Source organism: Anolis sagrei, chromosome 2, assembly GCF_037176765.1.
Source record: "Anolis sagrei isolate rAnoSag1 chromosome 2, rAnoSag1.mat, whole genome shotgun sequence".
NCBI lineage: Eukaryota > Metazoa > Chordata > Lepidosauria > Squamata > Dactyloidae > Anolis > Anolis sagrei.
The window spans coordinates 77951568-78023450 of record NC_090022.1 but is presented as its reverse complement, the minus strand read 5'-3'; the positions used below and the strand labels follow the sequence as shown (position 1 = coordinate 78023450).

Below are 71883 nucleotides of genomic sequence, written 5' to 3'. Positions count from 1 at the left end.
ATTCTGGCAGCCCAAGAACAAGCCATTAGAACCAAAGCCATCAAAGCCAGAATTGAAAAGTCGACAATGGATCCCAAATATAGACTCTGCAACGAAGCAGATGAAACAATAGATCACATCCTCAGCTGCTGCAAGAACATTGCGCAGACAGACTACAAGCAGAGGTATAACACCATTGCTCAGATGATTCATTGGAACTTGTGCCACAAATACCATCTGCCTGCGACAAATAACTGGTGGGATCACAAGCTGGAAAAGATTACAAAGAATGAACACGTCAAGCTACTCTGGGTCTTCTGAATTCAGACAGACAGAGTTTTGGAGCACAATACTCCTGACCTCACGATCGTGTTAAAAAACAAAGTATGGATTGTCGATGTTGCAATCCCAGGTGACAGCAGGATTGAAGAGAAACAACTGGAAAAGCTGACAAAATATGAGGATTTAAAGATTGAACTGCTAAGACTCTAGCACAAGCCAGTCAAGGTGGTACCAGTGGTGATCGGCACACTGAGTGCAGTGCCTAAAGACATTGGCCTGCACTTAAATACAATTGGCGCTGACAAAATTACCATCTGCCAGCTGCAGAAGGCCACCTTACTGGGATCTGCACACATTATTTGCCAATACATCACACACTCCTAGACATTTGGGAAGTGTCTGACGCGTGATTCAATACAACAGCCAGCAGAGTGACTGCTGTGGACTCATCTTGTTGTGTTTCAAATAATAATAATAATAATAATAACAACAACAACTTCCTAATTGGTTGGGAAGTGTTCGACTTGTGATTTTGTGATATGAAATCCATCATATACATCTCGTTTGCTGTATCATACTGTGTTTTGTGTCAGTAAAATAATAATAATAACAAATAATAATAATAATAATAATAATAATAGAGGAATCTTATATATTTGTATGATTACCACATATTGAGTTCAGTTGCAAAGTGAGCCTTATTGCATTCAATGGGACTTAAAACCAAGTATTTGTAGGATTATAGCCTTCAGTGGAATTCCATGCAGGTCTACTCAGATGTATTTTTCACTGATTTCAATTAAATTTAATCTTGACAAAAATGAGTATTGAAGTATCCATGTTACTTTAATGATTTTATCTTTATGACTAATGAAAAACCTTGACATTGAATATATTAAAAATAATCTTTGTTTTAAAGAATTCACATCATCTTTATCTTCCACCTTTTAGCTTCATTCTTATTGCTGTAAATTGTAATACTGCAATTATATGTTCTGTAGAATCCTTTAATTTTCTAATCTCTAAAATTAGACATCAATTGACACACAATTCAGCCCTACAAATACTGTGAGATAAAACCAGTTGAGCGTGACTTCCAAATAAGTGTACATTGGATTGAACCCTGAACTGTCATTAATAGTAACAGTGAAAGTGACTGTATCCCAGGGATTCAATCCAAATGCTGGTATGCATGTTTGTTGCAAGATATTAATATTTAAATTTTGAAAAACCTCTCCAGCAAGTGATTCATTTCTTTGAGTTTAATGTGTTGCTATAAAATATGCATTATATCGTCTACAATGTTTAATTTGTCAAGTGAATGCTTTCTTAAACTACTTTAAAGAACTGGTAAGATTTTGTTTTACAAAAACAAAAATAAAACAAAGCAAGCGTAGCTGTATTAAACTGTAGAGTGATCAACTTAACATTACGGGGAGGTATGTAGCTGACAATTCTGAAAAATGATAGCTTGCACATTATCGGATTATGTTATCGTGGCAAAGCAGGGCAAACTTCTGCAGGCCATTGTGTCTCTTTTCAAGGGAATTTATTGATTCTAACTGAGAATATACCATATTCTGTCACAGATTTGACTGTGAAGGAAGCAGTCCTTTATGAACAGTGCATAGCCACTAGCTCTAAAAGAAATATCTCCTAGCATAATCAGATGAGTAGCAAGTATCCATCATTAAAACAAAATATGCACAGAAAACATCCAAAAGCCCTGTGTGGCAATTAAGAAAGCTTTAGCAAAGACTAGAGATATAGCCAATTAACAACACTGTCCGTTACAATACCATTAATCAAGACAGCTTGGAAAAGTGGAATCTCTTGGAGCTGTAATTTTTAAAAAGTATTTTCCTTACACCCCCCCCCCTAAGAAACTTTTCAGTATGAATGGAAGTGTGTAGGCATGTGTTTTTCACCCTTCACTTGGTACCCTTGTTACACTACACAATTATAATGCAATGTTCCCACTTTACCTGCTATGGCAAGATTCTGGGGTGAATCTACACCATGGTATGAATGAAGTTAGACATCATTTTAACTGCCATGGCTCTATGATATGGAAATCCTGGGAGTTGTAGTTTATAAGGTCTTTAGCCTTCTTTGCCAAATAGTGCTGGTGCCTCACCAAACTGCAACTCCCAGGATTACACAGCATGGAGCCATGGCAGTTAAAATGCTGTCATTTGGCATAAACTGTACAGTGTACATGCACCCCTGGGCTTTGTAATTTGGTGAGGCACTATAGTCAGCCCATGTAAATTAAAAAGTGGAATACATCAGGCAATTGCTAAGACCTGAAATCTCTTCAGGTCTCCACCTCAGCCTTCTCTATTTTTCAGATTATGTCTCTTGACCCTCTTCATAATCACATGATATATGGAACTAAATAGGCTTTGCATACCAAAGTCTTCATGTATTCCATTTTCAAGCTGCAGTCTTCAAGCTCTGCAGCATAAATCAATTTGATGCACTGAGGTGAGCAACTGTGTCCCTCCAGTTTTTTTTTGGACTGCAATTCCCCAAACTCATCTCCATTTTCTACTTTTGCAATGACTGATGGAAGTTATAGTTCACATGATATGAAAGCCTGTAGTTTTCCACCTCTAACTAATAAAAATGGCGGGAAGCATCTGGGCCTCCAGATGCCTTTGGGCTGCAGTTTCCAGGAATCTAAGTTTGAGGAGTGTTGGGATTTGCAGCCCTACTCTATCTGGAATGGAACATGGTTTCCAGCATGAATTTAAAGGAGTGGTCCCCAAATCTGGCTCTCCAGGGTGTTTTTGACTTCAGGACCCAGAAGCCCCAGCCAGTTTGGCCAACTATTTGGGAAATGAAATCCCAAAAATCTGGAAGACCAAAATTTGGAAAGTACTAGTTTAAAGTATATTCCTGGACACACATTATGTAGAATTAATGTGGTTTGACACTGATTTAAGATAGGTTCTGGCCCAGCTTACCTGTTCGAACGTATCTCCCTCTACGAACCATCACGGAGGTTAGGATTGTCCAGGAAGGCCCTGCTCCCGGTTCCACCTCCTTTGCAAGAACGACTGGTGAGGACAAGATACAGGGCCTTCCCAGTAGTGGCCCCCTTGCCTGTAGAATTCCCTCCCTACTGAAATTAGATCAGCACCCTTCCTTTTGGCCTTCGGAAAGGAAGTAAAGACATGGATGTGGGGCAAAGCCTTTGGGCAGTACAGGATTATGTGCAATTGACTCTTGGAAAGAATATGTTTTAATTCCATGTTTAGATGTCTATATGTTGTTCCTCTATTTAATATGGTTTAATTTAATTTATGGTTATGTTACAGTTGCTTTTATACTAGGTTTTTTATATGTTGTTAGACATTGAATTTTTGCCGTGAATTTGTTTTGAGTCCCACTGGGGGAGAAAAGTGGTATATTTCCTTCTATGAACCTGCACGATCTCTTCGATCCTCTGGGGAGGCCCTCCTTTCGCTCCCACCTCCATCACAAGTAAGGCTTGTAGGGATGAGGGAGAGAGCCTTCTCCATTGTGGCCCCTTGGTTTTCGAACTCGCTACCTAGTGAGATTAGGCAAGCCCCCACCCTGGCAGCCTTTAAGAAAGGCCTAAAAACCTGGCTCTTCCGGCATGCCTTCGACGAATGAACACATAACCCATCATCATTGTTTTCTGTAAGCTTTCCTGTCTTCTCACTGTGTGGCCAAAATACTTCATCTTTGCCTCTATTATCCTTCCCTCCAATAAGCAGTGGGGCTTTATTTCCTGAAGTATGGACTGGTTGGATCTTCCTGTGGTCCAAGGCACTCTCAGAACTTTCCTCCAGCACCACAGTTCAAAAGCATCTATCTTCCTTTGCTCAGCCTTCCCTGTGGTCCAGCTCTCACATCCGTAGGTGACTACAGGGAATACCATGGCTTTGACTATGCGGATCTTCGTTGCAAGTGTGATGTCTCTACTCTTCACTATTTCATAAGAGATTGATCATTGCTCTCCTCCCAAGAAATAAGCGTCTCCTGATTTCCTGGTTGCAGTCTCCGTCTGCAGTAATCTTTGCACCTAAAAATACAAAGTCTGTCACATTTTCTCCACATCTTCTCCCTCTATTTGCCAGTTATCAATCAGTCTGGTTGCCATAATCTTGTTTTTTTTTTAATGTTTAGCTGCAACCCAGCTTTTGCACTTTCTTCTTTCACCTTGTTTAGAAGGCTCCTCAGCTCCTCCTCGCTTTCAGCCATCAAAGTGGTATCATTCTTCCAGCAATTTTTACACCAGCCTTGCATTCATCAAACCCCGCACATTGCATGATGTGTTTTGTATACAAGTTGAATAGGTTGGGTGAGAGTATACAGCCCTGCCATATGCCTTTCCCAATCTTGAACCAGTCTGTTGTTCCATGGTCAGTTCTTACTGTTGCTACTTGGGCCTTTCCCGACCTGTTTTCTTTCCCATTGGACAACATTCTATCCAATGGCAGCCCTCTGTGTTCTAACCAATCACAAGCCTCGGAGCCCTTGTGCCTTATTTCCCATTCCCGCAGCTTCTCTTACTGTCTTTTTTCCTGAAGCGCAAGTAGGGTGTGTCTCCGTATGGCCGGAGCGGCGTGGCTCTTCCTCCGCTTTTAGTCATGAGGTGGGCGCTGAGGAGGGCCCGAGGTCCGCGCTGGGAAGCGGGGCCCGCTTGGGATTGTCCGCGCCAGCCCCGGCCGGCCCTCCAGCTCCCTGCCGGGCTTCGGGCGGCGCACCAGGCCGCGTTCCCATGGCAACGGCGGCACGCGGGCCCCCCTCTGGCGGGCGCGGGAAACGGCGGGAAGGGCGCGCTCGTGCCGCGGCGATGGAGGCACGCGGGTGAAGGCGACCGGGAGCCCAGCTTCCTGAACATGGTGGAGATCTTCTGCGGCCGGGCGACGCGCGTGGTCGAGGACGAGCTGGTCAAGCGGCTGCGGACCCCGAAGGACGAGGAGGACCGGAAGCAGCGCGTGCGGGGCATCCTGGACACCATCCGCAGCTGTGGCCACGTCCTGGAAGTGGCCTTCCCCATCCGCAGGGACAGCGGCAGCTGGGAGGTCATCAAGGGCTACCGGGCCCAGCACAGCCAGCACCGCTTGCCCTGCAAAGGGGGTGAGCGCGCCCGCACGGCAGAATCCACCCAGTTTGGCACCGCTCCCTGCCAGGGCTCGCCGCTGTGGAATCCCGGGAGGTGTAGTTTGGTGAGCCACCAGCACCCTTTGGCAGAGAAGGCTACAGACCCAACTACAGCTCCCAAGTTTCCATAACAATGAGCTCTGGCAGTTAAAGTAGGGTGAAACCGCGTTCCTTCTCTACCCTGTGGGTGAACCCGCTGTTTTCTTTTTGAAACAAACGCGCAGGAACAGATCTCATGACATCTTTAAAGGCTTCACAGGTGCAGTGTGCAGCCCTCAACACATTCCTTATAAGGCAGTGAGGGTGTGCAAGCGCATGGGGTAGAAACCTCCATGGAATAAAATCCACTTTATGAGACCTATGAAGTGGCTGTGGCCCCTTCCACACAACTGAATAAAATCCCACATTATCTGCTTTGAACTGGAATAAATGGCGGTATAGACTCAGATAACCCAGAATCAGGGGGAGGGGGGGCTGAGTTTTATTCGGGGAGGGGGGGCTGAGTCTGAGCGAAAGAGGGTCTACCCTAGCAAACCTTTTGTATCATTACCCCAGTACCCCCATGCATATGGGATATATTGAGTATGGTGATCAGATCATGATATGAATAAACATAACAGTTTAAATAATGCACCAGTAAGGCCTTCTCGCGGACCACCATGACAATTTCGGGGGAGGGGGGCTGAAGCTCCCGGCTACATGCCTGGATATGAATAAACATAACAGTTTAAATAATGTACCAGTAGGGCTTTCTCGGGACCACCCTGAGAATTTCGGGGGGGGGGGTGATGAAGCCCCCCAAGCCCCCCCCCCCCCCCCGGCTACATGCCTGCTCAGAATATAACCCTTCCACACAACCATATAACCCAGAGTATCAAGCAGATATTGTGGGATTTTCTGCCTTGATATTCTGGGTTATATGGCTGTGTGGAAGGACCCCAGGTTGAGGAATGCAGGTTTTTGTCTTTTTAGGTTCCCCCAAATAACACATTAATTGGAAATGCTTCTTTTTGCTGCAACAGACGATTGCTGTTTTACCTCTTAAATAAATAAATAACTTTATTTCTAGACCGCCTTCTCTCCCCAGAGGAACTCAGGGTGGTTTACATATTAAAAGGCAAGCACTCAATGCCTCAAAATAGATGGAAACACATCAAATAATACAAAATAATGAAGAGTAACAACAGAACATTTACCACAAGGAAATAAGCATCAAAATAAAGTAAAAACAAAAACAATCCATTAAGACATAAAAACTGAAACAAATAAACATTACAATGTACACCCTAAAAACAAATTATGAGACATTACATTAAAAATGGCTGACAACAGTGCTACATTTAAGACATATCGTTACAGCCATCTAATCCTCCTCCTCTCCGTATGCTAAAGTACACAGATAGGTTTTTATTTCTTTAGGGAGGGAGTTCCAGAGGTGGGGAGCAATCACAGAGAAGGCCCCTCTCTCGTTCCCACCAAACTGTGCTTATGACAGGGGTGGGACTGAGGAGAGATGTGATTTGACAAATAGCCTGGATCTGAAACGTTTAGGGTTTCATAGGTAACGGCCAGCACTTTGTATTTAGCTCGGAAGTGGACTGGCAACCAGTGGAGCTATCGCAGCATGGGAGTCGTCAGAGGGAAGCAAAAGCAACCATCCCCCCCACCCCCAAACATTTTGTCAAGTAAACCCAGTCACTATAAATTGGAAGTGATTTGATAGCACTCAAATCCTTTCTGAAGGAAAGCCAAGTTTTTCTTGAACAGTGACTAGTGTTTCCTTATATAGTATTCTTTCACGTGTTCTTCACTTCTCTTGTTTATTCAGCTTTGCATAGTCAAAACAGTTGCCAATTTTTTAAATGCCATGTTTGCCATCAAGCTGTTCACTTGCTGGTTGAAGTCTTTTGATTTATTTTTTTGTATGTTTCTCTGGAAACCTGTTTAGTAGTGCCCCCCCCCCCCCCCGCCCCAAATATATAGATTCTAAAGTGTCCCAAAGGTATAGCAGATTAGGATATCTACAACTAGGAGGAGCCTTCTCTCGCATTGAACTTTTTTTCCTAGAAAGCTGAGCTCATTACTGAGCATTCAAGTAGTCTGTCAAACTTGACGGTAGTTTGGTTTTTTTTTTGTTTGTTTTTTTGGTTGCAGCTGCTGAATACATTTTTTTGCTACTTATTGTGTATTCAAAATATTTTAAAAGTATTTTGCGGGACCTTATTTGGTTGCTTTCCAATACAGACAGCTGTCTTTCTGATTCACTGCCTGTAAAATAAGGGGAGAGAGATAATAGAAAATGTAGAATTCATTTCAAATATAGAGTTCAGCCTGCTTCTTTTCCCTTACTTGGTTAATGCTACCATCTAGCTCAGTGTAAAGGCACTACAGTTAGCCTTTCTCTACCAATTATATAGGCCAACACACATTTTGGTACCTCAAATGTTAACCCTGTTTATGGGTATATTGGACCTGCTGGTTCCAAAAATGGCTCCAGTTTTCCCCTTTCAGCTCTATTTTAAGATACAGAGCATATGCCATCTACTAGTCTTCATCTGTTTGCCCTTAGAAATCATGATAACCATATCTAAGAAACTAGAGCCAATGCAATCTATCCAATGCAATTTTTAAAAATCAGTGCCCCAATAACCCTAGGAACAGGCCTAAAAACCAAGACAATGTTTTCTGTTGGACTGTGTTATGCATCCACAGATTCTGCCATCCACTGCTTGAAAATTCCCCCTCCCCAAAAATCAAAAAAGGAAACCCTCATTTTGCCATTTTATATATGGGACACCATTTTACAATGCTATTGTATATAATTTTACTTGAATATGCAATGGATTTTGGTATCTATAACAGATCCTGAAACCAAACCAAAGGGCCACTGTCTTGCCTATTTCCCAGTATTCTGATCCTTAGCAGTGTCTGCAGTTCCCATGTGATCTGAAAGAACCTGGCAAAAGCAGATTGAATTGTTTTTTGTTTTTAAAAAATCCACCCAGAAGCCGTAGAAACTCCCAAAATATTAGGGAACAGATTGGACCATATGCATTACTGTCTGTCTTAATGAATCAGTATTCACATAATAGTAAATATGCCTGCAAATAGAGGCTGAATTGTTACACCATAAATCATATGAGCATCCCCCCACTTTTTTCTAGCAGGCAAATAAAGGAATAATAAAACAAATAACAGGGAATAAAAAGAACAGCTAGACCTCACAATGTATCTTTACTCATTTTGCTGGATTGTCTATACGTGTATGAGCTCTTCAACAACACCCAGTGTTCTATAAAAAGAAGAGTGGGCATAAACAATGTGTTAAAAAGAAAGTCTTTCAGCACATGGCTGCTTCTATTCATTTCATTTTGCAGTGATCTATGGCTGGGAAAATTAAAGTACCTCTCTTCAGATAGCTACACCAAATTACTTTTATAATGGCATGAGCTTCCATATTAATGGGAAAGCATCTTCACAAATTGATTATACTAGCCAGCAATATCTTGTCTAGATTTAAAGCCTGCCAAAACTAAGCTGTGTTTTTATATGTGCTTCATTGAATCCATAGAACTGGAGTGGGTGTGAAGGGCTATAAATAAATAGATGTGTTTGTATTACACATATAATGACTACGTGCCCACTTGTTTCTTTCTTTACCTTCTCCCAGGGATTCGTTACAGCCAATCAGTTAGTGTTAATGAAGTAAAAGCCTTAGCTGCTTTGATGACATATAAATGTGCAGTGGTGGGTAAGTAGCATTTAGCCTCATATAGGTGAACTGCTAGGAGATGTTCTGAATGTTAGTTGGTAGCTCTATTAAAACAGTCCATCATAATACTTGCAGAAGGGTTTGTACATATTTTAGAAACAAAATGTCAACACTTTAAAAATAAAACTGTTATAAATAATTATTTAACAATAGGAAGGAAGTAAAACAAAGGATAATACTTTCGAAATGAGTTGAAATTGGATCCACTTATAATTTCACTCATTATTTTAGAACACAACGGAAAATCCCTTCCATCTTCTGGACCCTGTTTTTTCTCTTCTACAATAGAAGGGGCAAGAATATCACATTGGCAGTTACTTTTGATCAGACTTATACTTTGTTTGTAATATAGAACTCTCTCTTCTCTCCTTTTCTATAAATAGTTATTAGTATATAGACATTATTGCTAAATGTTTGGATAGGATTTAAACATGATATGGAAGGAGTGAGGGAGGAAAACCATCTTCTCAAAAGTGCACACAATGTGCTTAGCCCAATGAGAGAAGATAAACTTCTCAGAATGAAAGACTCTTACTGTCTTGTGTCCCTTAAGCATGTTATATGCCTGACAAACATTCATCTCCAGTTTTAAAAATAATAAAAAAATGATTAGTAGATTTAGCACTGCTGGGCTACTTTGAATTGTTAGAGTAATGAACTGTAAATATACAATTAGCAAATAGCTGGTATGTGAGGGAAAGGTACTACTCTGCTATTTTGGAGTTCTCCAGGCTGCCCAAGAACTTCATTAAAACTTGGGAATTTAGTGTTGCAGAATTTTCATACCTTGTAATGACTTCTTTTTTATACAATCATGCCCTAAATATATTACGTTTTTGATCCCTGTATTTTTCTAAATATAGTGTAGTTTGGTACTACCCTGATCTACTTGTTTCTTTTTAAATATACTTTTTCAACTCATTTGAAGTATAGTTAGGCAATTATGTATGTTTTCCTTCCATCCTCCTGCCATCCCTCCTCTATGAAATCATCCCCATTATCCTCTTCCATTATCTCTGTACCTTGCCACGTAAGAAACAATGACCAATGCTGTCATATTTTGGCAAGCTTTTTGCTGTGAAGCAAGAGAAGTTGTCCCTTATTTAACATTCAGGGTAATTTTTAATATATTTTAACCATTCTCTACACAGACCCTTTGCCATTTGGGGCAGGGGAGGTATAACACCAAAATCAATTGATTCTCAACTATTCTTAGAGCAGTTATTCTCAATGCACTTCTGTGTCTATATTATGCACATGAACGTGAAATATCCAGTTGCTAACTTGTCTATCTGTTGTCTTCGAGATGTTCCTTTCGGTGGGGCTAAGGCTGGTGTTGCTATTGATCCAAGGAATTACTCAGTAAGTGTATGGTCTAACCGTTTCACTTTCTGGAAGATATTTAATATTTATTTATTTATTCACTTCATTTTTACCCTGCCTTTCTCTCCCAAGGGTACTCAAGGTGGCTTCAACCCTGGAGTATCTTCTAAAGCAAAATAAAAGATTTCTACCTCATGATGTATTTTCAAATCCACTCTGGATGCTTTAAAACTCTCTCTCTCTCTCTCTCTTTCTCTCCCCCCCCCCCCCCCCTATGTATATGTGGTGTTTGGTATCTCTGCAAGAGTCTGTAGTAACAGCTGGATGTTTATGTTTTTCTACAGGAGAATGAACTGGAGAAAATAACGAGAAATTTTACAATAGAAATGGCTAAGAAGGGATTTATTGGTGAGGGCACTTTCTTTGCACTTTTTATGAAATTTCTAACTAACCCATAGGTTAATTTTGGAAAGAGGTTAATTTTGTTATTAAAATATTTTTTTCCCATTCTTCATCATGTGATCTCAGAATAGACTAATGGCTCTCACTGTAAAGGACAACTGAAGGAAGATGCTAAGACTTGATAATCTGCATAATCTTTTCACCAGGACTTTATTTTATCTAATCATTTGGGCAAGAAAACTGAAAGAAAACACCCAGACATTTGCATCTGGTTCAGAATTCGGATGACTGTGATTATGTACTTTCCTTTCGAAGAGTTAAAAGTGGCTATAATTAATCTTGCTTAAAGGCATCCACAATGAGATATGTTGTTTTTATGCTCAAAGTTCTTATTTTTTTCATGAAACTAGTATTTATTTATTTGTCTCTAACATTTGTATTCTGCCCTTCTCATCCCACAGGGGACTCAGGGCGGAGCACAACATATACACAGCAAAACATTCAATGCTGGGACATAAAACTATAAATATACACAAACATTAAAATTGCTTATATCCACTTTAAAATCGGCTATTTAAAATCATATCAGGACACCATGCTGGCTTCGATCAGCAGAGTAGGTTTCCTGTTATTGCCTGTTGTCATACATTCTTTGTTGTTTAGTGTTTTAAGTCTTGTGTTATAGTACTTGATTCCAAAAATCTGTTATTTTAAGAAATGTGAGCCATAAATGTAATAAAGTAGCGATTCCTTTTTTATTACATACTTGTCAACCCAAGGAGTGGTGGTGTTATATTAATTTTACTAGCATTACATGTAATCTATATATCTATTATAGAGACTGGTATTGCCTTAAATTTGCCTCTGGACCATATACTATTTAAATATTTTACAGTTATTTCCTTATTTAAAACAGTTTCCTATGCCAGATGTGTTGATATATTTAGCTTTAAGGGTGAGCTTAAAGTGTATTGAACTTTGAAGTTTAGAGTGTTCAGAGTATACAACAAAGTTTGACCAAAATAAATATATATACATGATTTAGGCATGTAATGGTGTCAACAGATAGGAATGTGCTCTCTCTGCCAATATTTCTGCATATCAGATAAAACTGGCAGAAGACGACTCTTCTAAGTTATTAGTATGAAATGGGGAGAAGATTTGATGGATGTGTTGTCCCTGGCAGGTCCTGGAATTGATGTAGCTGCCCCTGATGTGAGTACAGGAGAAAGGGAGATGTCCTGGATCGCTGATACTTATTCAAACACTCTTGGATACAGGGTAATAATAATTCTTTACACTAAAAGATTCTGTATGTGGCTTTCTGAAAAGCAGAATCTTTGAATCTTTATTTGCATTTTGTCTTGAAGCCAGGATAAGAACTGTGTTACCCTCCATATGGTGCTGAACCTCATCTTCCATCATTGCTCACTAGTACCCAGTTCCCACCCCTGCTTGAATTGATGCTTCCGACTTGGCTCTGAGTCAGGGCTGTAGCCAAGGGGGGTGGGTTTAGGGGTTCAACCCCTCCTGAAATTTTTCATGTTAAAAAAACCCCTGATTTACTCATGAATTGGTTAACCAAATCCCCATGTTAAGTCTATGAGAAGCAAAAATTAACTGCAAGCACTATCTCAACCAAATTTTGACATTTTATTCATACTGTCATTACTTGCAGCAATAGCAAGTATGGTTGAAGCAATCAGTTGGCCCACCCATAACTGGCAGGCAAACCATAAGACATGGGGGGGGGGGGGGTTGACAGGGGCAGAGCTGCAGGCTATTTAAGGCTGCTCCACCTTCTTGCTGTGATCCATCTTGGGGTAGGAGGTAGGTTCCTAATGGAGAATTAGGCCTTTTCCTACTTGCTGCTTCCCCTATCCTTTTCCACAGGATAATAGGGTTCCCATTGCTATGGGCCTTTGCTCCAGGGAAACACTCTACAGTTTGGGTAGTTTGGCAAGGATATCCCAGCAGATCATAAGTACTGGTCAGGTTCATGGCCCAACAAACTAGAATGCATGCATCACATCTGGTCCATTTTGGAAGCTGTGCAGTCATACTCTCTTGGCCTCAGAGCAAGGCACAGACACACTACTGGAAGTATAAATCTTGCGTTGCCAACTGCCTGGTTTGGGGTGGGAATCCTGGTTTCCCACTCCAAACTTCAGGTCTGTATTTTCACCTCATGCTTGGCCAAATGTTGGGCCCTTCCTGGAAAAGGCTGTTTGCTGCCACAGGGTTTGCCATTTTCTACAGTGTTTGAGAGGAGGTGCCAGGTCGTGCTTGCTCAGACTCATAGTCTAGCCCCCTGAAAGGCACAGAAGTAAAGCAGTCACACTCTCTCAGCCATAGGGTAAGATAAACACAGTTTAAACATAAATCTTCATGATATTACTTCTATTCGTTATGGTGAATATTCTGGCAGGCAGTATCTTTTAGGTCTTTGCTTTTGTCTTATGCCAAACTTCATCAATTTGGGGGATTGTAGTTCCAAAAACTCCGTAAGAAAAACTTAAGTTTAAATACACTTTATGATGTTTCCAGATATACAACAACTGTGATCATTTGTGCTTGCTTTAAAAGTTTATATTTTATTTTTTCCTAGACAAGTATTTTTTGAATAATTAGGTACAAGATTAAAGGTATTTTATGTAGTTTCTAAAAATGTATGGATTATTTATCTTGATTTTTAGATATGCCAATTTAAAGTGTGTGCGTTTTAGGTCGTTTTCAACTCTTAAACGTTTGAAAACATACATAAGAAACACAATGGGGCAAGAAAGACTGACTGGACTTGCAGTTTTGAGTGTCCACCGAAGTTTATCAATGGAGCCTCATTTCTGTCAAAATGTATTGACACATTTTTGAATTGTTACCAACAGACGTTATGGTATTCTTTTGTAACTATAAATTACCAATTAACAGTCATTTTCAGTTATTTTAAGGTTTGAAACTTTGTAATTAAAATAGAAAATTCATTTAATTAAGTCTATATAAAAATATAGAATAAACCATAATATTTACATTATTTTGTGTTATGGAACTACTATTCACGATTTGCTAAAAAGAAAGTTTCAAACCACCCCCCCCCCCCCCCGAATTTTTTTCTGGCTACGGTATTGTTTTCAGTAGTGTTTTAGAATTTTAGCTCCTTTTAAATAGTCTGGCTACATGTGCTTTTGCAAAGTACATACTTATAAATTGTCTGGACATCTGTGTAGTAAATGTGAAGATGTGACCATTCTATCATCTATTTCATATGTGGAATTGTAGGATATCAACTCCCATGCTTGTGTGACAGGGAAGCCTATCAGTCAGGGAGGAATCCATGGACGAATATCAGCCACAGGTCGTGGACTTTTACATGGGATAGAAAACTACATCAACAATGCAACATACATGGATCTCATTGGCCTCAAAACAGGCTTCTCTGGGAAAACATTTGCGTTGCAGGTAAACATGAAACTGAATTGTTGATACAGTATCTTTTGTTACAGGTTTGGGAAAAACTAGGCTCTTTTGCGCTTCATACGATTACAGTTACACCTTTTGAATATGTGGGCCAAATTTATCTGCTCACCGATGGAATCATTCACTGGAGGTAGTAGCATTTGTATCATCTTGAACCGGGACTTTATTTTCTTTGGTTAAAGGTAAAGCCAAATTTAAAGCTATCCAGAATTGCTTCTGTTTACTTGCTTTACTGTATTGAATTCCTAAAATAATATAATGTATTATTGGGACTACCATTGGAAGTCACTACTCTCTTCTGACAATGCAGCCTTTCCACTGGATAGAGACAGGTTTGAGATGTCAAGTTTTTCTTTTTCTGTTGGTCAAATCTATACATAAAATAAAAGTGAAAATATATGTGTGTGTACATGGCTGGGATGTCCACTTACACAGACAAGCTCCCACCTCCACAAACAGCTATGGCTCCCACCACTCAGGAGACACCAATGGCCCTCCCTCCAATGACACTGCAGGTTATCCTGAGCACCATAAACTTGTAAAGAGCCCTGCCAATGTCCTCCGCAAACACAAGCCTGCCCACCACCCAAGTGAAGACTTTCATACAGGAACAATTTCATCCTAGATTTTATGGGTTTCCTCCACCACAGACATCCCAGTGTTTCTTACTCTCCATTGGTGTGGAATTTGCTTGACCATACCTACTGCTTCTCCTTAACCTTTTTGTTTCCTTTTCTATGGCACACAGCAAACAGAGGAATTGATCAGCAACTGAACATACTAGAGAGGTTTGGGGAGAATTCATGATTTATAGGAGTTGTGGTTACTGTGATTTACCTGCAATCCAAGAGTCCTTTGAACTCCCAACAATGATGAACCTGGAAATAGCTATGGCACCCAGAACCCCCGTGACCAGCAAAAAATACTGGAGCTCTTTGCAGGGATTTATAGGAGTTGTAATTCACCTACATCCAGAGTACGCGAAGAACCCAAACAATGATGGATCTGGATCAAACTTGGCATGCATACCCGATATGCCCAAATTTGAATACTGGTGGGTTTTGAGGAGAAATGGCCTAGACATTTTGGAGTTGTAGGTATGGGGATTTATAGTTCACCTGCAATCAATGAGCACTCTGAACTCTACCGAAGATGGAATTGGACCTAACTTGCCACCATGACCAGCAAAAAATACTGGAGGTCTTTGGGGAAAATTCACCTTGATTTGGGGGAGTTGTAGTTCACCTACATCCAGAGAGCACTGTGAACCCAAACACTGATGGATCTGGAGCAAACCTGGCACACATACCTGATATGCCGAAATTTGATTACTGGATGGGTTTGGGAAAACTGACCTTTCTTTCTGGGAATTGTAGTTCACCAACAACCAGAGAAACCGACCCCTTCCGATAATGGATCTGGACCAAACTTGGTACATAGAACCTCCATGACTAACCCAACCAACTGGAGGGGTTTGAGGGGACTGACTCACTATAGTGGGAGTTGTCGTTTCCCCTGCAGCCAGAGGGCACACTGAACCCCACTGATGATGCATCTAGAGCAAACTTGCCCAACATAACAAACTTTAAGTACAGATGGAGTTTTTCAGGGTTAACCTGGCATGATGTAGTTGTAGTTCACCTTATGCATTTTGTACAATTTAAAAATTGACTTTTTCAAATAACCTGGGCAACACTGGTTACCCAAGCTAGTAGAAAATAAAATTTTACTGTTTTGCTTTTGTTGCCTTCCTTGTTTTCAGTGGACTAAAGGATAATGTGAACAGTGAATAGTCTGATAAGACTAATTTGATTTCTTCACTCCCTTAGTATATTCCAAACTATTTGAATACAACATGCAAATTATCCTCTTTCCCCGATTTGTTTCTTTAAAAACATCTTTGTTTGATAATGAAACTTTGGTTTTGAAAGCTTGCACAATGGTTGTGTGTGTGTGTGTGCGCGCGTGCATGCGCCTTTCAGGTAGGCTTAATAAAATCGTTACGATAGTTTGGACTTTGGAGCACATCTGCATCTGACCCCTTTTTTCCTATTCATTTTTTACCTTCTTGATCTTCCAATACCTACTGATCACTGGTGGCTGCTTCTAGTAAGCAAACCATACTATCAATAATTGGATCTTGTATTCTTTTTGCTAGATAGTACACCCATTGATGTAATTTGTGTTGCTTGAATATTAGAAATATTATTCTTTTACTATTCAGATGACCATACAATTAAGGATGTACATTATATCTCTGACATTGTGGCTTTTCTGTCCCGTGGAAACGTATGATACTATAAATGTGCTATATTTGTATCTTGGTTTACCTCCAAGGAAGTTGGATAGAGGTGCATGATTTTGAACCTCCCCTCCTCACAGCAACTCTTTGTACTCATAGCAACCCTCTGAAGTAGGTGAGGTAGACAGAGATACTGGTCTAAAATAACAGGGAAATGTTTTTGAATTTGGGTCTTAATTCTAGACTAAACCTGGTGCAGTTTGGTTTTAGACTGGGTCATGGAACTGAAACAGCCTTGGTTGCCTTAATGGATGATCTACGCAGAGCTGGGCAGGGTTAGTGTGTCCCTGGTGGTTCTCTTGGACCTCTCAGTGGCCTTTGGTACTGTTGACCATGATATCCTTCTGGGATGCTTTGTGGGAATGGGGCTTGGAGATACTGTTTTACAGTGGCTCCTGTCCTTCCTAAAGGATCATTCCCAGAAGGTGGTGTTGGGAGATACCTGCTAAGCCTCACAGCTGTTTCTCTGTTGGGTCCCTCAGGACTCAGTATTGTCTCCTGTGCTATTTAACATCTACATGAAGCTGCTGGGAGAGATCGTCCGGAGTTTTGGAGTTTGATGTCATCTGTATGCAAGTGGTGTTCAACTTTTATCACTCCTTTCCATCTGCTACTAAGGAGGCTGCTCAGGATGAGGGCAAACAAATTGAAATTGAATCCAGACAAGACAGAGTTACCCTTGGTCAGTTGTAAGGCCAAACAGGGTATAGGGTGGATGGGGTTACATTCCCCTTGAAGATACAGGTTCATGCTTGGGAGTGATCCTGGACTCATCGCCGAACCTGGAACCCCAGGTTTTGGCAGTGGCCAGGGGAGCGTTTACACAATTAAAACTTGTGCACCAGTTGCCCCAATACCCTGGGAGATCAGACTTGGCCACGGTGGTCCACGCTCTTGTTACATTAAGAATGGATTACTGCAATGTGCTCTATGTGGGGTTGCCTTTGAAGACTGTTTGGAAGTTTCAAATCCTCCAACAGGTGGCAGCCAGATTGCTCACTAGAGCGCCGTACAGGGAGCACACAACTCCCCTATTAATGTCAGCTCCACTGGCTGCCAGTCTGCTTCTGAGCACAACTCAAAGTGCTGGCTTTAGCCTAAAACACCCTAAGCCAGTGGTTCAGAATCTGTGGGTCCCCAGGTGTTTTGGCCTTCAACTCCCAGAAATCCTAACAGCTGGTAAACTGGCTGAGATTTCTGGGAGTTTTAGGCCAAAACACCTGAGGACCCATAGGTTGAAAACCACTGCCCTAACGGTTCCAATCAGCTTATCTGTTTGAACATATCTCCCTCTATGACCCACCTTGGAGGTTAAGATCATCGGGGGAGACCCTCATTTATGGAACTACCTCCCTAGTGAAATTAGATCTACCCCATCTCTCCTGACCTTCAGGAAAAAAAAATGAAAACATGGCTCTGGGAGTAGTGCAGTGTGAAACTACAAATCAACATAATGATGACTTAGACTGGCCCTGGAATATGATTTGAATCACATGATTTTAATTGAAGTTTTAATGCTATGTTTTTAATGGGTTTGGTTTTAACATTTTTGTTTTTTGATGTATTCATATATGGTACTGCATTGCTGCCTTTGTAAGGCCGTCCTGAGCCCCATTTGGGGTTGAGAAGGGTGAGATATAAATGTGACAATTAAATAAAATAAATAGTATAATATGGTTCTTCAGATAACCTGGATCCCAATCATACAGGGCTTAGGAGTCCATGACCAGCTTTTAGGCTTTTGTGTAGAAAGGGAAGAGCAGCAAGAGGAGCTGTTGCAGATGAGGCACTTAGAGCACAGGGCTTGTCTTGAAATAAATTGCACTCCAGTGCCTGTGCTTTCATTCCAAGTCAGGCTGTGCAATGACTTCAGTGGCATTTCAGCAAATGAGGATTAGGGCCCCTGTCAGATTCAGGGGAGGGCAGTGTAGCATTTCACCCGTGTTCGTTGCCCACCCCTGCATCTTAAAGTGTTGCTGTAACACTGGGGAGGACCAGATTACTGCTCTAACCAGCATCTCATGTCTTTAAAATGTACCACAGCATTCTTGTTTGTTTTTTTTTCCTGGACCATTGCTGTCTCTAGACTTCGCAGAATTGTTTCTGCTGCTGCCTACTGTATGATTAAGCAGTCAACAGCTAGTATTTGCTGGAGAGACACACTTTTGGATATCAGCTTTTCATCAGAAATACATTTCTTTGTCTGCAGGATTCTAAGCTGGCAGCTTTCCAATTTTGTTTCAATTTTAGAGAAATATTTTTCCCCAGAGAAGTTTTCTCCTTTAGTTTAAGAACATGGCTAGCGGAGTTGAGCTTGTTCAAAGAACTCTCTCTAAGTCACCTCTATTGAATTAGGCTTGCTGAGCAATACCTCAAGGAATATTTCACTTACTCTAATTAACTTACTGAGAAAATTAAACTGAGAGGAGAGGCCCTCTAGTCCTGATCTTTGTGCATTGTTTTTCCTTGTCCAATAAATCAAGATTTAGTTTTTCTTAAAGAAACCAAGGAGGGCTATAGACGGGTTAGAAACCAAACAGTATGTGAAGAGTTGCTCTATGGGGTAAGAATTCAGCTACCCTGAGTTCTTTTTCATCTGAAATCATGTTATCTATTGGCTGCTATTCCAAACTAGAATAGATCATGTAGTATTTTATGGCTGTTGCAGTCATCCTTGGGAAATGCTTTCTCACAGTTGCCATAATATTAGATGCTGCTAAGCACCTTTCCTTCCAAAATCTCATTCAGATTTTTGACACTGATACTTTTATGACAGTAGAGCATGGAATGTAAGCATTCATCAACGTTACTGTCACATTAACAGACAAATAAACATTGCCTACTTGGGGCAAAAGGAAGCCTATCCTCAGAAAATCAAAGCATCTTCTATGTAAATTACCAATTTAATGAAAGTGAACTCTTAGGTATTTCCTGATTACGGAAAATGTACCCATGTTTCCCCATTCTGTCTCCAGGGCTATGGCAACGTGGGTGTGCATTCCATGCGATACCTGCACCGCTATGGAGCCCGTTGCATATGTGTTGGGGACCTAGATGGTGCCATCTATAATGCTGAGGGGATTGACCCCAAGGAACTACAAAACTACAAGCAGGTATGTTGGATTTAGTTGGAATATGTACATGCTGAGTGATTATCTTTTTTTCCAGTAGTAGTGAAAAGCTCAGCCCTGTTTCTCCCTTGAAGCATCACTGGTTAACAGCAACGTGGTATGACTCTATCCACTGGTGTTACCAGTCAGCCTGTTTCAGCCACAGAAATGATCATTTGAAATTGTGAGGAAATATTTGTGCTCTTTAAATGCTAGGTTAAACAAACTGAAGTGTCTGTCTTATTCTAGGAAAGTGGAACCATTGTTGGCTTTCCAAAAGCCAAGAAACTTGAAGGCAGTGCCCTTGAAGTGCCTTGCGATATCCTCATCCCTGCTGCCATTGAGAAACAGTTGACAAAGGCAAATGCTCATCGCATCCAAGCAAAGGTATTGCTTTGAGTGTTCTGGCTTTTTTCTCGCTTCCACTCCAAGACAAAATGAAACCAGAGGTTTTTGATGTATTTGTCTAGAAAGGGAATTTGATGTTCAGCACAAGTGGGCTTTTTCAGTACAAACTACATCTACCCATTATGAAGCAGCTGTGGAGCTGAGGTGCTTATATGCCTCCACTCAACAGACTTTAAATATATTGCAGGCAAATGGAAATGAAGGTGTGGCTAATTGTATTTGTTTTCTGTACATGGAAAAAATTTTCCTTGTAAGCCTCAGGAGGAAAAAAAAGTACCACATATAAAATCAATCAAGTCTTGGGCGACACATTTATTATGCCATGGGCTTTTATGGACAGTTTTGGAGCTTATAATGGGCTGTTTTTCCTATATGAAAGTACCTTTAGGCAGCAAAGGACAAGTTCCTAGTATTAGTAGTTCCTCAAGTGATCTATGAGAAATTGGCAGGGCTAGAACTGGAAATCCATGACTCTTTCTAAAGTCTGATTTTGAGTAGTTTTACCAAACACCTCCATTGAGGGGGTCATGAGGGAAAAGAGCTTTATCACACTTGCAAAATTATGAATATAATAGATAGTAAATGTTAAATTAGGCACTTTCCAATCATATACGGAGAGAAGTTATAGTACAAAATCTGAATATTCCATGAGTAGTGTGCAGGCTCTACACCTATCCTGTAGAACATATGATAACATCTCATAGTTGGTGATCATATAGACCAAGCATGGGCAAACTTTGGCCCTCCAAGTATTTTGGACTTCAGCTCCCACAATTCCTGACAGCCAGCAAGTTGTCTGGGATTTCTGGGAGTTCATAACACCTGGAGTACCAAAGTTTGCCCATGTCTGATGTAACCCCATAATTAGGAGAGATATATAGGTTCTACACAAGTTCCCTAAATTGATAGAATATTGAAATTGTGAAGCTGACCCTGTTCTCCAAGAAAGTCTCCTGTGTTTTAAAGATGTGACTAAAAGCAATGTTACAAATCTACAAGCCTCTCTTGCCTTAGAGGCTATTTGTTGTGTTTTCATATCTTGAGTCAGGGTTGGACAGCTTTCTCGTAGCTGAGTATAAATGGGTGAGTGCTAAATGGTAATAGCTTTTTGAAATAACATGTTACAGCATCATTTCTGTACCCTGCTTCAAAGTAATTTATCAGGACGGCTTCTCAAGATTTTATTTCGAGTACTGTTGTTCTGATGTTCTCTATAGTTTTGTATTGTTTCTGGTACCTTGCAGATAATTGCAGAAGGTGCCAATGGCCCTACAACCCCAGAAGCTCATGACATCTTCCTTCAAAGAAAGATACTTGTACTTCCGGTATGCCTGCACATTGCTTTCCTCCGTTGGTATCCTATTTCATGCCTTAATGCTTGGCCTGCTGGTAAAGTTACCATTATTGAGCATTGTCTTATATAGCATAATATTGAACCTTACTCTAAAATAAGATAAAATTTGGTGTTGCTACACAAATAAGCATTATTGAGCTCCACAGCATTGTGAAATTGACATTGTTTGGGGAAGTCTGGTGGTAACTAAATATAAACAGGCTACTTTCACCATTTCTGTTTTAGCTCATGTTTGTGCTTGAATTAGGTACTACAGTTAGTCTCCCATGCTGATATAGTATTAAGCAGTGGGAGAGGCTTATTTTGTTACTTTTCTTTTACTTACCTAAAGCAGTTCAAATGACTAAAAGCAGACTCCTGTTGATAAAATCACATCCTTGGTTTTGTGTGATGTAACTATCCACTGTCTTTTGTTGAAAAGAGACTTGCACTGTGGAGACTTGCACTGTGGAAGTCTCTTTCCTGCTGTGGTTCTGGAAGCATCACTCCCCAAAGAAACGAACTGTCATCTGAATTAGTCTTTCAGAGGTGATCTGTTCACTTCCTTCCTATTTGGATCAATGGTAATAGCATTTGTTAGGGATGCTTTCAGTCAACAAGTACATAGCGTGTGGGTGATCAGCTAAATATTATATACTTGGACTTGCAAAAGGCTTTTTTGCACATTCACCAGTTACTTAGCAAATCTTAATTGCTAAGTCAAGTCAGAAGAAGTGTGAGAATGCATTAAAAGCATTTTGCAAGTTCAAGTATATTATGTCTCTGATCACCCCATCTTACATCCCAGAAGTTTTCTGCCATTAGAGATTAGTTTCTGCTTACAAATAAGAAGTACATCCAGGAATGGGTGCATTAGGGAAAGGTGAGCAACTAGGACACTAGGAAATTGATTTCTCCCCCAAGAGACCTTGAAGAACTGCACTCCCCACTGCACCCTCCCTGCAAACAAACCAGAATATGTTTTGCCCCAGATTACCCTAGAACTATTTAGAAGTTATGCCCATTTTGCTGTCTTTTTCTACCAGGAGTCATTAGAGATCCAGGACAAGCCATTTTTAATAACAGGGAGTGATAGATGTTTACTATTTATTTTGTGTTTTAGAAAAAGGCGTGGTGTATGTGTGTGTGTGCGTGAGCATACACACCTTCAAGATATCCGTTAATTTATGCCAACTCCATGAATTTCATAGCTGGTACAAAATTAATTTGATAATAATTTACCCTACTCTTTCAAATGAGCCCATGGTGGCGCAGTGGGTTAAACCACTGAGCTGCTGAATTTGCTGACCAAAAGGTTGCCGGTTCAGATCTGGAGAGGTGAGGTGAGCTCCTGCTGTTAGCCCCAGCTTTTGCCAACCTAGCAGTTCGAAAGCATGCAAATATGAGAAGATCAATAGGTACTGTTCTGGTGGGAAGGTAACGGCACTCCATGCAGTCATGGCAGCTCCATGACTTAGGAGGTGTCTATTAGGCATGGATAGAGCCGCAACAGATAACTCATTGCTTGTAATCATTTCGTTAAAATTACCTTTCTGAAGCGATTTCAAAGCATTTTTAAAAACCGGAAGTTCTTTTGCCCTTCCTAAGCTTTTACCACCATTTTTGTTACGACTCAGGAAGTGAGTCGGAAATGATTCCGCGTATTTTCAGCCTTTTACTAGGTTGCCGGAAGGCAAGCAGCTTGCATGCTGGGAGGCTTCTTGCCTTCCAGCCAATCAGGGGATAAGTTTTGGGGGAGCACATGGCTCAGAGGCTCATTCGGAGCCAGGAAGGGAAGGGAGAAGGGAAAGACAAATACAAAGGGAAAGGAGGTTGTGTTGAAGGGAGGTTGGAAGAAGAACACGGCAGGCAAGCAGGCAAGCAAAGAAGAAGGGCTGGGAGAAGGGCTGTTGCCTGGCTGCCTGTCTGGCTGGGCAGCCTGCCTTGCCGCTTGTGTGTTGTTGCTGCTGTTGGGATTTGGGACGAGTGGGCACTTCTAGGGTAGTGTGTGGGTGAGTGGTGTGAGTGGAAAGAGCAACATGGAGGAACCATAGCACTCACTCCAACATTTTTAAAAGCCAATGTTGTAGCAGGTCTATCTGGCCTTAGCGTTTTTTAGTTTGTGTTGCACATTGTCTCAAAAGAACTAGATCTCCCATCAATTCAAGCCACTCTTTGAACACAAAATCTCCTTCCTAAAGTTGTGAAATCAGCTTCCAAGGCAAAAAGGGCAGGGCCGTTTGTTATTTTCTTTGTTTGCCTAAAAAGATACTACAAATCCCATACTTTCAAGTCTTTCCATACCTAACTTGTGAAATCAGCTTACAAGGCCCCAAAAGATCTCAGGGCTGGCTGTTTGTTATTTCCTTTGTTTACTGTGTGTTGCCTAAAAAGACACTACAAATCCCATACTTTCAAGTCTTGCTTATTGCGTATTGTACAATAGCGTTCGCCATTAACGAACTGATTCAGAAATTTCGGAAATCTTGTAAAGTTTTAATTTTTTAAAAGAAAAATTCAGAATTCAATTCCGAATTGAACCACCAGAGCCCCCTACATCCGAAACGAATTTTGAACCATTTGACATAATGTCAGGGGAAAACCTTTATCTTTACCTACCCTTTCAAAGGGCATTTGGGGGCAAAAAAATCCAATTTTTCTGGCCCCAGGTTACACTTTTCTCAATCCTGCTGAAAGGAGAGGTAAACAATGCAACTCTCTTTATATTGATAAATGACTGATAGTGAGAAGTGAACAGCTTGCTGCCTGAGTTCCTAGGTGATACCATGTTACTTGATGAAATGCCAAGCTGTATGTGAAAAGCTCTGAGAGGACCTCCCCAGACTGGGTGATTTGAGGATAAGCTATCGAAAGAGGTTCATAATGAGTAAGAGATTTACACTACAGTATAGATTGATGACATCTGAACTGGCAGTGACCAACCAGAATACAGATCCTGGGGTTATGATGGAAAGATCAACTCAGTGTGCTATGGTAGTGGTGGAGGGAAAGTAAAAAAAGTAAATTCTAAACTAGGAATGAATAAAAATGGGAATCGAAATCAGATTTCCAGTATAATGGTACTTCAATATAATTCTATGACCCAATTGTATTTGGAATCCTATGATTGGATTGGATCATTTCAGTGTTGTATTGTAGAGCTGGGAAGGATTTAAGTTACAGCACCCTAAATCATCAAGGAGATAGAGTATTGCTTTCTATGAGAAAAGATTAAAGTGATTTTAAATTTTCTGCCTGTTTTTGAAAAGGGAACATGCTCAATGTTTATAAAGTTATGCATAACAAGGAGAAAACAAATAGCAAGATTTATTTCCCACCTCTCACAATGTTGGAACCTAGATAAATAGAGTCAGAACAAAGAAAATGCTTCTTAATCCAAGGCATAATTGCTTTATGAAATCTACTACAGCTAGAACTTGTAGTGATACTAACATTCTGTGATCCTTTGGCTTTATAGGAGTATCAGTCAAAATTGAGACATCTCAGTGAAGAGAGGTCTGTCAATGGCCATTAGGCAAAATAACTAAACAGAACCTCTGTGTACAGAGGGAATATAGCCCCAAATGCCAGTTGCCAGGAAAACAATTAGAACAAAAAAGCTATTTCCTTCCTTTTCTTTTGTAGGTGTCCTGAGGCACTGATGAGCCAATGCAAAAGAAGAGAATGCTGGCCCAATACTCCCATACTCATTGAGACAGTGGTTCTCAAGCTGTGTGTCCCCAGATGTTTTGGCCTTCAACTCCCAGAAATACTAACAGCTGGTAAACTGGCTAGGATTTGTAGAAGACAAAACACCTGGGAACCCATAGGTTGAGAATCACTGCCTTAGGAGCTGACCATTGTTCCCAAGACCTATAGAATGAAAATCACCAAATGATCCAAGTTTTCTTATGAGCAAGAGTCAAAAACAGCCTCTTCCTTTTGTCTGACCCTCACCCCTAGTCAAACATTTCTAGCACCCTCTTTCCCTAGCAGTAGTTTCTTGAAACTAATGATACTACTTATTCCCTGTCCTTCCTAGCCCTCTGTTTTTCTGTTTTTTACAATTAAAGAATCTTGAGTTCCTATGGATTGTATTGCCTCAAATGCTGCGTGGTGAGGATAAAGGAAGAAGGGACAACTGAACATGTATGTTGTCTAACATAGGAAGCAGATTCCTGTGTTTCATCAGGTTGGGTACTTCTATTCCATTAAGAAACAAATCCATGCAAGTCCTGTGGTCCCATTAGCAAATAATGCTTATCACAATTTATTTATTTATTTATTTATTTATTTACTTTGCTTATATACCGCTGTTCTCAGCCCAGGGGCGACTCACAGCGGTGTACAACATAGGAACAACAAATTTGGGATGCTCTTTCAACATAGATGTACAGATAATATCTCAGATTGTTGCTTCAGCAGTCAAATGCTTTTCTGTGAGGCAGTGGTTCTCAACCTGTGGGTCTCCAGGTGTTTTGGCCTACAACTCCCAGAAATCCCAGCCAGTTTACCAGCTGTTAGGATTCCTGAGAGTTGAAAGCCAAAACATCTGGGGACCCACAGGTTGAGAACCACTGCTCTGAGGGTTCTTTCACACCATGCGAGAGTTGTACTACACTGCCATAGCTGTAGTTTCTGGAATCATAGGGTTTCAGTTTGGTCAGAGGCAACAGAAGACTCCGGCTGGGAATTTTGAAATCCCCTTCCTATACGCACACTGCAAATCCCAAGATTCCATGGGATTTTGATATGGTAGTTAAAGTGGGCTACAATAAAGGAAAAATTAGTATCAATTTGTTCAAAGGTGGGGTATAAAGATAATGATGATGCATGATGACAGCAATAGTGATAGAAAATGTTGGCAGAGGAATACATGAGACTCTCTTGATATATGTTATTATGTTCCTACAGCTTCCTATTAGGAGTTAACTAGAACTACTTCACTATTTTTGGTCAGGATTTGTACATAAATGCAGGTGGAGTGACAGTCTCCTTCTTTGAATGGCTGAAGAATCTGAACCATGTCAGCTATGGACGTCTCACTTTCAAGTATGAACGTGACTCCAACTACCACCTCTTGATGTCAGTGCAGCAAAGTCTGGAGAAAAAGTTTGGGAAGACCAGTGGAGAAATCCCAATTGTACCCACACCAGAATTCCAAGCCAGAGTGGCAGTAAGTCATATTATTCCGAAATACCCTTTCCTTTCCTTTCTTCCTTTTGGGGAGTGGGGGGCAACATCTTGTTGAAAGTCTTTCTATTTACTCCTTTTTCCTGCCTGTTTCCATGTGAAGACAGTACACATGTGATCGTCTTGTTTTATCCTCATAGCAATATTGAGGGTGTGGGGTTGGCTGACAGTAGTGTTCGCTTTGAATTTCATGGTTCTCAGTTGATGATCAATATATAAATATCTTGTTTTCCTTGTACTTCTTTATTTTGTATAGGGTGCTTCAGAGAAAGATATTGTGCACTCAGGCTTGGCTTTCACCATGGAACGTTCAGCCAGGGTAGGTGCCTTTGATATGTATTTCTGTGCTCTCGCTCTCTCTCTCTCTCACTTACTCACTCTCACACACACACTCCATTTTTAAAAAATGTTTCTTGCCAAGTCCTTAATATCACATAGTGGAAACTCCTGACTTCTTGCCAATCTTTTTTTGTTTGCTGTTGTAATAACTTTTATAGCACGATCAAAATGGCCCAGTCACTTATAGTGGTGTCACAGCCCAATTCTTTCGAATCCTTATGTTTTTGTCTTGTTTTTGTAGCAAATCATGAGCACAGCCACAAAGTACAACCTAGGTTTGGACCAAAGAACTGCAGCATACGTGTGTGCCTTAGAAAAGGTATTTAAAGTTTACAGTGAATCAAGTTTCACTTACTGAGCCTACCTGCCTACGTCCATCTATTGACTACAGAGAAAAGAAGAAAAATTGCCATAAGAAAGTGAGCTCTAGGTGTCGCTGTGGAACCTTGCAGCTTTTCTCTTTTGTTTATAACTCCTTCACCCTTTTCCTGTGCCTGATATCCTTGTTGCACGGTGGTAAGCTATATTTAAGCAGTTATTTCTTTATGTCTGCAGATGGTGCCATCAGTCCAAAGATGCTGCTACTTTGCTAAATTGCCATGTAATTGTTAAAATTAAGTATCCAATGAAATGCTGTCTCTTATTCTTCGTTTTGTTCAGTATGGATCTGCCTTTTTTTGTGTTTGAGATAACCTGCTGTCCCTTGTTTCAAATGTTTTGCATAAGTAACAGCTTTTGGCCCAAATTCTTTGATTCTTGAACTGTGCTGGTAGTGCCCTTACATCTCCTTGGTGACATCTTTCACAGAAGAGAACCCCAATTACAAGTAAATCTATTTTACTTCTACATGCCATAAAGATGGGGGTCTGAGGCTTAGCATGGATTTCATTCCTTGCATTATATTTATATTGCAGTACATTCTTCCAAACATCCCATTACACCCCCTTCCTCTGCCTTCCCTGAATTTAAGCCTTTTCTTATACAGCAGTAAAGGTGATTGTTGCCTGAGATACTGTGCTTTTCAGAGTACATTTGCATTGAGCAGTGTGTTGACTAGGCAGGCTACATAACCTGAAAGTACCAGATCCCATCTGAATGTAGAAGGTAAGCAGAATCAGACCTGTTACTGCTTAGATTGGAAAATCACCAAGGAATACCAGAAAACCCTATGGAATTAATGGGCTCACTTTAAGTCAATGAATGACTTGAAAGCATATGCACTCGCTTAATGTTTGACAACAGTATGCCCTGCTTTTTACTGTGAGATATATGACGTTAAGCCTGCCTTGTTGCTACTTGTTACCTGGCTCAAAGTAGTAATAGTGGAGGGGGATGGGAATAAAGTTTTCTCTACCCCATCCACCAGAGCTCACATTCTGGCTCATGTTAACACACCCTTGGCTGCAGCATTTGTTCACTGTCATGTGCCATCCAAGGATTTCTTCATTGTACCTTTTATCTTAAGACTGTTTTTTCATGTCCAGAACTACTACCGTGCAATAGCCTTTCAAAATAATCCTTTCCTAGGCCAAAAATTACTGTGCTATATTAACAGGATTCTTGAAATGAAGGGGTCAGTCTTGGATAGACAAGGATCCTCCTATCTGCAATTTCGTTGTGTTCTCCTAGCATTACAAATCTATTCCAAATGAAGAAGCATTTGTGCAGGATTTAACTTCTTGCATATGTGCATGTTGGAATGGTATGACAGGTGTTGGTGGAACATGCCTGTAGATTCAATGCCATGTAACGTTGTGTAGGTTCAGTCTAATCAAGCTGCCCATTTTTCTGTTGTTTGTGTGGTGTCACCTCGTTTTGATGAGCACCTCTGCCTATTGATTGGGGGCTATTCTTGTGGACTCATGAGTCAGAGGTGCCTGAATCACCTTGTAGTTTTAACTCCTCTAAAAAAGGTGACAAGGAAGAGGAAGCTCAATTTCAGCACAGACCTAAATATGGGACTTGGGTTAAATGTAAAGGATGCTAGCAAAGCAGCAATGAAGATGTTTGGAAAAGAGTCATGGCTTGACTGTGGGATCTGTTTTCTTTTTCTTTTTTGATTTGGCAGTGTTTTAAAGATTATTAGCCCTATGGATTTGCTGGTCTGCCTGAAGGCATTGTTAACCTAATGTGCTATCCCAGACAAATCTAAAAGTAGGAGGTGTAATTTATAATAGGCAATTATCATATATAATAAATGCCTGGTTCTTTTGGCATTCCTCAAGGTTGTAGATCCATGATGACTCCCTTTGTCTTACACCAGATGAACATTTCTGGTTTGGGGGGTGTAAATAGTGATGAATGGGAATGTCACAGGCCAGGTACAATTTGGAGCATATTCCTTCTAGCTGCACTGTGATGGAGAGCCAATGCTCCATGCTAGCACATAATTTGCACAGATTTGCTTGCAGGTTGGCAATATCATCCTTCATTCAGTAGGTTAAAAGCTGTTCACGAGCAGAAATATCTACCAAGTTGTTACTGAGAGCAGGTGGGATATTGCTTGGAATAGATTTGCAGTGTCATAATTTCACTGGAAAATGAGGGGTTGGTTTTGTTTTGTTTTTTACCGTTTTCCAATGGGGATGGGCTGTTTCAGCATGCATGGTTTCGTGCATTTTTAACCTACCTCCTAGGTTGGCAGGATGGGCAGGATTGTGATTGAACCATGCATTTAATAATTTAGAAAACCTTAGGATCCCCTTATAGGTTAGATATGAGATGACCGTAGTAAAATTGTTTAATTGTGTTAAAATTGATTCAGTGAATCTTTCTGGCATAGATGTAACCTTAGTTCTTTATTGCACTCTCCCTAACACATCTGTTGCTAATGGAATCATGAACATAAGAGTGGATATGAGGGCTATGCGATCAATAAAACAATGTTTCAAAAGTCATTACAGAAGTAAGGGGTACCGGCATTTTGTTTCTAAAGTATAGTTAGTAAAAATTTCATTATTATTATGACAGTAATGACATTTTGTTACTATTTTGTTAAAGTAATTGCGCATGTGGGGCGGAAGGGGTTGGGGCTCCTTTCTCCCTCATATCTAGAGCTATTGGGGTGAAACTTGCAACAGTGATAGAACATGTTTAACACTATTATCCTCCCTCTCCCACCCCAAGTTTCAGAATGTTTCACTCATTTATTGAGTTTTGGGGAAATTTGTTGTTTTTTTACCAAAATGCTTTTTTTAAAAAAGCAAACTACAGAAGTGATGTCTTGGAATTTCTCTACAATTACACAACATAACCAGGACATAATTTCCCCCAAGTTTCAGAAAAATTAGCACATCTCCTGATTTTTGGGGATTTTTTGCATTTTTTGTCAAGAAAAAATATTTTTAGCTGCTATGGCAGGCTGGAGTGGGGTGGGGTTGTGGACATACACATTTACCACTGCAGGACACATTTACCACTGCAAGCAAGCCCATCAAGTTTCAGAACGTTTGTCAAACTAAGTGTTCTGGATAGGGCCTGGCTCCTGCCCTTGCCCCCTCTTCTTCTGCCTCCTTCTCTGGAGGGGTCTCTTCAGTCCATCCCAAGGCTAGGAGCAGGAAAAGCAAGAGGGGAGGCAGCCAAAATCCCAAACTTTCTTATGGCTTGATGTGTTACTCCTGCCCTGCCCAAACTTTGTCAGTGTCAAGAAAAATAGTTAAAATTGTTAAACTAATGGGAGTCTTCCATTTCTGAATTTCAAGAACAATTTTTAAAGCTCAAACATAAGCCATTGTTCAATAAAAAGGGAAATAAGCCAGGACACTTCAATGATGTGCCTGGTCTGCCTGGGGACATGGCACCATTTTGTTTTATTATGCACACACAGAGATCACACTAGCACTTGAAAATGCAGCCAAAGTAACTCATGCCAGATTTAACAACAGGTTGTGTGCTTTTTGCTGGATTATTTATTTATTTATTTATTATTTGAATTTATATGCCACCACTCCCCTGGGGCTTGGATTATGAATGCAGAGATCACACTAGCGCTAGAAAGTGCTGTCAAGGTAAGTTATAGCTGGGTGAAAAAAATGTTTTTGGCTTTATGCACACACAGCACACAAAGAGCAATGTAGCTCAAGCAGTAACTTTCAAAGATTCTGCCCATCCACCCCAAAAAAGAATAAGCAAGTCCCTGCCTGCCAGTGCCTATCTCAGTGCCTCGACAGCGTGCAATGCTTCACTTCTCCTCTTTCTCCAGAGCAAAGAATCAGCCTCAGCTACAGTAAGCTATAAGCTAAGCAGCAGCTAATGGGGTCTCCTCTCTTTTCTCCGGTGCAACCCTATTCCCTATGTCTTCCTGTCTGCCTGCCTGGAAAGCTAACCCAGCATGGAGTTCTTCTCCCTTCCCAAGCACAAGTGGAAGGTGTGGCAAGGTGCTGGGGAATTTAAAGAGCAATGGCCATGGCTCCGCCTCTCCCCCCCCAGCCCTGATTGGCTAAGAGACAGGGCAACACGTTTGGTTTCACCTTCCAGTAGTCCTTGGTTGCTCTGTGAATTAAACCTGTGTCATACAGTTATGATGTTTACTCAACTTATGAAAAAAATATTAGGCTAAAGTTTCGATTCTTAATTTTTTGGTGCCATTGCCTGCGCATCGAATATCGTGTTGTAAGTACAAATTAACAAATTTGATCTGACCTACAACGAGATACGAAAATTTTGCACAGCCCTAGTGGATACCTAGTGGAGATCTTTGGTATCAATTTAACACCCTAGCCTTACAGAAATGGATTTCAAAAGATCTGGCTAACCAGTCCACGAAGCTTGTGAAGTTTTAATAGCCCGGGGCATCTTTAGTTGGCAGCAGGTGTGCTGAGCTCATACTGAATTCTGAAAGCATTCAGCATGAGTCTATTTAGTGTTCCTCTGTAAAGCTGGAGGAAAGATGCTTTCCAGCAGATTTATGAAATGCATCGCTGGAAAAGTGCTGGTGTTTTGGTGATTTGTCCTTCCTTTTTGGGGATAAATGTCATTTTCCATCACCTTGGGCATCACTGCTCTGTCATGCTATAGAAATCATTCTGGAAAGACAATGCTTTCTGTTTGGCAAGTGGTTTGGTCAGGAAGCACCACTGGCTGTGCTTGGTGCTTTTGGTTTGTATGCTAGGAACGCTGTACACTGACTGATGGGACTTCATCTATGGGTTGCTAGAGCTGATGTTTGAATACAGAGGTGGTCTCTGTCTAATTTGATCGACTGGAGCTTTAACACTTCTCAGCCTCTCCATCTTGCTTAAGAGGAATAGTCCCTTGGATTGATCTATATACAACATCTACATCCAACATTATGCTGACAGCCAGTCACCATGGCAGTGCAACATTTTTAATCTCTCCTACCAACAATCTTCTGAAGTGACTTTGCTAGGATTGGCAGCCCTCTTGAGTGAGTTTACATTTAGAGAGAGAGAGAGTCACTAATTATACATAACTCTAGTGAAGTTATACAGAATGGCTGCTCTTGTTTCCAGTACATAGACTTTGTCTACTCCTAATGCTACAGTAATCTAGATATCTTTAGTTTGACTTTCCTTTATTACCGTTATTTATTACTACCTAAACGAATCCCACACCTTGTGTGACTGTGGAGCAGAACAGACAACTCTGCATCTGTATGCTGTCCACTATGCTCTGCCTCATGTACAAAGGAAAAATTGTTGGAGGCTACAGACAATATCATTGCTGTTGCCCATTTTTGGTCAAAAGATATTTAACTCCCTGCGCTCCTTCTATTTTTATCAGTTTTATACTAATTTATGTAATGCTTTTGATATGAAATAATTACCATTGCAATCTAGACAATTGAGGCTGGGAAGCACTTTTAAAAGGGGATGCTTTCTTTTAATACAGGAGGAAGTAACTGCCTGATATTGTGGTGTACCATTGGACTTTGGGGATTTGCATTCCTCAGCCCCACCACTCTGTGCCAAAACTTTTTTACTTCAAAAATGGCAAAAATGTTTATTGGGGTTTGTGAGCTTTGAAAACCTTTTTGTTTGGCTTGGTAAAGATTTTAACACAATGTGGGCTTTAATATGGTAAAGGTTTTGGTAAAGATTTTAACACAATACGGACTTTTGAAATGTTAGCATAGCATCCTAAATTAACCTTAATTAAACCCTTTAGAGGACAAGAGAGAATAAACCATGTGAATTCAGCCAAAGACAAAAATGAGTAAAAGAAGCAATGTAGCAACATGGTAATCCAATAGTAGCTTCCTTTTGTCTGGGTACACAAGATGTGCTAGTATCTGTTTTGCATTTATCCTTGTTGAGTGTGAGCTAATGTTTGAATTAATCACTCCTTGTGGCACCTTCACAACCATTTCCAACTCTTGTTTATATTATTAACACACTGCATGTGCCATCATCCCTATCACATAGTGAAGTGTGAGCTTCCCCAGAATCAAGGGTCTTCATTGAAGGGAGGCTGAATTTTCCAGTTCCAATAATCTTCTTCAATATGTTTTGGACATTCCTAGCCAAAAATTAGTAAACTGGTTATTAGCAAACTGGAAGTGTTATCAGCACAAATAATGAATGGAGAAAGGAAACTGGTCCCAAAATTTCTTGATGATCGATTTTGGGACTGTTTTATTCATTATTTTAATAGATGATCTTAGAGGGGAACTGCTGAAGGGTGGGGGGTGCATGGGTATTTTGTAATGGAGAGTGAAATAAAGAACTTCCTGAGTCAAAGCACATGAATTCACACCTATTTCTGAAGCAATGGATTTTGCTGCTAGTTAAGGACCTTAGCTGTACAGATAATCAGGGAGGTAATTCAGAACTTCTTAATGTAGCAGTAAAGCTTGATGTAAATTTCTGCAGCAGCAGGATTTATGAACACTGAAAGGATATAACATGAAATCTCTATTTTAAAGAGGTTCAGAGTTAATCCAGCTCTCTGCCCTTGATGTGTATGTCAGATTATTAGAAAGTGCAGCAAAGACCTGCATTAATAGTATATACAGTTACACAGCATGTTAGCATAACAATCCATATAGTATTTACAAAGAATATCCGAATAAGCTATTCCAACAGAAGATGTGAAAATTATATATTACTATGTAGGCAGGAGGAGAACCAGAGTGTTGTAGTAGTTTGAGCACTGGACTATGAATCTGGATACCTTAGTAAGTCTTGCCCTCATCTCAAAGCAAAGCAAAGGCAACTCCCTCTGATCAAATTTGCCAAGAAAACCGTCATTGTGTTACCTTAGGATTTCCATAAGTTAAGAATGACTTGACACCAACAACATGTAGGCAAGAGCATATAAAAATGAGGATGAAAAGTGGGCAATGCTGTAAGGGCTGAGGAATGCTTTGTCCAGAAGGCAGCAATGTTGTAATGAAAATAGATGAAAGGTTGGTGCCAGTTTTTTTTTCAAAGACTTGTAACTAAAAGCACAAAAATTAGCCATATATGCTACAAATAATGTGAAAATTAGTGGTGACAGATATTTTCTAATGATTCTTGAAGCCATAGTGGTGATCCTGGAGGGGCAGTTTAGTTCAGATGAACAGTCACTGATGAGAGTTCATACCCAATCATTATATATTCAGCAAATCTGTTGTGCTAAGCTTTCTCATTTTCAGAACTATAGGGTACATCACTTCTTCTTTTCTTTGCAGGCTCTCATAAGAACAGCTGTTGAGTGGGCATTTTCTTCTTTTTCCGAACATACAGAGAGTGATCATTCAGCTACACTTGTACATGCTGTCTCCATTTACCTCACGTACTGCATTTCATGTTATGAAAGGCTGAGAAGCTGTATTTTTTATATCAGTGCATGGAGGTTGAATGTGCATTTGTTTGTATTAATTCACAATAATAACTACATGGCATTGTCACATATCTTAGTGATTTACAACCGATTGGCCAATTATAAACCAAGATAGCATCATGTTTTTCACAGACGCCAATAGAGGCCACTGGAAATCTCCCAGGGATTGAGTGCAGTAACACCTAGCCAGTCATAATTTGGAGGCTTCTGCCCTTAGAGGCAGCATGTTGTCTCCAAGACCAATGTCACACGTGAATTTGTCCCAAAGGTTCTGCAGAATAGATGCCATAACCAACCTTTGTGGTAAAGGAATTCCATACATGATCTATGTACTGTGTGTTTCATTTTATCTGGCTTGAGTCTGCTCCAGTTGGCTTCATTGGAAGACCTGGCTTCTAGTTTCATAACTGAAAAAACAAAATATTGTACCTACTTTCCCTTCACCATGTATACTTTTATAAACATTGATCATATCCCTTATCTTTTACCCACTTTTCTCTTTAAAAACCTCCAGAGGTTAATACAGGGAAAAATTATTTAAGCCATTGATAATTTTGCTTATCCTTCCAGCAAATTTTCCCTTTTGTAATGGATATATCATTCCATGTATGACTAAATTATAGCTTGGTATGATAAAGGTATGATATGATAAAGGTATGATAGATACCAGTTCTATTTTCAGTTTGTTTCTGTGATTTCTAGCTTGTTACACAGATGGCAATAGGTGGCAAGCTGCTGAAGTGGCCTGTTTCTTTGCAACTAGTATAAAAGGAATTTTCTTCTGCTTTTTTTATTAGTCCATTGTTATGAAGAAGAAACATTACTTGTGTTGCAGCAGTTTACATTTTCTTTGCCAAAAGCAATTATCCCTAGGAAGTACTAGTTACACTGCCTCAGGCCCCTGAAAAGCTAATAGCTGCAGGACAGCCAACCCATAAAAGCTGCCTTATTCACAACACAAAGCAATGATCCTCTTTTGACTTGTGAACCATGTGAAAGCAGACAAGCAACTACAGAGAAGAGTTGGCTTTATTCATGGACACAGGGGCAGTTGTGTCACTGGCAGCTGCCCCAGGATTGCACACACAGCGACAGTGGGAGGTATATATCCATGCCACAGTCACAACACAGAGCGCTGGGGGCAGGAGAGGGAGGGCACTCCTTTTGTTTGGGATACACAGACACAACTTCTGCACTGTCAAAATCAGGGAGTCTCTGTTACAAGACCAAGGGAGTCAGGAAAGGGAGAGGTCACAAAGGCGTAAACAATCCATTCAGAATATAAAAAAAAGTTCCACCAATGGTAATGGAGCGGAGCTGGCGTGATTCACGTGCAAGCAAATGTACAGCAGGCCCAGCGTGGGGTCCCAGCCGAGGTGATGGAATGCTCTGCTTTAAAACGGAGAAGATACAACATGCTTCTTACAGACACGGGGAAGCCGGGCCTTACTGCGCTGGGAGGGAGACAGGGCAGTAAGGCTGGGCTCACAAAGGCGCGCACACACAAACCACTGCGGCCAGGGTTTGTCTTCAAAATTCTTGGTTTCTCTTAACGCTAAAGACCACGATACATAAAACACAGATCCCGATGAGGTCCCTTGGAGCAGAACTGGAGGAAGAACTCATGACAGTATGGGGTGTGGGGGCTCCTCTCCGTCACCATCTGTGTCAAGGCCTTTCTTTGGAGAGGTGGAGGAGGGTTGGGAGAGGGAGGGTCGTTATTGTTATTGTGCTGCTGGTGGAAGTGTCGGGAATGGGGATGGCCATTATGCTTCCGGCTCATATTCCTGATATTCCTCCTGGAGAAAAAGAAAGAGCATTGTTTCATGAGATGAAAGAAGGACATGGGATGAAGTAGCTCTGCATTGGAGCTTGTCAATAACTACCCCAGCGGCACATAATTCCATCTGCAACACAGCTCTTGGCTTAGGATAAGGGATTACTTGTGACACAACCAGGTATTAACAAACATGCACACTTGGCCTTTTCTTTGGGTTCAATGCATGTCAGCCCAACAAAAACTTTTTTTGACTACATCTATTCTGTTCTCTTGGAGAGTATCCTTTTCCTCTGAGTACATGCCTCCTGTCCTGCACTTTAGGTTTTTATAGGAATTGAAGAAGCTGCTTTGTACTGAGTATTTATACATATAGTTCAGTATTGTGTAACCTGCAGGCAGCGATTCTCCGGGGTTTCCGCCAAGGACTGGACCTGGAATCTTTTGTGTGAAAAATCTGTACTTTGCTACCTGAGCTATGGCTCTTAGCTTTTCTCACATATTGATTGCCTGTGCCCTGATCCTGACTTGGACCAGCACTTGGTGACACACATGGAGATCTGTCCCTTGGGATGGACATCAGGAGTACTGTTTCCACCTCCATTCATCCCCCTCTGCTCACCTGAGGTGGCTCTTCATAGTTTTCTCCCTCAGGTTCCAACAGTGGCTCTATCAGTGGTTCCTCCACAGCTTCCTGACCAACTTCTTCAGGCTGCCAGAAAAAGATTTGCAGGTTACTCATGGCTGTCACGGTGTCCTTCCAGTCTGAATAAACAAACTTAGGTACTGTGAGAACCCAGGCATTTTAATAAAAATTATCTAAGGTGTATATATTAATATTTTAAATCTTTAATAGTACTAGGCATTCCTTATACTGGGAACAAAGAGCGTTACAGCCCTAGTGATACCAGACAAGCACAAGAAGGGACAATGTGTCCTTCTCTGAAGTTACCCACAGCTAGTCATATGGTTACATAATCGCTTGCCTGTAGGCAGTCAACTGGCAGCTAGATAATATTTGTGGGGTGTGGGACAGATTCTGGCTTTGACGATCCTCATTCCCAGGCAGCAGCTTCTTCCTATATGCTGCCTGTGCTACTCTCACACAACTTGTGCCAATAATTCCCAGTAGTGGTTTATGCCTTCCTAATTCCTCTCGTGGATCCCTTTTCCCATTGCAGGTACAGTTCTAAGTGGCTCCCATAGGTCCGCTGGCTCCTTTGTTTTTTCCAGACTCGTGTTCGCTTTCAAAAACCTGTCACAAAGGTTTGTACAGACAGAGCATGACAGGCCTTGTTTGCAAAATCCTACATGGATCTACATTTTCATATGTTCACATGAAACGGGGTGCAAGCATCCTCCACATTCTTGTACTCTTTTACACAGTCTGCCCTGCAAGTAAGGGAACTGATCAGAGCTTGTACCTGGCGGTCTGAATTACAAATGTTTGCATGTTTATGCAAGGTTTTAATGTAAGCATAACTTTTATTTCCCTGTGTCTTCTTCCACTGTAAATATTTCCTGAGTGGGTTTATGATGCCTGGTTTGTTTGCAACCAGAACTACTAAGGGCCACAACTCCTTGACTTGTGGAAGGTGTCAATTTTGATGGGGACTGTATTGCCCCTTCATTCCCTTTCACAGAAAAGGAACTGACCCAAGGCAGGGGAGGAGTGGGAAGACTGCCGCACAGTACCCTTCCCCCATGTCAAGTAGAAGAGAGCGCCTGCTCCTGCCCGGCTGCGCTGGCCTCATTTCTTCTTCAGCTGTTGCTATTTTAAGCTAAGCTGGAAGCAAACGGCTCAGTGGCAGCTCGGCAGCAAGATTCAAGAGCCCTTCCTCAGATCGACCAGCCCTGCAGCTGCCAGACCGCTTCAGTGCATGCTGCCTGCCCGCTTGCCCACTCACCCACCCATCCCCTGCTGAGAAACACACTCACTCTCCGGCTTGCACGTAGGCGTGCTTCTGAGTGCTTGCCAGCACAAATAGACACATTCGTTTAAAAAAACATAATTGAAGCATGTAAATGCACACTGATCAATGGTAGTTTTCAATGTCTGTAGTTGTTATTGGCACAGAGATGCACATATTAACTGGCACTGTGCTCATGTAGGTAGTCATCACATGTTATTGTATGAAGTATGTGTGTACATTGCTTTCAGTGCATGCACTTGTTTGTTCCTGCACATACTGTTCATACATTTTCCATCTGAGAAATGTCAGAATGGATGAATGCCCTGGATGTTCTCACATCCCTGCCACACAAGCTTAATGTCATTCTGTCTTCCTTTGCAGTCCCTAATCCATTGTGTTTTGCAAGTAGCTGGGCACAGGAAAACCCAGCAACCTGGCCATAATCCTGTTTTGGCAGGCAGATTCTTGTACCAAATTCAGATGTCTCCATTGTACTACGTTCCCTAGTAGGGCTGCTGAAGAAACTGTTTTCTTTCTATGAGAGGCCATGGGCTGCAGATAGCATCTCAATCTCACAATCACTGAATAGGTGTGGGATGCTCACCTTCAGGTCAGTTGGGAATTCATCTTTCTTGACCAATCCTGTGGCAGCTGCAATATTGCCAGCCCCTGAGAAGACAGCTCCACCCAGCTGAGATGCCTGCTCCTTCGTCTTCTCTGCAACTATGAAACCCACAAGAGAAATACCAGTAATCTTTACAGGGTAGTGCAGTCAGTTCTTTATACTGGAATCATATTATGTGGCTTTCCACAGCTTTCATTTAGGACAAAGGGGCTTTCATCTTGGCAAGGGTATCCAGTAGGTCTGTAATGAGTAACAGCAACTATAGCTGACAGATCAATAGCTTCCCTAGCTATATACCAATGTGTCCCATGGGATAAAGTAATAACCCTCAACCATGGTACTGTTCCTCTTCTTCACAGTTTTATTTACCACTCATTTAGGTAAACACTGTTTCCCACCCCAAGACTTCTTCTGACTCATGTTCACCAAACCTTGTGTCCTGTGGGCACCACCTCTTACATCTGGGGTTGCACTGTAGCCAGTCCCTTCAGCTGGCTCTGCAGGCGCGTGAGAGGCAGCCAGGAGGCTTTGTCCTGGGCCCAGTTACATAAGAGGCTTTTAGTGACATCACTGTCCTGTTAGTCTGTGATCTCTTTAGCACAGCCGCCCACTCATTGACCAGGCAATGTCAATCTGTGAGAAAGGCGGTGGCGAAGGGGGCGGGGAACGTGTGACCAAAAACAAAAGTTCAGTACCTGAGGCCACGCCTGCAACGCCTTCCCGAGTTTTGCTTCCTACAAAAACAAAAAAAAGTGTTAGTAATCAAAAGAGCCAGTTGGGTAGGAGTAAAGGGCATATAGGATAAAGTCATCCAATGCCTCTCAGTAACACCATCTATATTTCCCTTCCTCAAACAAAGACAAAGATTAAGTGATTTTTTATTCCCATGAGAAAATTTATGTTGGATAGGCATTTCTTTATGCAACCTTTTGTCCTTCCTACTTCCATGGGCCTATCCTATTACAGTTTGCTTTCTGAAAGAACACAGGGAACAATTCAGAAACCAGTCATTCAAGAAGGGGACAGCAATAGAGAGGCATTTCTGATTGTTTGACTCTTGCTCAAAACACCTGCCCCTAGCCAATGTCCAGATACCTATGAACTGAATTACAAACATTTTGAAAGATTTCTCTAATGTGTAAGTCTAGAAATCTTCATCAAAAATTGACCCAAAAAACCTGGTTTGACTTATCCACTGGTCAGTGCAAGTACTGCACTTTAACTAAAAGAGGAACCATTATCTTTACTTAGAATGGAAAATGGTTAAAGCCTAAATGTGCCTGTGAGAATCTAAAAGAAGCATCAACCCCCCCCCCCCCTTCCATGGTGCCGCTTCTAGCCTTTTTTGAATGTTTGAGTGGGGAAATGGTGGTGACAGCCAGGGGCAGATGCCTCCCCAAGGCTATGCTGGTGCTTTCCACTCTCCATGAAACAATCCTTGATTTATCAATGGGTTATATCAAAATACATACTTTTTGCCCCAAAAACCTGCCCTCAACTTATACATGAGACCAATTTATACGTAAATATATATGACAGGTGTACCTGTGTGTGCTCACACCAACACCATTAACAACAAGGATCGAGTCCCTGAAGGGAAAGGTTCCTAAGCATTTCAATGATTGAACACCCACAAATTTACAAACAGCTTAATAAAGTATTCATAAATACTTTTATTATATAAATAATCTCTTTTCTCTGTGATGCAGTTGAAAGTGCTTGTTTCAAGAATGAGGATGGATTAACTCTTTTTGAGGCTTTCAAATAAGTGAGTTCCATGTTTGCATTGCAATAATCACACTTGATGTTCGAGTAGTTCCAGTGATCTAAAAAATGACCTTCCATTAACACATTCACCCACTCAACACTACTGGGAGGAGTAGATGAAGAGGAATGCATGGTAAAAAATACCCCAATGCACATAAAATATATTTGAATTGATTCATACAGGTGTAGAGGTTCTGCAATATATCTCAGGATTTGTTAGAGACATGCTAATTGAGCCAAACAACTGGTGTGGCAAGACCTTATGTCCAAGGCAAGGATTAACCGAAAGACAGGACATGCTGTCAGGGCATCAGAATCAAAGGAAGACAGTGCTATCATTTTAATACCAAAGGAGAAGGAATTGTAATGCAGAATGTTTCCTCTCCTGATACTCCTTAAAATAGATGAGGAGCCCAGCCCTTGTTTGTTTTTGGCCACTGGGGGTGGAGGGGTGGGGGGCAATTCTGGAGACAGAAATTGTGAGAATTGGATTCTTGTGTCTTACTCTGGTATCACCCTGTTTGTTCAACAAAATAAATTAACTATATTTCAGGGTCACATCTCGGAAGTGTCACACCGAGGGCCACATCAGTCTTATGGTTGCCTTCAAAGGGTCATTTGTAATTGTAACACTGTATAAATGTAACTACATTGCCCTGGCATTGAATACCTCAGGAGCCACATAAAATGATGTGGAGAGCCTTATGTTTGACATGTGTGGTCTAGATTACAATACCAGCCTAGACAGCTGAACCCAAGTGCCAATCCTGCTTCATCAGACCCCATTTTAAACAAACAAACAGGCCTCTGAACTGCCACCTCAGTTAAAACAATGAGTGTCTTAAGTAGGGATTTTGTGTAATGCCTTCCTCATGCCTATTGCCTTGGATCTTGACTGAATGTATCAGTTGGGTATTCATATCCTTTTGCCCTCCCAAGAAAATTGAGTTGATGCTCTTTTAATAGCAACTTACAGCACAAGTAAAAGAGCAGCAATACAATTTAGCTTTGCCCATGCACCTAACTGGCCGCTCTGATCTTTGTTGCATTGAACTTAGCCTGGCCTCTTTTGAATTGTCCACTTGCTTCTGGCGATGGAGCAATTGGTTGATGGCCTGTAGTCGTACCATACTAAGATCCAGGCAGTCTCTGCTAATGACTCCACGTCACAGTGGAGAAAGGTCATGACACAGTGAATAATAGAATGGAAATGGAAAAGAAAGGACTGAAGAATATAGTACCCGTTTTAAAATATGTCTGTCTTACTCTCCTGTATCTGAGAAGCTGTACAACAATGTGACATGAAATATCACACAGTACTGCTTCCTTTTCTAGTATGGTATCTTTTAGGTCAGTGGTTCTCAATCTGGGGTCCCCAGACGTTTTTGGCCTTCAACTCCCAGAAATCCTAACAGCTGGAAAACTGGCTGGGATTTCTGGGAGTTGTGGGTCAAAACCATCTGTGGACCCCAGGTTGAGAACCACTGCTTTAGGTGTTTTGGATTACAATTTCCATCAGCTCTAGCAGCATGGCCAGTGGTCAGAGGAAAAGATAATTATAGCCTAAAACATTGTGAAGTAGTGATAGGTTGTACAGTAGGGAGAAATTAATTATATAACTGTAACATAAGCTGTGTTATTATATTATTTGGGCTTAAAGAAAATCCATCTTATCTGTATTATACAATACAAAGGGGGTGCGAAGAGAAGAAACATATCAAGGACATTACAAAATGTATTACAATGACCTCCAACTATCAGTATTCTCTTAGGCATATTATGGTGAGTGTATCTCTCAAATCTGTAGTTCGAGGCCTAGCACACCTCAGTTCTATGCAATTCTGTTCAAGAATAGGCAACAATGCAACAAACTTTCCAGACTACACACCACTGCTCAGTTTCCTGCACCAGCTTTTCAGACTTTAAATATCTCCAATCCCTAATTGGCAATAACAGCAGTTGAACTGGTGGAGCCAAATGGGACATGTTTCCAGGGGTTCAAGCCAAAAGCTCATGGAATTTTTCTGAGCCACACTATTAGAGACTGCAACTGGAAGTTCACAACAATATTCCCTTTTTCAGTCATTTCTGTGTACAGTATGTCTCTGTGATGAAGAAGACTATCATTTTTCTTGCAAACCTGTGGTATTGGGCTAGGTGTTGTACAGAAAAGCATTGCAGTGGTTAGCTTCAATCTGCAAAAGGGTTACCATCTTGGTAAGAACTAGGCCTCTTATATTCTTAGACATGTTATGCTGTATGCAACATTGTGATTTCTAGTATGTTTCTCTGAAGCCATTTATTGGTTTGTTTTGTTGTGGGACTTTTAATATTAAAACTAGATTTAATTCTAGAAAATAGTTGACTGGTAGAACCAGCCCTCTGTAGCCATGGATTCTGCATCCACGGCTTGAAAATGTTTTTTAAAATCCAAAATGAAACCTTGATTTTGTCACTTTATATAAGGATCACCATTTTATTATATCACTAGCCATCCCCTGCCATGCATTGCTGCGGCCCAGTCTGTGTAGATGTGTTTTGTGTATGTATATATTTGTGTATATGTGTATATAGGTGCATTTGTGTATATTTTGTACATGTTTTGTAATGTATTTCTTGTTTTTTGGCTTTTTAAGTCTCTTCTGCTATGTTTTTCAGTGTTTTTATGAGTGATGGTCACTCGTTGGCCTGATAGGTGTATTGTGTCCACATTTGGTGTCAATTTGTCCAGTGGTTTTTGAGTGATGTTAACAAACAAACAAACACTACATTTTTATTTATACAGATTGAATATAACGGGACTTGAGCATCCATAGACATCAGTATCCACAGTGAACCAAAGATTCAAGATGCAGGGAGTATGACTCTACAACAAGTCAGTTGTGATGGTGAACTAGGGTTTGTATCCCTAAACCTTGGGGCAGGAATGGGGAGTAAGAGTTGTCTGGATTTTATAGGACTACAGCTGCATCAGCTTTACCCAGCAATGCCAGTGATACATCCTGTGAGCCACTTGTTCCATACCCCTTTCTTAATGCTACACTATAAACATCCTTGCATTTCAGTTGAACTGCAACAGGTTTCCCTCCAAAAGAATATTGTGTGGTATTTGTTGTTTAATATGCTGAGACTTTTCTGTTCAGTCATGCTTGGTCCATTTTATAGACCCAGAATTCTATTATTGAGAGGGAACAGTTAACCATACTATCTATCAGAAAATGTAGTTGCCACAGCAGAGGCAGCAACAAGGCATTAGAGAAAACATCCCAGTGCTATATAGCTTGCCAGATGCCCCCAGTGATTACCCGCTTGTCTTCAACAGGGCAGAGGTTGTTCTCCTAATGCCAATGTTGAAACAAAGTTCAACTGGCAATTTTTATAAATGGGGATGCCATATTTTTGTTCAGTTCTTGCAACAAAATGTTGGGCCAACCCTGGCTTACATTACGATTGTCAGTTACTGAAGGCTAAGGAGATGCTGCTACAACTTTGGATTTAGTGAGACATTCTTCCAAGTAAATTTAACATACTGTATTTTATACAAATTGAGTAAACTCCAGTGTGGTATAGTGGTTTGAGCATTGGACTATAGCTATGAAGACTTGGGTGAAACACACACTCTCCAAGCCTCTCCTTAGCTTTGTATCATTGTCCCCCCTCGGAACAAATCTTGCAAAGAAAATCCCACAATAAGAGTTGCCATAAGGTACACAACAACAACAACAAAATTCAATTGAAATCAGTGAGACTTACTTCTGAATGTTTATGCAATGGCAGTGTTAGCCAACAGCCCAGAAAACTTGGGGAGTAAGTCCCACTGAACTCAGAGTGGCTTACCTCAGAGGAAACATTCTCAGGAATGAAGTACAACCAGCTCAAGACCTGCAGGTGATCCATGGCCGGTCAGAGGCATGAACTTAAGTTCCCATGCAGTTTTAAGCTGTTTGGAACAGAGTCTGACTTTTCAGGTGTTTCTTTAAAGAAGTGAGTGCCAGAGATTTTCTAGTCATAGCTGCTGTTCAAAATCTGACATAGCATAAATCCAGTAGACAACACAAAAAGGATAACACGGACATCCATAAGTTTGTGCGATCAGAATTAAGAAAGATTGAGATCACAGAGAAAAAGGCAGGTTGAATTCATGTGAAACGGACTGAGGTGTGTCCCATTTCCTGGCATGTTTGCATCAAGAATGATGGATACAAATGTAGCACAAACACCTGATCATAGAGAAATAGCAAGTTAGGAAAATGCTATCTAAGGGAAAATAGACATCTCATGTGAACACATGGATTGAAATGCCATTGACAGTTTTTTGGGTAAAGGGAAAGTAATTTTGCAGGGCCAATTTTCAGCAAAATGGAGTATCAAACCCCTCTTTCACTTACTGCTATTCTGCTGTTAAACACACATCCCCCCTTCCCCACGCCCCACTTTCGAGATGATATTTCAGGAGTAATCACAAACCTGGAATCCCATATTGGCAGACATGGACAATGTCAAGAACCCTTCCTCAGATTCTTTCCTCTCCAGTATTCCTTCCCAATTCTAATTTTCCCTTAAAAGGTACACCTGTTGCCATTTAAACTGGTTCCTATCCATGTGCTTTCCAACACCATCATATTTGGACAACCTGTAGAATGATATGGGATAATGTGGGTTTTCGTTCAGTAATACCTGGAGGGCCACGGTGTTCTCCTTAGATTTAAATGGATGTACATGGTATAAATACATAGTTGCTCCTTTGGTCAGTGTTCCCAGGGCCTGGCTTTCTTGTTAGGCAATCCTGAGAAACATCCAAGAGATGGTGGGAAAGGGAGTCTCATGAGGAATCTGTTAAAGCCCTCTGGGAGAGGAGTAGACAACAGGTGTAGTTCTAAACTTGGTACGACTTGTCTATCTCACCTGGCACTACCAAAACATGGTTTGATAGCAATAAAGAGAGCCAATATGGTGTAGTGGTTTAAGTGTTGAACTAATCCTCACTTGGCCAAGGAAACCCAAGTCAAACTCCTAGCAAACACCCTCTGCACCAAGGAAACCCATTGATAATTTATCCATAAGTCAGAAACAACTTGGAGGCACACAATGACAACAATAAAATAGCACAAATAATCAGCCACTGAAATGTCAGTGGCTCAGTTGTGCACTAGCCATTGAACAGTGGCAGCCTGGCAAGGTCTCAGGCTGGACCAGAAACAAGACTTGACAAGCTGGTTAAAGCTCATTCTGAGGAAAATAGCTGTTATCACTGTGTTATTTATCTGTTTTGTTTGTTTTTAGTAATGTAGCCATATTGTTCACAAGGAAAAAGCAACAAAATACATAATTTGGCAATGCCTGAGTAGGACTAAGCAAAATGATACAAAACCTTTTGAATTCCACAGAAATTGTCCTTAAACAAAGGTTTAAAACAGTAAGGCTGTTTATCGGATGCATGCAGTCACAAACACCTTTTTGTTTCATTGGCACAATACTTTTTCCTTGTTCACTTTCTCTCTCAGGTATATATAAAAAGATGTGATGCCTAAAAGACCTATGATGTCTTCACAGAAAGAGTCGGGAGAGAACAGCAATTGATTTGATTGATTCACTGATTAACTGGTATTCATTTATTTCACTTAGGTGCTCATCCTTTGTAAAATATCAGATACACTCTTGGCCAGTTTCCTATCCAAGGAAGAGCCAGAACTGCTTAGCTCTAACAACCTAGCAGCAAACACCATGTATTCTAAAGCAAAGACCATTATTTTGTCATTAAAATAAAAGTTCAGTAGTAGCTATACAGAAAAAGCCATGGAATGAAAGTCCTAATCAAACTGAAGTCAAGGTCAGCATTTCTGCTAACTGACAGCTTTCAGCTCAGTACTATTTTTGCAGTACATGGTCAGCTATCCTGCATAATAGTCTTATCCAACCTGGTGTCCTCCAGATGCACTATTGGCTATGCTGTCAGTGCCTGGGGATGATGGCAGCTGCAGTCCAAAATATCTAGAGGGCACAAGATTGGGGAAGGATGCTTTATTGGGTTCCTTTGTTTCTAGCCCACAGTAAGTACACCTTTGAAATTTGTTTTTGTTTTGTGTCTTCAAGACATTTCTATCTTATGACAACTCTAAAAGGAAATGTCACAGGGTTTTATGGGGTTGAGAGTGTGTGACTTGCCCAGGATCACCCAATGAGTTACCCTGGTTGAGGGGAATTGAACCCAGGTCTCCAGAGTCATAGTCCATTACATCAGATTTATTCCTATCAATGTCATAACTGATCATTTTTGAACAACAGTGCAGCTACAACTAGTGACGCTCATGCCAACTAAAGAGATGTCTGTTACCACAGATGGCTGTCAGGGACAAAAATGGAAATCAGATGGGTCTGTTGATGTCATGGCTAGAGGAAACTATGGCCACTAACCCTGTAAGATGCTACTTGTAGAAAATCATTTGAGGCAACCTTCATGATGTTGACTCTTGCAGATATGGAACTGCCTCCCCTACAAGGGAAGAGGCCCAAAGATCTGCTTCCATCATCTTGTCTAGAGTAATACAAAAGCCCTCAGCAAATACATTTGACTTGTTAATAGCACTTCCTGACAGAAATTAGAACAAGCCTAGAATTTTTCTTTTGGGGTAGCATGTTTGTACATAATCAAAATACATTCCTTTGTGGCATGGCCTCCAAATACCTTTCAAGTGTATTGATGAAAGTCTATTGAATTTTCCCTAAGACGCAAAATGCAGTATTTAGTACTGACTTTGCAAATGTTACTTTTTTCTACCTCAGCTTCCAAAATTCCTCCGCTAATATGTCTGGCGGCCATGCTTACTGGTAGCTACAGCCAAAAAAATCATTCTTCTGGACTTTGATTTTTGTCACTAGAAAACTATGGTTTCTTTATCAGCCTCAAGCTAGAGCAGCCACAGAGATTGTTAATGGTGTGTGAAGTATGGTTATGTTAGTGATTCATGCATGGATCATTTAGGGCTTGTGACATCACTAGAAATAAAATGGATTTTTTGCTTTCTCTCCTGCCCATTTCATTTGTAAGGACAACAATGGGAAATTAAAGCCCTCCAGATGTTGTTGGACTCAAATTCCACCAGCTCCAGTCAGCAAAGCCTTTATTCAGGGGATGATGACAGTGGGAATCCACTAAACCTTGAATGGCCACTGGCTCCCTATTCCTAGACCTCTAGACTAGCTATTATTATTTATTTCATACATTTCTATCCCGCCCTTGTCCCCATAAGGGGATTCAGAACAGCCTCACATAGGCATCAACATATACATCAAAGAATACAGTAAAACAGTAAAATCATCTTAAAATATCAAACACATCAGCCAATACATTCATTTACCAGATAATATTAAAATTTCAGTGAAACAAAAATCAAACCGGGAAACCATTTGGAATAACACCTTACATCAGGGGCTATCCAGGTTCCTATCCATTCTGGTTTCCTAAGCCCCAGATAGCATGTCCATTGGGGCAGGGAAAATGGGTGGGAACAGTAGTACAAAACATCTGCAGGGGGCACAGATTCCCCACTCTGTATAAATGTTTAGATTTCCATAATGGGAGAAAAGCATGGTGTGAATGTTCTTAATTAAAACAAGTTTAAATAAATAAACTTGCAATTTTAAAAGAATATTTGCTTTCTGGGAGGTGTGGTCTCCAGCACTGAAAGACCATAATTATTAGTTAATAAAAACCAAAGCCAGCAACAGCATTTTGCAATATTTTCTTAAGAGAATTACCTTATTTGAAGACTATGTGTGCTATGGTTTTCAATAACTACTACTACTACTACTACTACTACTTTATTTTTGTACCCAGCCTCCATCTCCCTGAAGGGACTCAGGGCGGCTTACATGGGGACTAAGCTCGGTCAACATAGTTGAAATGTAACACATTAAAAACATAACAACAGTATAAAAACAGAATAAAACAACATTATAACAAAATACAAAACAACAATTGAACAATCGAAAACTAGTGCAGCCAAGGCTTCTCTATGGTTCTGTACATTGGGAAGGCTATTGAACCACCTACATTCATTAAACCACACATTCTGCTATTTTCAGGAAGCCTTTGACTGCAAATGGCTAGAGAGAGATGGGAGAGAAGCAATACCTTATTTTATTGTAGGTGATCTTTTGGCAAGTCTGAGCTAATGAGTTTTTATAGGTTCAGTATCCTAGAAATCCTACTGGTTGGAAATGGTGTATACAGCTTCACTTACATGAGTACCAAAAATACAGGGTTCATGGTTTTGGATATATATGAGGGAAAGTAGTTTTGGAACATATTCCCACAGATACCGCGCGGGGGGAGGGGAGGGGGCACGACCACAACGACACTGGATTACCTGTACATTTCAGAAATCCAAAAGGGTAAAATAGAGCCTAGTTGACATTGCACATGATGGGATAAGTTGGGGTATTGAGCTGAACCAAGGTCAGATGAAAGTCCATCAAACTCCTGCCAGGTTTTCTGATTATGACATTTATTGAAAGCAGCATTTTTTGTCAGCTGCTTTCTGTGCTGAGATGATGAAGGAAAGGTGTAAAATATAGAAAGCAGTCTCACCATTTCAAGAGTAATGGCAGCTGGTGACTTCCACCTAAATGAGACAATGAATCCCTTCTGGTTGATCTTATTTGGGGGATACAGTTTCCTGCCTTGGATAGTTCCTTTAAAGACAGGACAAAAACCCAGACCAAAGTAATCTCCCATAAGATGCAACCTACTAGCTACCACTGATAAAATCCCTAAGGACCACTATATTTACGTTTTGCTTGTTCTGTATGAATTATCAGAATGAAAACACTTAAACTCCTCAGGGTGTCTATGCCATGAAACAGTGCAATGATGCTTCTATGGCCCTTTCTACACTGCCACATAAAATCCATATTACATGCTTTGAATTGGATTATATGACAGTGTAGACTCATATAATCAAGTTCAAAGCAGATAATCAAGTTCAAAGCAGAGAGGGCCTATATAAAACAAATTGACTTACAGCACCAAGATTCACAGCTTGTTTTCAACCTTAACTGTTTTGTGGGATGGCCAGTGTACAAATTGAAGGTGCGGGACCATGAAGATGATGTGCTTTTTGGATGCATTTAAAGCACCTGTATCTTCCTGAATCCACAGTGACTCATACAGAAGATTACTTTAACTATCAGTCCTTGTCTGAGTATACAAAGATACTGCAATTTAGAGGGGGGGGGGGGAGGACTCCAGCCTTGCAGCAAACAGTATCTGGAAAGATCTAGCTCCAGATCCAAATGCATTATTGTACTGAGTTTGTTCTGTGCATGCTGACTATTGGTTCTCTTTAGAAAAGCTCTATATGCATAGATGCATACAGAGCTTTTTGTGCTTATGTATTTTACTTATATCTCGCTAATGTGTATGTTTCTTCTACCCAGCATTAATTCCACTGTTTTTCATGGAATCAGCCCCAAGAAGGGAGTAAGTAAAATCTCCTTTATAAGCAGACATTTTAATCATCCTTGCAATGCTGCCCCCTTCTGGACAATTCTGATGTAGCAGTTTACCTTGTCAGCATTTTTGCTCCCATGGGGCAGACCTCCCATGCAGAAGGATGAAGTGACCTGCTTTGGCATCACCGTGATGGAGCAGGGAGAGAAAGAAAGGAAGGCTGTCATTGCCTACTAACATTTTGGCCCTAATTTAGAGGGGGTGATGCCATTTGGACTCTGTGTCAGACAATACAATACCTTGAATGGCTTTGGGGTTTTCCTTTAGTGCTTTCATTGGCCACTGATGCCCACTGTATTCATGTTTCCCTGTCTCCAGAGCTCTTTGATCACACTGGGGCATGCAGCAGTCATATTCATTCAACTGTCTCTCAGTTCAGCATACAGGGCAGATTTGAACAGGCTGAAATATTTTGGTTGGGGTCTCTCATCAACCCTATTCAGCATAACCAATGGTAAGGGACAAATAGGAGCAGCAGCCCCAATTTCACCTGCAAGGCCACAGATTCCCCAACCAGTTTTGGACCACTGCTTCTCTTTCCCCTTACTGAGTTTTTCTGCTTTAACTTTGCTCATGATAAAGGCGCATGCTTACCTTTGCATACTATATTCAGGAGACCCCAAAACCTCCCAATCAAGAGTTCCATAATGAGTCATAATCAGAAAAAGGGCTCAGAGTGTAAGAGATTGTGGCTGAGAGATGGCTGGAGGCTGCTGTCAGAGCCATCACAGTACGTCATCTCTTAGCCTGCCTAATCTGTTATGATCAGATTTCCCTTAACAGGTCCTACAGGGACACTTTAAGTAGGTGCAGAGGGATACTTATCACACAGACATGGGCTGTCAGGAAAGAAGAGCTCCTGCCCTTTGCCCTCACCACCTTCTAATGGTACAATTGGCACAAGGCTAGTTTTACTCCATTGGATCCTTGCCAGCAAATGCCCTGGCCAAAGCTGAAATCTCTCCTTGGCAAAGAGCATTATCATGTTGACTGGCCAGAGGCGAGTCGACAGTCAAGGATTTCACACCTTCACCGTCTGATGGACTGGGGTGACCCAAGAGTTTGTAAACAACCAGTATTTCAGTATCCGTTTGGGACATGTCTGTCCTAGTTCCAGTTCTACTCCTTACAACCAACAGCACATCTGCTTTAAGGGAGATTAGTAATTAGAACCTCCCTTTCTTGCCCCCATCATTATATATATATTTATATGCACACACACATACATTATAAATACTTTATCTAAAACAGTGGTCCTCAACCTGTGGGTCCCCAGGTGTTTTGGCCTACAAGTCCCAGAAATCCCAGCCAGTTTCCCAGCTGTTAGGATTTCTGGGAGTTAAAGGCCAAAACATCTGGGGACCCAGAGGGTGAGAAACATTGCTCTAAGAAGAACCTAAACATACAGAGACACGGTTTCTATCAAGCCCTAAGACAGGCTCATAAAAGTTCCAGCAGCGTCCTAGTGAGCTTCTTTTACAGTGTAAACCAGGAACATTGAGACTGCAGTCTGCCAAAGCCTTTCCTTCTGCTCCCCATAGTCCCCTCCTACCTTATCCATCTCAATTTTCTTTGGGGCAGGGAAAAGGGGAACCTGGAAACCTCTAGGACAGGTGATTCCTAACCCCACACACCATATTAGCTCCTGATGCACTAAAGACAAAACTGGAAGTCACCATTAGTTTTCTTTCATGGGGGGCATATCTGGGGGGAGGGGAAAATTTTAATGATGTGGTTTTTGGATCCTTAGTTTAATCAGACTGCCATATTCATGGACCAGTAAGGGTTTCAAATAGTAGCATCTTCAGTTGGTAATGCTCCTGCTTTTTCCCACTGAGTCTTCCACATTCTAGTAAGAAAAAATCCTTACAAGGTGGGGGAGAAAATCTAGGGACATGGTGTCTTTTGCCAATGAGAGCCCTTTCTCTGGAAGCACTCTTAAGTTGAGCAAGGTATCCTAAATTTGGCAAAACCCTCACTAGCAATGTAGGTGCTAAAAAGGCAGTGAATAATGGCCTATTGACTGAAGAATTCAGTTTCCTAATCATCAAAGCTATTAAATGAAAAACAAGTTTCTATCTCCTGAGGCTGTACAAATATGTTTGGGAGTATGGGTAACGTTGCATGAAATATTAGAAGTCAATAGAATGACTGTATAAGATCACCAGTGAAACATCATCATATAATATACATAAAATAAAACTGCTGAATGCTTCACTTACAACAGAATTGTTTTTATCTGCAGTAAAGTCATGCACCAAGGTTGGTCTCATGACCTTGGCAAATGATTTCAGTTTTCTTTCTCTCCACCCATCTTGTAACCCATATATAGGCCCAGAAGAGAAGGTAATCCTTTGCCTCAGTTTTTGCTCTTTAAAATAAGAATACAGTCAGCTTTTGTAGAGATTAGGAAACTGGATCCCCGCAAAAGTGGAAAAAACAGGAAGATCTGAAGTCCCTCATCCCACAGACCCTGCTGTAACAAAAAAAACAAAACCCTCTGTTGATGTTAGAGAAGGAAGAACAACAATACTGAAGGAGATTTGGCAGAAGTCATGCCTTGCTATCCACCTGCTGTGGAGGCAGGCAGCAAGGGTGGCAGCAGCAAGAGGAGGGCAAGGGCAGTTGGAAGGGATTGTGGCAGCTACTCTTAGGATGGCTGCCTCTGTGTCTGGTCTTAATAGGAAATTCCAAGAGTAGCAGGTTGACCTTCCTTTGGGCTGGGCTGACAGTCCTTATTAAGTTCAGACCTGCTGAGGCCGCCACAGCTAGAGGAGCAGCTTCCTCAGCTGTCGCCCCACCTACCCCTTTCCTCCTACCCCCTCTTTCCACCTTTGAGATCCACATCCCACCCACCTAAGGGAAGGAGGAAGGAACATGTGCACCCCCCCCATTCCTGCTCCTATCCCCCCCCTCCCCAATGAATACAGAGCGACAACTGTAACAATATCTTGCCTCACTAAAAGAGTATTGAGAAAAAAGAGGGATTCAAAGTTAATGAAGAACAACAGTGCTTCAACAGACCTTCAAGGATGTTGAACTGTCTCAGATAAGAGAGCAGTTAGAGGTTTATTGTTGAAGGCTTTCATGGCCAGAATCACTGGGTTGTAATAGGGTTTTTTTCGGACTGTATCAGGAGAGAATGCTTCTAGAACATGGCCATACAACAACCCAGTTAGAGGTTTCCTAACAGAGATCAGTAATACACTGCTGGAAAGGTTAACATTTGGGGAAAGTGCCCAAAGTAACTTCAGCTTTGATTCTTAATGGATCCCCATAGTTACAGAGAAGTTTTCTAGTTTGGACTTTTTTGAAATTCTTTTAACTTATGAGTGGGCAAATATGACTCTTCAGATGTAGTTTTCCAGTTTTCATAAGCCTTTGCTATGTGGCCCATGGTCAGGGATGATGAACTCCAATCCTATTTGGAAGGCCACAAGTCCCTCACTTGTGGCAGATTAAATCACAAAACTTCTGTATGCAAACCATGGTGATCATCACTATTAGGGAACTCTTTTCTCTCTTCCTCCCATGAACCCTTTGGATAGGACCACAGGAGAAAAGTCCAATGATGCCTGCAGAGAAAATCTGGTGATGCACCCTTCATTTCAAAGATGCTTTTCCAATTGCGCCTGAGAGAGAGAACTTGCCAATAGGTTTTAGAATGAATTCCAAATTATTGTGTAGGTCAAAATAATGAAGCACTCAAATCATTCCAGTATTCTAGGGATGTGGAACATGTGGTCCTCTCCAATTCCTGCTCCTAGCAGCCTGTGGTAGTACAGCCAGCGGTAAGAAATGATGGAAGTTGTAGGCCAAAAACATTGGGAAGGCTACTTATTCCCGATTAATCTTTTAAAACTGAAGCAGGGTTCAATTGCCCTGCTTTAGATGACTGCTGTGATCTTTATAGCAGATTTGGCTATTGGTTCCTTCAAGTTCTCATCCCAGAGCCAGCCTCTATCTAATGCTTCTGTCCTCTCCTGGCACAAGAGAAGATACAAGTCCACTTGGCCTCAAAAGGGCTTACTTACTTCTTCCATCCATCCCCCATTTTCCTGATCTCATGGCCAATACTCCATCTTACCCAACATCTCATGGGATCTCTCTTTTTATTATTTACAATCTGCAGTTCATAAGGGTAATAACTGAATCAGTATAACAGATTGTTTTAAGGGACTAGGCTTGCTTCCTGGGACATTCCAATTAAGAAAGGAACATTATACAATGCCAATAAAGTGCACAATACAAATTATTAAGTATGCGGAAACCAGAGGTGCCTAAATTAAGATCCCTGAGGGATCCAGTGCAGGCCCAGCGGTCTTCAGCGTTTTCCTTTAATAAGTGATCTGGAGAAAGGTATTAAAATCCTTGGCAGAGAAGCAGGCCCAAGATAGAAAATGGCTTGGGTTGTAATAAATGAGAAGGACTTGGCACTTCCAGCAATCCGAACTGCTTGCTATGCTGGGCCACTTCCAAAAAACATGTTGATGCAGCCAAACGCAAGGTCACCATCGAGGGAAAGAACACAAAAGAATACAGGACACGGCCAGGGAATGTGTATCTCTGTCCTGGAAAGCAGTAGCTGCAGCCCTGGAAATCATATCAAAGATCACAAGCCTTTTTCCCCATTGCAGTACTTCATAATATAGGATATCTGCCCCACTTGCTTTATTCTCATGCTCACTACAATTTAGAACTCCACACCCTCAAAACATGCTCTGGATTAGTTGAACATTGACTGTTGAACCTGCTGTTCCTTTCAAAAAATCTATTGCAAAGTGTATTTTCACTCTATTCTGTTATGCTGTTTGCATGCAGACATAATTGCACAATTGCACAATTAACCACAGTCTTATAGGTGAGATGAATCATCCACTAAAGATCAAGACTCGAGTCTCCTGCCAATGAGACTCCATAAATAAATCAGCCTTGTTTGGGGCTCCTCTTCCTTCTTGGTCCCATTTTTGTGTTTAATCATCCTCTGTGTTTCAAAAGAATCACTTTATAGCTTGATTTGATTCATATCCTACATTTCTCACAGGTTCCTAGAACTCTATGCAGACCCTTCCATGCCAGTAGGCTTTCTGCAGGAAACACATCACATTCTATTCCATAAGAAGCACATACACACTCCCCTAGACAGAAACATACACCACATATCTAGTTAAATGCAGAGGAGAGGAAACCTAATACTTTCCAGATGTTTGAGACTACAACTCACACCACTTCTTATACTGGATGAACTGCATGGGGGAGGACAGAAAGAAAAGGATGGTTTGGGGAGTCTGGAGGAGTCAAGCACTACACATTGCCCCCTGGATCTAGAAGGCAATTGCCATCTGTTTCTGCTGTTTCGCATGAAGACCAGAGCAACACACTCAGGAAAATAACAGAAGGTGGAGCAATCTAGCACATCCCCCTTCCCCATCCATGTACAGGGTGACAAATACCTTCAGAACCCATTCTCTGCATGAAAGAGCCCCAACAGAAGTTTAATTGTGTACATGCCTGTTTGGAAGAAAGCACTGGGATGCTCTTTGGGCCTTCGTGCATTAGAGCATCCCAGTGCCATTGATGAATAAGTTGTGTGAGCACAAGATTGAAACATCTCTTTGTTCTTTCAATGAGAATCATCAGATGTAAGGGCAGATGATCATATGCAGCAGAAATGAAGCAGCACAATGTGGTTCAACAGGCCAATGTACGTAAGGTTTTATAACTTTCCTCCAAAGAAAAGGTCCATGCATGTAATAAATCAGCACATCAGGAAGAAGATGCCACAACCACTTAACCCTCCATGTTCATCCACTAGATGCAAATCAGCTTGTGCTTTACACATGGAATAAGAAATTCATTGAAAACATGCTCTGAAATGTAGTCATAAGTGGTACAGTCCATTATCCACAACCTCATTCTATAAATCCACTATAAATCCGGTTCCTGCCTCCTGCAGAATTCTGGAGTTTGTAGTTTAGGAAGGAGCCTTTAACACCCTCACTAAACTACAAACCCCAGAATTCTGCAGGAGGCAGGAACCGGATTTAAAGTGGATTCATTCTCTAGTGTGATAAGGTCATCTGACTTGCTCCAATCAGCTCACTTCCTGCACCGGCTACTAACACCAGGCTACTTTCCACAGCTGAGTCCACACAAATCTCTGCACACAATTCCATGCCTCATGCTTTTCCAAAACCAGTCCATTGTCCCCTTCTCTCATATACCTCCACTCATGCCCTGTCACAAGAGAGTCTTCTTCATTATATGCAGCCGCAGCCACTACACTAGATCTCACCTTTGAGGTTATATCTCTCTTCATGAAACATCACAGTTTCTTCTTTGCATCCATGCTGTTTTGTCACACAGTCAGGACCAGCCCTACCATTTGGTAAAGTGAATCAAATTGCTTTAGTTATAGATTTTGGCAACTGGCAGAATGATGTGCCATGCAGCCTGTCCTACACCATCTTGGTGAGCATGAGATGGTGTAAGGCAAACATCAACTGTCATTCAAGTTGGTTTTGTGCATGGAATAGAAAGGGTAGCAGAACATTATGAGTTCACTGTGTATGCAAAAGGAGCTTAGCATCTTTGAGACTACCTAAGAGAAAGAAGTTGGTAGCAAAAAAAGTTAGTAGCTTTTGTAAGTCTACTCCATCACATGCATTGAGTAAAGTGCCTAGGAATAAACCTTTATAAGCACAACCTCTGAGGACGCTTGCCATAGATGCAGGTGAAATGTCAGGAGAGAATGCTTCTAGAACATGGCCATATAGCTCGAAAAAACCTACAACAACCCAGTGATTCTGGCCATGAGAGCCTTCGACAATACCTTTATGAACAGATTGTATATGTGAACAGAAATGCAACATTTGTGGGTATGATGATGAGGTGACAAGTCTTAATGAAATGTAGTGTGATGCTGGTTGGGAACCAGAAAGGAGATGTGATAAACTGGCCAAGAGAGCCCCATAAGTCTAGGGTGTTATCTAGAGTTTTAACTGTGTTGAATTAGTTCTGTGCAGAGTTTAAAATGTGTATATTAGATTGTTACGAGTTGTAACAATCCATTTATAATCAGGGCAGATAGGTGGCAATGGGAGAGTTTGTCCAGGCACACCCCTGAAATTAATTATTCTGCCTCAGAGCAGAATCATTGCTAAACCCCTACTGCTAGGAAAGATTGGGATTCATACATTTTATAAAAACAATTGAGAAACCACAAGGGCAATTTGAAACAATACTGGAAATTTCAGCTTTGATAGCAATGTAGATGCCATCAGCTCAATACATGTACCATGTCAGAATTTGGGGATGGCTTTCTCAGCCTGACATAATGTGATTTGAAGACTTGCTTCCTTTTACAGAACTAGATCTTAGACTTGGTTCTTTTTACAGAACTAGATCACTTCTTGTTAAGATCTAGATTTGCTCTAGCTTTTTCTTTCATTGTGTGAGTGGAAGAGAATCAGTTAAGACAGCAACCTGGAGTAGTACTGAGACCATTCTCAATTAAACCTGTCTTGAATACATAAGATGTTGGGAAAGATAGACTGGTGGCAAATGTACCCATCTTAGGCAAGAACATTGAGACTGCTCACAAACAGTTCTAGTTAAACCCCTTTTCTATATATCTTTCAGTTGGATCTAGGTCTTGGCTAAAATGCCTCAGTCATTCTGTGCCTGGAGAAGGGCAGCAGGAATGATACCCTGTTGTTCTTTATGATCTCTTAGCTGCCAAGATTTAGTTTCCGAGATCATAAAAAATAGGATCCTATAGAGCAACTATCTTGAGCTGTGAGTGAAACGTGTGTACATGAGGCTCTGCTCTTAACTGGATGGCCAGCTTCCAAAGGTGGCGCTTAGGGGATTTTGCTCAGTCCCAAGGAGTCGACATTGAGCATGTACATGCAACTACTGAATGAAATTCACTAAGAATTTGGAAGCATACTGTAATCAGTACACTGAAGACAGGTAACTCTATTTCTTTTTATTTTTAGCAGGTGATGTGGTATGTACGTTGCACTGGTGCCTGGCCATGACAATCATCCATCTGCTCCAATTTTTCTTCTAGGGTTAAGGCGCAGGGGTGGGGAGGCTGGTACTAAGCAGAGCTATTGGAAAACATATGAATCTCTAACATAAGATATAAAAATCATAAATCTGTGCCAGTCATGTGAAGCACTGAACTAAGTGCAGATATCTCAATTGGCGTAATGTATTCTGGATGCAGTATCTTCGTTGTCTTGTTGCAAAGTGAGACGTATAAAAAAGACTGTAGGTAAGTCTAGGTCTACGAACATTTTTAACGGCCACCAGTACAGATAATTATGTTTTAAAATTCCAAAAAATACTGTGGATGCATAGGGAACAAATACTTGAAATGGAAAAGTATGGCAGCTATTGTATTGGCCATTTCTTCCTGAAATTGGCAGGGGGATACAATGAATAAAAGTGCAAAGGTGCTTTCAAAGGAGTTCATAGTAATGTGATGTGCTGCATCATGCCATGCCAATTAGAAGGATTGTAGTGTAACTTTAGATGGAGATTATTTTGAGCCAACCAAGCACAGAAAAATCAAATGCTTTCCAAACAGAGGGCAAAAGGGACAGACAAAATAGGGTGTAAGGAAGAGAGAAATAAGATAAGAAAATCAAAAAGCAAGGTGAAAGAAAATGAAAGAAGTCCAGGTGTCTAGGGGCATCTCATATTCACGCGGTTACTTCTGTTTAAGCTTTTACTCACATATTACTCACACTGGAAAAATAGAATTTGAAAAAAGAAGAGAAATTTGTGTTAGAGCAGTGGTTCTCAACCTGTGGCTCCCCAAATGTTTTGACCTTCAACTCCGAGGAATCCTAACAACTGGTAAACTGGCTGGGATTTCTGGGAGTTGTGGCCCAAAACACCTGGGGACCCACAAGTTGAAAACCACTGTGTTAGAGTAATGATACCCTCAAGCAGTTAGCTGGAGAAAGTCCCATTGGCCTCTGCAGGATTTACCTCTCAATGCTTGGCCTATATTTTTCAATGGTGATGTTATGTGAACATTACAGGAGCAGGACCTGCCTTTCTCCCTGGGAACCTCTCTTCATCACACTAGCCAGGATCCAACAAAGTTGATCCACTGATGGAACTGCTTCCATCAATGGAACTGAGAACTGGTCATACCAAGAATACCCTCAAAATCTGCTCCAAAGATGAAGAACTCCTTCCATCAAATAGTACATTTAGGGATGTGAGGAAGAGAAGAGAATCTAGTCATACTGGCAGGCAACTACTGGATCTAGAGGCAACAAAACTGTTTTTTGAATGGGGGGGGGGTGGGTTATTATTATATTATTATTATTATTATTATTATTATTATTATTATTATTATCTTTATTTGTACCCTGCTAGCATCTCCCGAAGGACTCAATGCAGCTTACACAGGCCAAGGCCTCAATAAAACAACAGCATAACAAAACACATAACTTAAAGCAAATCAAACAATAAAACAATAGCAGTAAACAATAAAAACAATACACCATAACGCAATCTCCGGTTGACCAAGGCAGAGACATCTCCAGCTCATCCCCTGTTTGGGTATCAGCCAGCACGTCAACGACTTAAATCAAGACATAGTTTTCTTAGAACTACAGAGACACTCGCTGGAACACCCCAGCAAGCGAGAGTCCAAAAGTGGCAGGCCCAAACCCAGCACCTCAATTCATGGGTGATACCAGATGAGAGACTCCCCCCTGGGCACTCAGAAGACTGGGCGACTTGGAAGGCGCTGAACAGATTGCGCTCTGGCACCACGAGATGCAGAGCCAATCTTAAGAAATGGGGCTACAGGGTGGAATCCTCGGCATGCGAGTGCGGAGAAGAACAAACCACTGACCACCTGCTGCAATGCACCCTGAGCCCTGCCATATGCACGATGGAGGACCTTCTTGCGGCAACCCCAGAGGCACTCCAAGTGGCCAGATACTGGTCAAAGGACATTTAACCAAATACCAAATTTACAAAATCTGTGTGGTTTTTTTCTTTCTTTTTTTTTCTTTTTCTTTTTAATCTCTGTGTTTGTTTTGCTCTGTTAGAATTGTAATACAATGGTTGCTGATGACACGATAAATAAAATAACCATAACGCAATAAAACTAGGGCCGGGCCGAATGTAATGGGTACAGATTAAAAAGTGCTGGGTGTGACAGGTGGATGTAGGATTTTAGGGTAAGTGTAATGTGCAGACCATCTTAAAACTCTGATTAGTGCTTCTGGGACATATTGCTGGAGTTCCTATTCTGGAAAGGCAGAATAGAACCAAGGCAAACTGTAGGCTATCCTACAATCACAGCTTCATAGCATGTGAGCATTCAAGATTTATGAATGGACCATCAGCACCTTATACTCATAAACTGAAGACATATGTGAGCACCATGGGTGACATTGGCACATTTACCCCCAGATTGCTATCAATACCTAAACAGATTGCTTGTTCTGTTGTCATGGTTTGTGCTTGCCATTCACTATGAGGGACAATCCTAGCTTGAATCACTCTAATTATTTAGATTGTCAGAAAATAGAAATTTAATGCAAACCCACCTTGGCTGTACCCATGATTCAGCACTTGCTCTAATACAGAAGATTTGTAACACCTCTTTCAGGGAATACAACTCCTGGAATCCTCCAACCAGCATGGCCATACACTGTCGTTCCCAAAAAATACTTTTCCAAGCTCATGTGGGCCTATTAAATGCAATCCATGAAGAGGTGGATTCATAATCTGAAAGCCTGGAAGTGGATTCCTTGAGACAGTGTTTCTCAACCTGTGGGTTCCCAGATGTTTGGGCCTTCAACTCCCAGAAATCCTAATGGCTGGTAAACTGGCTGGGATTTCTGGGAGTTGTGGGCCAAAACAGCTGGGGACCCACACATTGAGAACCACTGCCTTAAGAGAAGAATTTGTGGGAATGTATTAGACTGAGGGCCCTTCCACTCAGCCATATAACCCAGAATATCAAGGCAGAAAATCCCACAATATCTGCTTTGAACAGGGTCATCTGAGTCCACACTGCTGTTTATTCCAGTTCAAAGCATATAATGTGGGATTTTATTCAGCTGTGTGGAAGGGGCCTGACAGATAGTACACTTGATATCACACCCTGTTTGTCTGTCACAATGTATATAATTTTCACAGAAAAATGTGAACCGTGTTAATGGATGGGTTTTTCACCTCATCTCCCTTGTGTTCTTTCTCTTAGTACACTGTTCTTCCTCCCTTTCCAGAATCCTTATTTCCCCCCCAGATGCATATTTGCACCATTCCACCCACGCACTGACACCCCTTGTTAATTTTCCCCCGCTAATTTATTTTAGCAAGTGCTGCCAGACATTGCTGCTGCCAGTCCCCTGCTGCACATCATGGCTGCTTCACAGCCTCTTCAAGAATGTCAGCTGCCATTTTAAAAATATTTGGCAAAATTCACATCACATTTATTCCAATGCATGGCTGCAATTGTAGACATCTGCTGTTTTGCTGTTGTTTTTTCATGGAAGCTACCATTCCAGGAGGAGGATGTACCTATATATACAGGAAGACTATAGAAATGTTTTCCAAGCCTAGAAGGGACCAAGTGAAATGCTGGTGAAAAAAATAGAAGGGGAATTGCTAGGAGGAGCTCCTTCAGCACGTTTTGCATGATCATCCTGAGTGATGGGACACGTTGGGTTGTCCAATCAAATTCTGGGAAGTGAGGCTGGTGAATCTATAAAATCAGAAATGGTTCCTGAATGTTGAGCAGAGATTTATGAATATATGCCTGCCCAACATTCATGCTGAGCTGGCTACAAAATCTGCCAACATGGCTTTTCCCAAAGACAAACGGTTCACCGGTGAGGTCTCACAACCTCTGAGGATGCCTACCATAGATGCAGGCAAAACATCAGGGGAAAATGCTTTTGGAACATGGCCATACAGCCCAAAAAACTTACAACAACCCGGTGATTCCAGCCATGAAAGCCGTTGACAATAAACTGTTTACCATTTGGGAGAAGACTCCCGAAATATGAACCTCAACATTGGACTTAGATCTGGAAAGGAGTGCATTGCATCCAGGAATTGAATCACTCTCCAATTAGGAGGGGAAAGGATGAGAAGAGCATTTTCGTAGATTCCACAAGGACTCATTGATCCCTTTACAGTCTTCCCCCTATTTTAATCAAATTATGCCCCCTTGGTATCTCTGTAATTGAAGCACTAAACTAAACACAGACAAGAGTCTTTGGAAATCTATATCTAAAAAGCAGTAGCTTAAGCGGCTGAGGGGGGAAAGGAAATGACCTGAGGCTGTTAGGAATGGTGGGAGTTGAAGTCCAAAACATTTGGAGCAGGCATCCTCAAACTGTGGCCCTCAAGCTGTTTGGGCCTCCAACTCCCAGAAGCCCCAATGAGCTTGTTCAATTGTCAGGAATTCTGGGAGTTGAAGGTCCAAACTGCTGAAGGGTGAAGTTTGAGGATGCCTGATCTGGAGGGTCCAAGTTTGCCCATGCCTGATATAGAATCTGTGGCATAGTGGATTTGAATATCAAACCATGACACTGGAGACCAAGGCACAAATTCTCACTCATTCATGAAAGCTCATCGGGTGACCTTGAGCAAGCAACACTCTCTCAGCCTCAGAAGAAGGCAGTGGCAAACCCTCACCAAACCATCCTTGCCAAGAAAACCCTGTGATAGTCCTGCCATAAATCAGGAATGACTTGAAGGCACACAACAATTAATACTCAGATATAGACATATGTTAATCTTGATGAACCAAACCAGCCTTCAAATAATATGAGCAAGCCATCATACTTCACATAGTAAAGGTAAAGGTTTCCCTTGACATTACGTCTGGTCACGTCCAACTCTGGGGGTTTGTGCTCATCTCCATTTCTAAGCCAAAGAGCCCACATTGTGCATAGACACCTACAAGATCATGTGGCCAGCATGACTGCATGGAGCACCATTATCTTCCCACAGAACTGGTACCTATCAATCTACTCACATTTGCATGTTTTTGAACTAGGTTGGCAGAACCCGGGGCTTACAGCGGGAGCTCACCCTGCTCCCCAGATTTGAACAGCCAAGCTTTTGGTCAGCAAGTTCAGCAGCTCAGCGGTTTAATTCACTTTGCCACCAGATAGGTATTCATTAAATAAAATGGCAGCATTTGTATGAATATATTGCTTGACTAAGAGTTCTGTAAAGCCTAGAAGCCTGTGTGTCATTGTGAAATGATTGCTTTATATATATAAAGAATCCATCCATCCATCCTGTGCCCTTTATTGCTTCACAAAACCAGCAAGATGAGAAGCAAAGAAAACCAAAGGGAGGGATCGCCATGCAGTGTTGGGTTCCCGTCTGAGGTTTCAAGAAAGTTGGATGCCTTCCCAGGTCTATCACAGAATCACACTGCCACTAAGGCAGGCATGGGTAAAATTGTGTCCTCTGGGTGTTTTGGACTTCAACGTCTACCATTCCTAACAGCCTCAGGCCCCTTCCTTTCCCCCCTCAGTTACTTAAGCGGCTGAGGGGAAAAAAGGAAGAGGCCTGAGGCTGTTGGAAATGGTGGGAATTGAAGTCCAAAACACCTGGAGGGACCAAGCTGGCACAGGCCTGCACTAAAGGCACATTAAGGGCACCTGAAGGGCCCAAGTTTGCCCATGTCTGCACTAAGTTAGGAACCTGAGGCTGTTGGAAATGGTGGGAATTGAAGTCCAAAGCACCTGGAGGGACCAAGTTGGCCCAGGCCTGCACTAAGGGAAAAGGAAAAGGCCTGAGGCTGTTAGGAATGGTGGGTGTTGAAGTCCAAAACACCCAGAGGGCCCAAGTTTGCCTAGGTCTGTGCTGAGGGCACGCTGTTGGCTCTGGGCTGGAGCAGAATTCCAGTTCTCAACAGCACTTTTGTGACCACCTGTCAGCGGGGCTGTGCATGGATATTAAGGGGCAGGGGTTTATTTGGAGAACAAACTGTCTCTAAGACATTAGAACGGGAAGCCTTTTGGGTGGGGATGGGATTGATGCAGACATTCATCCCATAGGAACAGGTATGAATGTCTCACCCCACCCTGGTTGCATGTACCCTCCAATCTCATCACCACAGATGGAGGCGGGGGGGGGGGGGGGGTCAGGATGCCAGATGGCCCTCTGGCATGACCTGGCTAGAATGATACCTAGGGAGGCTCCCTGCCTTCTCTCCTTCCCTGCCAACCAGGGCCAGGCGGGCATCTCTGCTTCGCATGGGGCCCCTGCAGCCATTGCACCCCCCCCCCCTTCTCCTCCTCCTCCTCCTCCGCCTCCGGGGCTGCGGGCGCCTTACCGACGTAGAGCACGCCTTCCTTGGTCTTCTCCGCGGCCGCAGCCACCCCTTCTTTGGTCTTCTCGGCGGCGGCGGCGACCCCTTCCTTGGCCTTGGACAAGCCCTTCATGAACACGTCCATCCCGGCAGTGAGCTCTGCGGGGAGAGGGAGAGAGAAGGAGAGAGAGAGAGAGGGAGAGAGAGAGAGAGAGGAGGAGGCGCCAAGCAAGATGGCTTCAGCGAGGCTGGCTCGGCGCTCGCGGCGCTTCCCGCTTCCATCGCAGGGCGGGCTTGGGGAGGGATGAGGTGGGGACAGGTCAACACAAGACCTGTTCCTCCCTCCCTCTCCCTCTCTCAGGCATCCCTCCCGCCGCCCAAAGGTGTTTCCCAAAAAGGTAGAAACGAGGAGGGAAGGAGAGGGGGGGGGCACACAGGTCCCTCTGGCAGATGCTCGGGGAGAAAGCAACCTTCTGCTTCCGTTTGCCAGCTCAACAAGTCTGGGGGCAGCTGCTCCATTGCAGCAGGATGGAGCACACAGCTCCTCCATGCCCCCCTCCCTTGGCATCCTTTCCCAGCTGCCATCTCTGCCCTGGCCTACCTTTCCGTCCTGCCCCAATGGCTGCAGCAGCCTCGGCCACCGAAGGAGCCGGCGGGGGGGGGGGGGGGGAGAGGAGTGGCCCCTTCCCTCGCCTTTCCTCAAAAGCACCCCTCCCCCTTTCCCGCAAGGGGGCTCCTGCAATCCGGATCGAGGCAGTCCACTCGGGGACACCACCGTGTCCTTGAAAACGGAAGGAGGGAGGGAGGGAGGGAGGGAAAGGGACCGGGGATGCTGGGAAGAAGCCCAGGAATGCGCACCGCCTCCATCCCTCTCGGAGTCTCCTGGGAAAGGCCGGGGAATGTTTAAAAACCATCTCGGATGAAAGCATCTACCTCTTCTTCTCCCCCCCCCCCAATAAACAGCGAGGTGGTGCCCCCCCCCTCCCTGCGCCCCAGAGCAGGCCTCCGCCCGGACCTTGCCTAGCTCTCTCTTGGCCTCCTTCCTGGCTCACCTGCGATGGGCGATAAGCGCTGGACTGGGCTGCGTCTCCACCGGGGGCTTCAGAGCATTCCGGGCCGAAAGGGCGGGAGGAGAGGAGAGGAGGAGAGGAGAGGAGAGGAGGAGAGGCGGGCGCTGCGGGGGCTCAAGCCCGCTCGGCCATGGAGGGCAGGGTGGACGGGCGGAAGGACGGACGGACGGACGGAGGAGCGGAGACGGCGGCGCCTGCTTCGCCCAGCCGCGCTCCCGGTGCCTCTATCCCCGCCGCCTCCTCCTCCTCCTCCTCCTCCGCGCGCCCTGGACCCGCCCGCCCAGGGATGTCATCATCGCGCCATCCGCGCCCCGCGCGCAACGCAACGCCCCCCCCTTCCTTCCCTCCGCACCCGCGCCCGGATGAGGATGCAGCAGCCAAGGCGGAGGCCTCACGGAGTGCCCCCCCCCCCCCCGCCCGGCTACAGGAGGTTTGGGGGGAGGGAAGCCGGGCTTCTGGGGCCTGGAGCCAAGGGACAGGTGGCCGGGAGGCGCGCCTCGGTTGACCCCCTCCCCCTTTTTTTTTCTCGTGTCAGGAGCGACTTGAGAAACTGCAACTTGCTTCTGGTGTTAGAGAATTGGCCTTTGCCCAGGGGACGCCCGGATGCTTTTGATGTTTTCCCATCCTTGTGGGAGGCTCCTCTCTTGTCACCGCATGGGGAGCCGGAGCTGACAGAGGGAGCTCATCCGCGCTCTCCACGGATTCGAACCTGCGACTTGTCGGTCTTCAGTCCTGCCGGCACAAGGGTTTGACCCACTGCGCCACCGGGGGCTCCTGGTTGCCCCCAGGAGGACGGAAGTGGCCCCTCCAGGGCGGCGGAGAAAGAGGCTCGCTTCTCCTGGGACCTGCGCCCGTGTTTATTCACAGGCTTCCTTGCCCCATAACAAGGGCATCTCTCAAAGCGACCCCTGGGGGAGGGAGTGGGCTGAGCGGAGGGAAGCCACCCAAACGCCCCCCCCCCCCCCCCAGAACCCCAGCCCAAGGCCTTGTTTGGGAGAAGTGTAGCTTCTTGGCCGGGGTTGGACTGGACGGCCCATGAGGTCTCTTCCAACTCTATGGTTCTCTGATTCTAAGGGCGCACCTGTGCTATAGAGTTGTCATGGAGGGCCACATCAGGCTTAAGGTTGCCTTTGAATCCATGGAGAACCACCCCCCAGAGTCAGACACGATTAGACTTCATGTCAGCGGTAATCTTCACTTTTTAATCAGTGGTTCTCAACCTGTGGGTCTCCAGGTGTTTTGGCCTACAACTCCCAGAAATCCCAGCCAGTTTACCAGCTGTTAGGATTCCTGGCATTTGAAGGCCAAAACCTCTGGGGAGCCACAGGTTGAGAACCACCAAGATAGCTAGATAGTTCTCATCTTCATTTATAAGCTTGAGAACCATCCGTAGACACCTCCAAGGTCAATGTGGCAGCATGACTGCATGGAGTGCCTTTACCTTCCTACAGAAGTGGGTACCCATTGATCTATTCACATTTACTTGTTTTCAAACTGCTAGGTTTGCCAAAACCTGGGCCTAACAGTGGGAGCTCACCCCGCTCTCTGTATTCAAACCACTAACCTTTCGGTCAGCAAGTTCAGTAGCTCAGCAGTTTAACCCACTGCACCACCTCCTTATGGTTTCTTCTAACTTTATGAGTCTTAGGAGAAATGTGTTTACCCACATCTTGTGGCTCTGGGGCTGTGGAAAGTTAAAGGACATTTTGAAGTCAGACATTTCATCCTCAAGACTTGTATCTAAATTCAATATTTGCAATCCTGACTAAACCGAACAAACTGCAGACTTCCAAATGTTACTGTATCACAACTCCCATCAGCTTCTAGTCATGATGTCTAATGAGTACAGGTGCTATAGTCCAGCATCTGGTGAGCTACATAAAAGGACATGGTGGGCTGGATCCAGCCTGTGGGCCTTGTGTTTGACACATGCTGTAGAATGAATGCAGTTTGGTTGCAGTTGAACTACCATGGCTCAATGCTTTGGAAACTTGTGAGTTGTAGTTTGTCAAAGAACTGTTCAACTTGCAAAACTACCACTCCCATGGAGCCCCTGGTGGCGCAGTGGGTCAAACCCCTGTGCTGGCAGGACTGAAGACCGACAGGTTGCAAGTTCGAATCTGGGGAGAGCGCGGATGAGCTCCCTCTATCAGCTCCAGCTCCTCATGTGGGGACATGAGAGAAGCCTCCCACAAGGATGATAAAACATCAAAACATCTGGGCATCCCCTGGGCAACGTCCTTGCAGACGGCCAATTCTCTCACACCAGAAGCGACTTGCAGTTTCTCAAGTCGCTCCTGACACCACAACCCCCCCCCCCAAAAAACCCACTCCCATGATGATTTCATAGCACTGAGGCCTGGGTTAAAGAAGTGCCAAGCTGCAGTACTCCTACAGTGAACATGCACCCTAAAACTAACCTTTATGAGGAAGTTTCTTGTCCCCAGAGGCGATTTATTGTGCAACTACGCTTCCTCCTTCCCAATATATTATGGAGAATCAAGCCAACAAAAATGCATATGTCTTCAATTTCTCACTCTCTTCCAGTTCTTTGGGCTCCCCCCCCCCCTTTGACCCATTCACAAACTGGGAAAGAGGAGATATCAGAACAAATTGGGTTGCTGTGAGTTTTCTGGGCTGTATGGCCATGTTTCAGAGGCATTCTCTCCTGATGTCAGGAGAGAATGCTTCTGGAACATGGCCATACAGCCCAGAAAACTCACAGCAACCCAGTGTCCCGACCATGAAATCCTTTGACAACACATCAGAACACATTGTCTCTGAAGCAATGGTGGGAATATGATTTGTAGTGAATGAACCATATATTCATATTTTGTGTGAACATACTGTTCTTGTTTTGCATTTTTGCAGAAGTACATAATAAAATTAAAATTGCTGGATTTGTTCTGTTTGTGCTGATATGGGTCCCATCCCTCCTCTCAGGCAGATTACATGTGGAGGAATGTGTTATTGACAGAATGACAAAACAAACAAACACCAAACCCAATATCTCAATGCTCTCCTTTCTCTTAAGACTATACATGATTAGGACCATAGGGAGCTGTGCAGAGACTGGCAGCGATAACTCTCCAGGGTTTTAGGCAGATTTCTTTCCTACCTCCCTACCTGGAGATCTCTGAAGATTTTCCACACAAGTAGTAACCAAGCCTGATCCTCCTAATATACCTACATTAGACAAGATTGGGTGTGTTCAGACTGTGGTATGGTTTCCCGATTAAATGATTGTCAATGCTGTCAGTTTTAGAAAGTGGTTGGGACAAAATCCAGAGTGGGACGACAACATAGAATCATAGAGTTGGAAGGAGTCACAAGTAGGGATGTCCCTGCAGGCAGCAATTTCTTGGAGGTCTCTCATTCACAAAGTTACCTGAAGGTGAAGCTATCTTGCTAGCACATCAAAATAAAATAATGGCTTTGGGTCCAAATAATTGAATGGTGTGTTTTCTACTTAGCCTTCAATCATAATTAAAACACCCTCCGCACCCCAAAAAGAGCATTTTAGTTGCTGTTTTCTTTGACTCCTTTAGGACCTTGAAGGCCAAAAAAAGCCCAGAGGATCATGCCTTGCCCACCCTGGATGTAAGGATTGCTGCAATATGATATAAAACTTCTTGAGCACTGTGAAAATCTAAAGTCTTATTTTATACCCCTTTCTCCATTCCTGATGTTGAAAAAGTCAGGAAATCTTTGATCTTTGCTGTGTCACCTCCCTTAAATGTAATGCCTTTGCTCTCTTGAATGCATGAATTGCAGAGGTCCAAGGATGCAACAGCAACAGTATCTCTTCTGTGTTCAATTGTTCAACCAGACACTGCTGCTTGGTAATTCTGAACACCAGAGACAAAGCACATGCCCTGGAGAAATGGCCTTTGACCAGTTTTCTCTGGTAACTTTTGGGAAGGAAGGAAAATTCCATGGCATTTGAGAAAAGGATTACCTTTGAGATCATAACCTTTGGAAAACCAGATTCTCCAAAGCCTTTTGGAAGGGTGACCTACAGGAGATTAGTTGGCATTCACTGCCATTTGGAAAAATCATAGCCTTTTCATAAAGTATGATTTTCCTAAGAAGAGTGGAAACTCTTTGAAGGCTTTTAATGAAAGGCTCAATGGCCATCTGTCAGGGGTGCTTTGATTGCAATTTTCTGATAACTATATTTGTTTTACTTTCCAAACGATCTAGCACCTATCAAGTTATGCCCCCCTCCCCACTATCCTCACTGAAAACCAACACTGTGTAATACATTGGACTATGACTCCGGTGAGCAATGTTTGAATCCCTACTCGGCCATGGATAACCTTGGGCAAGTCACACTCTCCCAGCTTCCAAGGAAGGCAAAGGTAATCCCCCTTTGAACAAATCTTGCCAAGAAAAACTTAGGGTCACCATAAGTAAGAAATCACTTGAAGGTGTACTGCAAGGATGTTTATGTCATACACAACTGGAGAAATTACACCGTTTAGCCGGTATTGTATCACCCGACATCTGTCAGGAAGTAGCAGCCAGTAATGAAATGACCAAGGCAGAGACATCTCCAGCCCATCATTTGTTCAGATATTAGCCAGCATGCCAATGCCTTAAATCAAGAAATGGCTTTCTAAGATCTATAGAGATACTAGCAGGAACACCTCAGCAAGCAAGAGGAGAAGATGGGGCAATGCTGACAGGGGATAGGGAAAAGGCAGAACTACTTAATACCTTCTTTGCCTCGGTCTTCTCACAAAAAGAAAGTCATCTTCAACCTCAGCAAGACGGAGTGGATGAGGGATTTGAGAACATCCAACTCCAAATTGGGAAACAAGTCGTACAGGAATACCTGGCCACTCTAAATGAGTTCAAGTCCCCAAGGCCAGATCAACTACACCCAAGAGTATTGAAGGAACTAGCGGAAGTCATTTCGGAACCATTGGCAACCATCTTTGAGAGTTCTTGGAGAACGGGAGAAGTTCCAGCAGATTGGAGGAGGGCCAATGTGGTCCCAATCTTCAAGAAAGGAAAAAAGGATGACCCAAACAACTACCGTCCGGTCAGCCTCACGTCAATACCAGGTAAGATTCTGGAAAAGATTGTTAAGGAAGTGGTCTGCAAACACTTAGAAACCAATGCGGTCATCGCTAATAGTCAACATGGATTTATCAAAAACAAGTCATGCCAGACTAATCTGATCTCTTTTTTCGATAGAGTTACAAGCTGGGTAGATGCGGGGAATGCCGTGGATGTAGCGTACCTGGATTTCAGTAAGGCCTTCGACAAGGCCCCCCATGACCTTCTGGCAAGGAAACTAGTCCAATGTGGGCTAGGCAAAACTACGGTGAGGTGGATCTGTAATTGGTTAAGTGGATGAACCCAGAGGGTGCTCACTAATGCTTCCTCTTCATCTTGGAAAGAAGTGACAAGCGGAGTGCCGTAGGGTTCCGTCCTGGGCCCGGTCCTGTTCAACATCTTTATTAACGACTTAGATGAAGGGTTAGAAGGCAGGATCATCAAGTTTGCAGACGACACCAAATTGGAAGGGATAGCCAATAGGCCTGGGTAACAACGGAAAAATTTGTTTCTAAAATCGATTCGTTTTTTGGGGTTTTTTGCGTTTTGTTATTTAAAATAATTACAAAATTTTCCTTTTAAAAAGTTTGATATTTACGAAATTTCCTAAATGTGAAAAAAATTACAAAACATTAACGAATCGATTTCCAAAACAATAACGAATCGATTCGTTAATGGCGGACGCGACCGCGAAATACGCTAAAAAACCTCCAAAAACTTCTGAAGCTTCCCTCTACCTCTGTTGTTGACTGTTGGTGTGATATTATAATTTTTTTTCACTAATTAAACAAAAAACAACCATAAAACTTGCCCCAGACATGCGGAAATAATAACGAAACGACCTCAAAACAATAACGAAACGAATACAATAACGAAATACGAAGCATTTACAAAACTATTTAAAAATTCGTTTTTTAAAAAAATTGCTCCAGAATGGTTCGTTATCGTTTTGTAAATGAAAAAATTAACGAATTATTAACGAATTACGAATTAAC

General features: G+C 42.3%; 2 protein-coding genes across 4 annotated transcripts; one reads left to right on the top strand and one right to left on the bottom strand.

Annotated features, from left to right (window-relative positions):
• The first annotated feature begins 4775 nt into the window (after positions 1 to 4775).
• On the top strand, positions 4776 to 27687 carry LOC132769037 (glutamate dehydrogenase, mitochondrial-like). Of its 2 annotated transcripts, XM_060765606.2 has the most exons (12): positions 4776 to 5376; positions 9071 to 9151; positions 10479 to 10534; positions 10840 to 10903; positions 12084 to 12178; positions 14174 to 14353; positions 19649 to 19786; positions 20033 to 20170; positions 21436 to 21516; positions 26485 to 26700; positions 26974 to 27036; positions 27298 to 27687. In XM_060765606.2, exons 1-12 carry the CDS (start codon positions 4884 to 4886, stop codon positions 27412 to 27414), a joined length of 1722 nt encoding a protein of 573 aa, XP_060621589.2. In that variant the 5' UTR covers positions 4776 to 4883; the 3' UTR covers positions 27415 to 27687. The 2 variants fall into 2 exon arrangements, with proteins under 2 accessions (XP_060621589.2, XP_060621590.2); XM_060765607.2 differs by lacking the exon at positions 9071 to 9151.
• Positions 27688 to 35852: 8165 nt separating this feature from the next.
• On the bottom strand, positions 35853 to 66085 carry SNCB (synuclein beta). 2 transcript variants are annotated; one of them, XM_060765608.2, is made up of 6 exons: positions 65807 to 66085; positions 64779 to 64913; positions 39852 to 39890; positions 39136 to 39254; positions 37241 to 37330; positions 35853 to 36640 (listed from the first exon to the last, which is right to left on the bottom strand). In XM_060765608.2, exons 2-6 carry the CDS (start codon positions 64897 to 64899, stop codon positions 36608 to 36610), a joined length of 402 nt encoding a protein of 133 aa, XP_060621591.1. In that variant the 5' UTR covers positions 64900 to 64913; positions 65807 to 66085; the 3' UTR covers positions 35853 to 36607. The 2 variants fall into 2 exon arrangements, with proteins under 2 accessions (XP_060621591.1, XP_060621592.1); XM_060765609.2 differs by lacking the exon at positions 65807 to 66085 and adding an exon at positions 65356 to 65540.
• Positions 66086 to 71883: the final 5798 nt, after the last annotated feature.

What these genes read in the sequence shown, in the direction of transcription:
- LOC132769037 (XM_060765606.2), top strand. Translation starts at nt 4,884, where the DNA reads ATGAGGTGGGCGCTGAGGAGGGCCCGAGGTCCGCGCTGGGAAGCGGGG. An exon ending in ATATAAATGTGCAGTGGTGG is followed by an intron (nt 9,152 to 10,478) that starts GTAAGTAGCATT and finishes GTTGTCTTCGAG; the next exon opens with ATGTTCCTTTCGGTGGGGCT. An exon ending in GGAAAACATTTGCGTTGCAG is followed by an intron (nt 14,354 to 19,648) that starts GTAAACATGAAA and finishes TTCTGTCTCCAG; the next exon opens with GGCTATGGCAACGTGGGTGT.
- SNCB (XM_060765608.2), bottom strand. Translation starts at nt 64,899, where the DNA reads ATGGACGTGTTCATGAAGGGCTTGTCCAAGGCCAAGGAAGGGGTCGCC. An exon ending in GGAAGGCGTGCTCTACGTCG is followed by an intron (nt 39,891 to 64,778) that starts GTAAGGCGCCCG and finishes TTGTTTTTGTAG; the next exon opens with GAAGCAAAACTCGGGAAGGC. An exon ending in AATTCCCAACTGACCTGAAG is followed by an intron (nt 37,331 to 39,135) that starts GTGAGCATCCCA and finishes TTTTTCTGGCAG; the next exon opens with CCTGAAGAAGTTGGTCAGGA.